Raw genomic sequence first — 70,964 nt, forward strand, 5'->3', positions numbered from 1 at the left:
CAGAGCTGCAGCCCCAGTCGCTGAAGCTTTCTTCGGCGCCATAACGAAGGTTTATGATCGCCGAAGGTGTTCAAAAAACTCGAAGAGTGGAAGTGGGTTCACCGGAGGTGGGCGCCAATGTTGGGGACTTGTTCTCAAATGCTATGAGTTAAGAACAAGGCAACATAGAAAATGTTAATCGTTAAAGCCCTTCGTCCTTCGAAGCATTATTTTCTTTAGGATGTAATGGTTTCTTGGACGAAGGTTATGAAGGACGTATTTCCATAAATTCATCACACAGTGACGAAGGATGAAATGTAAGGAATATAAAAGACAACATAAACAATTATCTATTATTATTAGGCATAAACAGGAATATCATTGAATTACAAGTGTACCTTCAACTGGAAGGAGATGATAGTACAAGCGTGACGCAAAAAGCGAATGCCAAGTCAGCGTGAACAGTACGGGAGTACTGTTCACCTATTTATAGGCGCGGGACACAACCCATACAAAATTACATTCATGCCCTTTACAGTTGATAATAACTCTATAGTAATCTGTCGAGGTCTAAATAGCCTTTTCATCTTTAAGTCGGTTTCACTTTCTGCTGTCACGCCGAAGCTTTCCTGCTCACACCTTCGGCGCTGTATCAACCTTCGTATTATTCTGGTCTACTGTGATGCCGACTTGAGTCTGAAGATACTGTTGGGGACTTGTTCTTAAATGCTATGAGTTAAGAACAAGGCAACACAGAGAATGTTAAACGATAAAGTCCTTCGTCCTTTGAGGCATTATTTCCCTTAGGATATAACGATTCCGGACGAAGGTCATGAAGGATGAACCTTCATCATCACAGTATACATTAATGAAAGACGAAGCATATGAAACATAAAAGATAGCACGAATAATCATATAACATCATTCATTTAACTTTATTATATCATCATAGAGAAATAGAGACAATATCGAATTATAAATGTACCTTCGGCTTGGAAGGAGATGAAAATACAAGTGTGACGCAAAAGCAAATGCCAAGTCCACGTGAACAGTACGGGGGTACTGTTCACCTATTTATAGGCACGGGGTACAACCCATACAAAATTACATACATGCCCTTTACATTTGGTGATAATTCTATAGCACTCTATCGAGGTCTAAATGGCCTTTTCATCTTTAAGTCGGTTCCCTTTTCTGCGAACATGCCGAAGCTTTCCTGCTTCACAGCTTCGGCGCTGTGTCAACCTTTGTAGCTTTTCCCTTTCTGATACGAGTCCGAAGATACCTGCTCACACATTTTAAGCCGCTTCTCCCTTGAAGACCTTCGGCGACGAAGCATAGACCCAACAGTAGCCCCTTTCGCGGTGCTAGATCGTTTTTCGTAACGAGCTTGATCCGTGAAAAAAGTCTCTTAAGCTTCGGGGAGCCGAAGGTCCAAAAAACACCTTCCCTGAGCTCGTTGCCGAGAAACGATTTAATTTCCCAGCACGCAGCGGTCCCACCTTGCAGAGTTTACTGTTTGTCCCTGCGGTCCACCGCGCAGCGAGCGCAAGCGGGTGTGCGCCTGGTGTAAAAACTCTGGCGCTTCGCCTTCTTACCTGCAGCACTATATAAACAGACGAGTAGGTGTGAAGTTACCACAGCATTCATTGCTATTTGCACTGTTTTCCTGCCAAAATTTTTAACCATCGCCGAAGCTTGTCTGTTAGAAACGAACGAAGCTCCAGTTTGAAACCTGCTTCGGAGGAAGAAAATTTTAAAGTTTCACAAGTTCATAATTGAATGGCCAGAGTCCGCTCTACCGCCAGGGTTGAGCACGAGGGGGAGGAAACTGAAGCTTCGGAGACTCTTCCCATCTCCGAAGCCATGCAACGATCGGGTCTAGTGACTTCAGAAAAGATCCCTCATGATGATGCAAAACAAGCAGAACAAGCAATCGCTGAAGCAGAGGAAGAAGATATTGAGGAAACTGATTCCGAAGATGATTACCGCATTGCCATGCCAAGCAAGCCGAGCCACTTGGACTTCGGGAAATCTACTGTTTCGAAGGCTGATTTGTCCAAGATGGTAAAAGCGGGCTTTTTTACTGAAAATCAGAAGAAGTTGTTGCGCTTCGGTGGAGAAGAGACTACCCCGAAGCCAGAGAAGGATGAGATTGTTATTTTTAAAAGTTTTCTAAAGGCTGGATTAAGGTTCCCCCTACATGGGATTATTGGAGAGGTACTGAAGAGGTTCGGTATCTATTTTCATCAGCTGACCCCTAACGCTATCGTTAGGCTTATTGTTTATATCTGGGCACTCCGAAGCCAAGCAGTGGAACCATTTGCAGACAGCTTCTGCCGGGTTCACGAGCTACATTATCAAACAAAGGCTAGAAAAGATGGATTACACGATAATTTTGGTTGCTATAACTTTGCCTATCGGAAAACTACAAAGTTCCCTGTAATTAGCTACCGAAGCAAGTGGGCAGCAGGCTGGAAATCAGAGTGGTTCTATGTCAAGGTTGATGACGACAAGGAAAAGCTTGTACAAAGCCCGCTGGAATTAATCTTCGGAGAAACCCGACCTCGCTGCAATATGACACCCGAAGGTCCAACACAACAAGCAATGAGTGAATTCAGAATTATTGCAGAGCATATCAGCACAAGGGACCTGGTTCAAGAGTTTTTAGCATTCAAAGTTTTTCCCAGTTTGAGAGAATGGGAAATGCCGAAGCTACAGGGGGAAAAGAAAGAAGGTGAACTCGTACGTTTACCTTACTATTTCAAGTTTAAAAAGTACTTTAAAGCACCTTGCCAAGAGTGGCTAGATACGATTGAAGCAATGTGTAATGAAATACTTGGCAATTATTCCAAAAAAGAAGATCAATTGATGACCGCAGCCTTCGGCACTCGTCCGAAACGAAGGCTAAATCGAGTGTTGGACGCTTTGGGTTTCGAATACCCAGACTACGAAAATCTGAACAAAGGTGCCGGAGGCCAAAAAAGGAAAAGGGTAACTGAAGCCTTAGATGAAGGTGAAAAAGAGCCAGTAACGAAGAAAATTCCGAAGAAAAGGAAAGCTTCTTCTCCGAAGCAACAAATATCCGAAGCAGAAGAAACTCCCGCATCACCTTCTGCTGCTGTTGTTGAGGAAATTCTGAAGGTAATGACTGAATCCTTACCTGCGAAGCTAAGTCCACTGGGTCCTCAACTGACAAAGTTTTTTCAGAAGGACAAGGAGCCCGAGAAATCGAAGAAAACAATCAAGGCAAGGAAACAAAGAATCATTACCGTGACAGAGGTAATTGACAAAACGCCGCCAAGAGCTTCGGCCCAAAAAACACGAGCAGCTTTAGAGGGGGCAGATATTGAAATTGCACCTTCGGAGGCCGCAGCCGCCGAAGTTACCTTAGCTGAAGATTTGAATTTAGAGAGCACAATTGAACATATTGACCAAATGCTGCTAGACATGGCTGCAGAAGAAGCTGCCACTGCTGCCGAAGAGACTGTGACCGCAGCGTCAAAGAAAGGAAAAGAAATTGCTGATGAAGCTTCAGAAAACGAAGCCTTCGCGTTCCAAAACTTAGTTAGAGAACATCTAACAAAAGCTGAAATAGAAGAGCTTAAAGAGTATGCCCAATCCTGTGGATACAAACCTGGGGCACTCCTCTTCGGAGGCGTTGATGACGAGAAATTAGAGTGTATTCGGGACCAAACAGGGGCCAAAGTTATCAGTACTCTGTCCAAGAGTATTGGATTCCCGAAGCTAGAAACAGACATCAGCCGCTACCGACGACAACATGTCGTTGGTAGTTTATTTTACTCCAACTTCAAGGTGAATGACTTTTCCCTTAACCTTTATTGCTTCTAATAAAAACATGTCTGACGAAGGTTGTGTTTGTGTAGAGTATGTTATTGAGCAAAGCCTTGCAAATGCAGCAAGATCTCGAAGATAAAAAGCATGAAATTATAATCGGAAATTTGGAAAACAAAATAAAGGAGCAATCAGATGCTTTTGAGAAAAAGAACTTTGAGCTCCAGGCAGCCGAAGGCTTACTGGCGGAAGCTGAAGCAAAAATATCAGAACTGAACTCGAAGCTTCTCCGCCAGTCTGAGCAGTTCGAACGAGAAAAACAAGATCTCAATGCAAAACTTGAAGCCGAAGCTCAGCAAAATTCGGATTTGAGAAAACTACTGACAAATCTTCAAGAAAAATGCCTGGAATTTAGCAACAAGTGCATTCAACGACTAAGAAAGATTTTTTACTCGGTTGGAGCTAGCAGCGAAAAATTTACCCCCTCAGCTGAAGATCTACCAAAAACCTTCGAACACATTGAGGGGGAGATTGACGAGCTCGACGAAGTCATAGCTGGGCATGGTGACTTCTGTGCCTGGGTGGCTTCTCGAGGGACTGCTGCAGCCTTCATGAAGGCTGGCTGTGATCATGGGAAAATTGTCAATAGGCCAAATTTTACTTTGTCACCATCAATCCTGGATGACATCCCTGATCTCGCCCGAAGCATCTCGAATCGATTTGTAAAAATGATATGGACAAAAGGTGGTCGAGAGAAAGCTGGAGACGAAGCTCGTAGCCACCTTGATCCAGTAAGAAATCATACCTTGTGCTTACCTTTTCCTGTAAACTTGATTCTGACTTCCAACGACCTTATTCATGTAGGATGACGAAGCCGAAGCTGATGATCAAAAATAACACCGAAGCCGAAGCTCCTTGGAGATTTAGATAGTAGACTGCAGACAGTACTTGAAAAACTTTTGAGATAACTTTTGCAAATGTAAACAAAAACTTGTTTTTAATGTATGCTGTTCATACCTTGTAATATATCCTTAACCTTTCACTGATGTATGAGAAATGCTTTGATGTGGACGAAATTTCCTTTTTTGAGCCGAAGGCGAAAAAACACCTTCCCTTCTTTTCGTACGCAACGAAGCATAGAAAACAACATTTTCCTTTTCTCCGAAGCTCTCCTTCATAGAAAACAACATTTTCCTTTTCTCCGAAGCTTTCCTTCATAGAAAACAACATTTTCCTTTTCTCCGAAGCTTTCCTTCATAGAAAACAACATTTTCCTTTTCTCCGAAGCTTTCCTTCATAGAAAACAACATTTTCCTTTTCTCCGAAGCTCTCCTTCATAGAAATTTTTCCCTTTCTTTTTTCTCTTCTTGCCGAAGCAACCATTTTATGCGATGAAGATGATTATCCTACATATGCCTAGATGAATGTTTATGAATGCAAATGCTATGATGTAATGTGATGTGCAAATGAATGGCCAAACACGTATCCGAAGCCATATTCATAGCCATTATTTTCTTAAAAACAATCACACCTCAGCTCTGCATTCCCTTAGGAACGACTTTGGAGCTTCTTCGCCTTTACTTTTGGCGGAATCAGCGTTGACTTTTCGCTGTAAGCTCTGCATTCCCTTAGGAACGTCTTTGGAGCTTCTTCGCCTTTACTTTTGGCGGAATCAGCGTTGACTTTTCGCTGTAAGCTCTGCATTCCCTTAGGAACGTCTTTGGAGCTTCTTTTTTTCTTTTTGGCACTCGATGGTGCATTCTCAGCTTTTACATTTACATTCTTTGGGGGATTTTGCTCTTATAGAACTAAAAAAGAAAATTACACGTGATGGCCCCATTAAAAACCTTTCTCCCCCTTCGGAAAGGAAAAGGGTGCCATGAAAGAAGAACTAAAAAATAAAAAATATGAAAAATTACATCGAATTATACATAATATCGCCGAAGCTCATCCGCATTCCAAGATCTAGGAATGTCATTGTCGTCCATATCTTTCAATCTGTATGAACCGGGTCTTGATGAAGATGCTACTAAGAAAGGCCCGTCCCATTTCAACTGCAATTTGCCCACTGTTTCCGAGTTGGCCACCCTCCGAAGCACCAAGTGCCCTGGCCCAATATTTTTTAGCCGAACCTTTCTATCCCGCCATTTAACTGTTTCAGCTTGATATTTATTGATATTCTCCACGGCTTGCAGTCTGATCCCTTCTAAAGCATCTTTTTCTATAGAATAAGCAGCTTCGGAATCTGATTCTGCCGAAGCTACTATCCTTATTGATCCGGTTTTAGCTTCCTCTGGAGTTATTGCTTCGTCACCGAATAACAACTTGAATGGAGTGAAGCCTGTAGACCTTGATGTTGTCGTGTTGTGGCTCCACACCACTTTGATTAACTGATCTGGCCATTTTCCTCTGGGTTGATTGAAGATTAACTTCATTATTCCTGTCATTATAATGCCGTTGGCTCTTTCAACGAGTCCATTTGACTCCGGGTGCCTAACTGATGCAAAATGGATCTTCGTACCAATTTGGTCACAGAAATCCCTGAAAGCTTCGGAGTCAAACTGTGTTCCATTGTCCACAGTGATAGCCTTTGGCACCCCGAAACGACAAACAATATTTTGCCAGAAAAACTTTTGGACGGTAGCCGAAGTTATTGTGGCTAAAGGCTTCGCCTCAATCCATTTAGAAAAATATTCCACAGCTACTACAACATACCTCAGGTTCCCTTGGGCCGGTGGTAACAGACCTAACAAGTCAAGGCCCCACCTTTGCAATGGCCAAGTGGGTTGTATGAGCTGTGTTAAGGACGAAGGTTGTTTTTGATCTCTTGCACATTTCTGACAACCTTCGCACTTTTGAACCAATTCTGCTGCATCCGAAGCTGCCTTCGGCCAGTAAAACCCTTGACGGAAAACTTTTCCAAGTAACGGCCTAGATCCGATGTGAGATCCACACAGGCCTGCATGTATTTCTTTCATTAACTCTATACCTTCGGTTCTGGATAAACATTTGAGCAGCGGAGCACAAACTCCATGTTTGTACAACTCCCCTTCTATCATGACATATGGACGAGCTCTTGCCTCTATCCTCTTGTTATAAGCTTCGTCATCTGAAAGAAATTTACCCTGAAGGTAAGAGATGATCTCGGTTCTCCAATCTTCGCTAAAAACAGGAGATATATTAAGAACTGCTCTTTCAAGAAGTTCCACCGAAGGTGCTTTTATTGTTTCGAAGAACACATCCGAAGGTAAAGGCAGCCCCTGTGCTGCTGACTTAGCTAGCAGATCAGCATGCTCATTTTGTCCTCGAGGGATATTCTTGACAGAAAACCCTTCGAAGGAAGCTTCGACTCTTCGAACCATATCCAGATATTTTTCAAGCTTCGGATCCTTAGCCTTACAACTTTTGTCAATATGACCCGAAACAACCTGGGAATCAGTTTTAAGTATGGCCCTTCTGATTCCCATTGCTTTTAACTTCCGAAGACCTAGAACCAATGCTTCGTACTCAGCAATGTTATTTGTGCAATTAAAATCAAGCTTTGCCGCATAACAAATTTTGACTTTGGAAGGTGAAACCAACACAGCAGCCGCTCCTGCTCCGAAGGTTCCCCAAGATCCATCACAAAACACTGTCCAGGCTTCGTTGTCTTTATTCGTTTCCTCCTCCTGAGTCCCTGGCGTCCAATCAGCAATAAAGTCTGCCAGCGCCTGTGACTGAATCGAAGATCTATGAACATATTCAATACAAAATTCATTGAGCTCTGCAGCCCATTTTCCAATCCTTCCAGTAGCTTCTCGATTCCTCATAATATCCTTCTCCAGCTCTGTATAATTTTTCTTTGACAAACTAAGAACCTCAGATACAAAATATATTGGGGCCTGCCTCTTGACTTGACCATCAAGCTTCTCCTGGACAAGCGCTGCACTTAACGCTGAGTGCGAAGCTGCCACATATAATAACAAAGGAGCCCCTGGCATTGGTGGAGTCAATGTTGTTAGATCTATTAAATACTGTTTTAGCTCTTCAAAGGCCTTCTGTTGGATTGGTCCCCATTGAAAGACTTCGGCTGACTTCAGTACTTCGAAGAATGGTAAGTTTCTCTCTGCTGATCTGGATATGAATCTATTGAGAGATGCCAATCTTCCTGTCAATCTTTGAGCCCCCTTCTTTGTAGTTGGTGGCTCCATCCGAAGTATAGCTTCAATTTTACTTGGATTAGCTTCAATCCCCTTTGTTGAAACCAAGCATCCAAGAAATTTCCCCTTCTTCACTCCGAAGACGCATTTTTCTGGATTTAACTTTAAGCCAGCTTGCCTGAAACTGGCGAAGGTCTCCTGCAGATCAGCAATATGATTCTCCTGCTTCGTGCTTTTGACAATGATGTCATCAACATAAGTTAGCACGTTTCTGCCTATTTGAGATTGGAGAACCTTCGCAGTCATTCGGCTGAAACTTCCTCCAGCGTTTTTGAGCCCCTCAGGCATCCGAAGATAGCAATATGTGCCACTTGGAGTTATGAAGCTAGTCTTCGGCTCATCTTCCTGCTTCATCCAAATTTGGTGATAGCCTGAATAACAGTCTAACAGACTCATGAGCTCTGAAGAAGCTGCTGCATCAACTAAAGAATCTATCCTTGGTAGTGGGAATTCATCCTTCGGGCAAGCTTTGTTAAGATCTGTAAAATCGATGCACATTCGCCACTTGCCATTGGCCTTTTTACCATAACAGTGTTAGCCAGCCATTCTGGGTACTTCACTTCTCTGATAACTCCTGCACTGAGGAGTCTTTTGACTTCGTTGCGAGCACCTTCGGCCTTATCATCTGACATTTTCCGAAGCCTTTGCTTTCTGGGTCTGAAGGATGGATCGACATTGAGTGAGTGCTCGATAACATCTCTATTAACTCCGCAAAGATCATTGGCTGACCATGCAAAAACATCCTTGTTATTGAACAAAAACCTTATCAAGGTTTTCTCCTGCTCTTCGGATAACTGAGAGCCTAACAGCACCTTCTGCTCTGCTATGTCCTCACATAAGAGCATAGGCTTCGGCTGGTCTGCTGAAGCTGCTTTCTCCCTTCTGAATTTGTACTGTTCACAAGCTTCAGCTCCATCGATGTTATGGATTGCTTTTGAGTCAGTCCAATTACCTTCGGCCCTTCTTGCAGCTTCCTGACTTCCATGAATAGCGATGGGTCCCAGATCCGAAGGTATCTTCATGCAAAGATAGGCAGGATGAAGGATTGCTTCGAAGGCATTGAGAGTACCACGACCAATAATTGCATTGTAAGGGTATTCCATGTCGACAATGTCAAACACAACTTGCTCAGTTCTAGTGTTGTTGATGAACCCGAAGGTCACTGACATGGTGATCTTGCCCAATGCTACAATCTGTCTTCCTCCGAAGCCACAGAGAGGATGTGTAGCATCATGAATCTTATCTTCTGGCTCTTGCATTTGTCTGAAGGCCTTAGCAAATATGATGTCAGCTGCACTGCCTGTGTCAACCAAGACATTGTGGACCAGAAATCCTTTGATAACACAAGAGATAACCATGGCATCGTTGTGTGGGTAATCTTTGAGCTGAAGGTCCTCTTGGGAGAAGGTAATAGGAATGTGAGACCATCTTGACTTGATGAAGGGTCCTTGCACCCCAACATGCTGTACCCTTCTCTGTGCTTCCTTCTTCTGTTTCTTGTTAGCTGGCTCTGAGGACGAGCCACCTGTGATCGGGAGCACCAGCTTCGGGTCCGAAGCAGCTCCAGCTTGGTCGTTGAACGAAGCCATCACCTCAAAAAGTGGAAGTGAGTTCACCGGAGGTGGGCGCCAATGTTGGGGACTTGTTCTTAAATGCTATGAGTTAAGAACAAGGCAACACAGAGAATGTTAAACGATAAAGTCCTTCGTCCTTTGAGGCATTATTTCCCTTAGGATATAACGATCTCCGGACGAAGGTCATGAAGGATGAACCTTCATCATCACAGTATACATTAATGAAAGACGAAGCATATGAAACATAAAAGATAGCACGAATAATCATATAACATCATTCATTTAACTTTATTATATCATCATAGAGAAATAGAGACAATATCGAATTATAAATGTACCTTCGGCTTGGAAGGAGATGAAAATACAAGTGTGACGCAAAAGCAAATGCCAAGTCCACGTGAACAGTACGGGGGTACTGTTCACCTATTTATAGGCACGGGGTACAACCCATACAAAATTACATACATGCCCTTTACATTTGGTGATAATTCTATAGCACTCTATCGAGGTCTAAATGGCCTTTTCATCTTTAAGTCGGTTCCCTTTTCTGCGAACATGCCGAAGCTTTCCTGCTTCACAGCTTCGGCGCTGTGTCAACCTTTGTAGCTTTTCCCTTTCTGATACGAGTCCGAAGATACCTGCTCACACATTTTAAGCCGCTTCTCCCTTGAAGACCTTCGGCGACGAAGCATAGACCCAACAGATACCTGTTCACACATTATACTCCAGAAATACTGTTAAATCCTGTTTTTGAGGACCTTCGGATGCCGAAGGTCCCCAACAATCGGTATTCTAAAATATCAGAAAATAAGTTTGTTATAGAAAATACATCGACTATGATCGAAATCTAAAATATGATTGATAAAAATCGTAACATGTACCCTAAATTGATTTAAAAAGTCACATAAGTTAGTAATAATATAAATATTCACAAATTTATGAAGGATTAAAGCATATCTCATAAAAGCAATAAAACAATATCTCACAAAATACAAGTGGCAAACATTATACAAACATACACATAGTCAGAAAGTCACAACTCAGGACCTTAAAAAATGAAACTATCCGATTGAAAATACATTGATAACAATTGAACACTAGAAAATAATATCACAAATCAAACTATGGAGCATATAACTAGCCATATAACTCTTATAATACAATAATAAAATCATCATATATTTAAATAAAACACTAGCAAGTCTAATAACATATGACTATAGAATCAAGATGTGTATGATGACATGACACTTGCAATTTTATCATCTCCTACTACTCGACATAGTCAATATAATTGATGTCCTCCTTATCTTTAAAGTTTCCATGCGAATTATAAATATATGTATGAAGAGTAATGATTGATAAGAAACTATAAATAAGAGTCACAATAGTTCAAACAACTCTAAACTATATATCATTAGATAGATCTTGATTTTAGAAAAATAACGAAATCAGTTTCATAATTTTCTAAGTTAAGATGAATTTACAAAGATTAGTTTAGATTTAATATTTTTTCTGAAAAAATACCGATTTCGGAAACGGGCAAAAGAGATCCAAACTATTTCTGTTTTTTTTTACCGATTTCATTTCCGTATTTTCGGTAACGGTTTCCGGTTTCGTATGACCCTAAATTTTGGTAAAGTTTCGAAAAAAAATATTTTAAGAACTGAAAATTAACGTTCCTGTTTTCATCCATACTAATGGCTCTTTACCGCTAAAATGTTGCCCACAATCATTGAGTAGGTTTAGACGTGAGAGCAAACAGTACAACATTACGATTCGCCCTTGCCCAAATTTACATGCCTTTTCCCTACGGAAACAACATAGAATCAAGTTGACGGGGTTACTTACATTGAAGTGGCCAAACTGATGGTAGCTGTAGATTTGGATGTATGTTTTCTATAAATTAGTCAAAATTGAGACAAAATAAACTGCAATTTAAAACTGAGGAAATAGTAAAAAAAAGGTGAAGAAGGGAGGAAGAGGAAATCAGAAGCAAAAAATGGGCAACTTTAGGCCCATTATCTCGATGGTCTCGTCGGAGTCCAGATATGTGATTGACGGATTGGATTGGGCCGTACATCTTGCATGAGAGTTCGCCAAGATTTCATTGTTTAACAAGAAGCGCGTGACAACAAAACCAAGCCTATCTCATCCACTCTTTTTTTCCCTTCCCACAATGGCAAGTGGCAGCTCCTGATTCGCTCTGGCCATTCCTACGTGGCACACACCAGGATTCTTGTGTGATAGGCCACTGGGTCCCACCCACCAGGTGCCACATCAGACGCCAAGCCATCCCGGCAGAACCAATCCCAGCCCAGCAACAGATGGTCTGCTATCCAGTTCCAACTGTATAAAAGCAGCTGCTGTGTTCTGTTAATGGCACAGCCATCACACGCACGCATACACAGCACAGAGTGAGGTAAGCATCCGAAAAAAGCTGTGATCTGATCGACATGGCCGCCGCCACCATGGCTCTCACCTCCCGCGCGCTCGTCGGCAAGCCGGCGACCAGCACCAGGGACGTCTTCGGCGAGGGGCGCATCACCATGCGCAAGACTGCTGGCAAGCCCAAGCCAGCGGCGTCCGGCAGCCCCTGGTACGGGGCCGACCGCGTCCTGTACCTGGGCCCGCTGTCCGGCCAGCCCCCAAGCTACCTGACCGGCGAGTTCCCCGGCGACTACGGCTGGGACACCGCGGGGCTGTCCGCCGACCCGGAGACTTTCGCCAAGAACCGCGAGCTGGAGGTGATCCACTGCCGCTGGGCCATGCTGGGCGCGCTCGGGTGCGTGTTCCCGGAGCTGCTCGCCCGCAACGGCGTCAAGTTCGGCGAGGCCGTGTGGTTCAAGGCCGGGTCCCAGATCTTCAGCGAGGGCGGGCTTGACTACCTCGGCAACCCGAGCCTGATCCACGCGCAGAGCATCCTGGCCATCTGGGCGTGCCAGGTGGTGCTCATGGGCGCCGTCGAGGGGTACCGCATCGCCGGTGGCCCGCTCGGGGAGGTGGTCGACCCGCTGTACCCCGGCGGCAGCTTCGACCCGCTCGGGCTCGCCGACGACCCGGAGGCGTTCGCGGAGCTCAAGGTCAAGGAGATCAAGAACGGCCGCCTCGCCATGTTCTCCATGTTCGGCTTCTTCGTGCAGGCCATCGTCACCGGCAAGGGTCCCGTTGAGAACCTCGCCGACCACCTCGCTGACCCTGTCAACAACAACGCCTGGGCCTACGCTACCAACTTCGTCCCCGGCAAGTGAGCGAGGGCATATACATACTTGTATGCGTGTACCGTAGACATACGTATTCGTATATGTACTGCAGGAGATGTACCAGTATTTGTGAAGAAGGGAGCATGGGCTCAGAGATTGTACCAGTAGTGTACGTATTTGCATGCATGCTTTGGTCCTTGTGGACATTATCAATGAAATATGCTGTAAATTATACATACGTCTTTAATAATGCATACTGTACATGATTTGCTCTGGCAATTAAGTCGGTGTTGTGATGAAGTGCAACAGAGTTCAGTGAGCACGTCCTACATCAAACACCAGGCAGCTGGACAGCAATAACCATGGCACACTGACAGTCTCTCTAGCAATGAATATCTGGTACATATATTTTATTATATACATGTTATATCAAAATTGATATACCTAAATATATAAAAAAAATATTATGTCATAAGAAAATTGATATAAACATAACTATAATGCATATCTAGGTATCTAGACATGATTAGATATGTAGATATGATGTATACCAATATAGCTTTACTACGTATTTATATATATATATATAAGTTATTTATCTACAAAAATTCAAAGCCACTTATAATTGAAAAGAAGCACCAGAACCACTTGTACAGTTGGGAAGGAGAGCACTTTGGTCCAAACTCTAAAAAGATATGCAACAACTGCAACTGTCAAGGAAAAAGACCTAGGTTATAACTGATGCTAACAAGTTGAAGCAAATTCTCGCAAAAAAAATATATGTGAAAAAAATCTACTCACTCCGTCGTAAAATACTTGATGTTACAATATCCAAACTTTATATCAAAATAATTATCATTCTCTCTTTCCAATCCTATCTTTTCAATGCATCTTTCTCTTTACGTAATACATATTTTTATTTTTGCATTACATCTTTGTCTATACTTTTCTAGCTAGGGGCGTTTTAAAATTTTGCATTCTTCATTGGTTTTTCTTTGCCCAACACACACTTTTCTTTTACCCTTCTCCCAATATTTCTCTGTCTCTACTTTTCTGGAAGCATTTTGACATTTTTGCGTTCTGTATTGATCTCTACAAATGCCCTAAAAGTTAACTTATTCATCCGAAGGATCGAAACCAAATTATCTGAACGAGTCTTAGACTAAAAATAGCTCTGTCTGAATAAGTGAAGATCGAAGAGACTACATATCCATCATAGAAGCCTAACAGTCATACTGTCAGACTTTTACCAACGCACCTGGGGAGTTATTACAATTACATCGATCTCAGTAGCCACGTGAATGACAAGAGAAACTTGCAGCTGCATACTACAGTCACCTCTCTGCCCATGTGAACGGCACCTGACGATGAAAATGATAGCTCGGAGGATGTAGCAGAAACGCATACGGCATACAGAAAACGTTAGTGCCGTTCCATTGTGTGAAAATATCGGCCCCCTGAAGAATTTGAGTTGAAAAGAAAATACCCCTGGAGGAGGCCCTGATCTGTATTATGACGCTCTGGAGTTTCTTCAGAGCTGGGCATGGTGCGACCAGGCTGCTGCATCCGTACGCTCATTGGCTGCATGGATCGAGGAAGATGAGCAATGCCACTTGTGTGGTAGGAGATGGTGGGGTCTTGATGGGTTTGACAACCTACACGGTTGAAAGAATGGTAACCTTGTGGGGATTACTCGTTTTTAGCTTCGAATGAGAAGTTACCTTCCCAGTTTCTCTGACAAACTAAAGGTTCTAACGTCAACTTCCAGGTCATTTTACATAGCTGGATGCAGCCAGTCATTCAGAAGAAGGAACAGTTCGTTCTGGACATATTAGTGTTATACTTTTTTTTCTTTTATTGCAAACAGAAGTAATTTCCTGCCCGATTTTTTAAAAAAGAACTGCAAATAAATGGATCCTGAAGATGCTACCAATTTTTTTTATCAGCAAACTGTAGGAGAAACCCCTGCTCCCTGCAGCAGAAATTTTATTCTAAAAAGGATGCGTTTAAGAGGTGTACAGAAAAATGAAAAGTAAGAAAAAGGAAGAATAGACCAGAAGAGAAGACAAGCTATAATACAAGTAACCTGTAGACCAGAGAGCCAAGAATTTACAGTAGCAGAAATAACAGGGTTAGATCTTGCAGTGTTGTTATATTGTGTGGTTTAAAAACGAACAATGAATTCTAACTTCCATTAGTGAATCATTGAAATAGTAATCACCTTTGTCATACACGAGACCAGCGGTTCTAGAAGGCAAGTCATTCCTTATCAAGACCCCTTCCCTGACCTTGGCATGTGTCTCGGCGTCGTGCTGGAACATTGAGACTAGCTGCTGGAGCTCCAGTTTTCTCACCTCAACCCGTTGATCGCTGATCGGATTTTGCCGCCCAAATTAGATGATCCGGACGATGATCAACACGAAACCTACAAAGAATAGAAGACCGGGAGAACTATGCAAAAGCATACTGAGTGTTGTCAGCTCCAGGAATCCCATCGACATTGATGACAAACAATCCTGTGATGATGGACAGAATGAGCCGCGCCCACCGAATATTGTCAGGTTATGTGTAATGTGAAGGCTTTTCTGCTACATACAGTGTCAAATCTAGAAGTGGGCTAAAGAGGAGCTAATTTTCTAGTGACCAGTGGCAAAAGCAACAAAAGCTGATAGAAGGGCTTATTTTTTCTCTGTTGTTCCTCCTTCCTTCCTTCCTTCGTTTCTACTATCTACCACTTTCTCCAATGGAGTGGAGGCTCATTTTTCACTCTTCTTCTTTCTCCTCCTCCCCCTTTCTCCTCTATGTTGATATGGTAGCTAAATCTGTGACCCAGGGGCTTCCTCTTCCACTCCAAGTCTTCTTTGAAGTCATAAAGGCACATTCGTTATAACTTCTAGAAAGAGTCGTATTGATAGTTTTGGCAACACACGGCGAAGACAGGAGAACAGAGATTGTATCATTTCTCAAGGGTAATCACCCAACTTGGATAAAAAGGATGGACGACAAGACAAAACCTTATAATATCATATAAGGGGAATTATTCAAAGAGGGCGTCTCCTCACCATTACTCAAGTGTTTGTCTATGCTAGAAGGCCAAGAGCTAATGAAGAACATCCATTCAGACATTTGTAGAGCCCATGTTAGACTCTGAGCATTATTTGGGAAAAGTTTTCAATCAATCTTTTTATTGGCTGAATGCAGTTTGTAGTGCAGCAAATTTGGTAAGAACATGTGACAGGTGCCAAAGGTGTGTGAAGGATTAGAAGCAACTTTTGTGGCTCACTCAATTGATTCAACCAATATGGCCCCTACAAAGATGGGACATGAATATAATTTTTAGCCCAATGCCACGGGCACAAGGGAATTTGAAGAATGCCATACTTGTCGTAGAATACTTCTCTAAATGGATTAAAGCGAAGTGTTGGACACTCATTTTTAATTCCTGAAAGAGATAAAAAACAAGGCAACACAAATGAGAAGGTTTCTCCTTACTCATTTGTTAATCTTGAATGATTAACAAATAAGAGAAGGTATAAATGGGTAATGATATAGGTTAACTCAATTGAAACCAATTCATTCCTTATAGCTGTGAATCACACATCATAAGAATCATTTACAAGAGTACCCTTAACCTTACATGACTAAGTACGAAGGTGAGAGCAAAATAACTTTAAAGTTTGAGTGATTGGTCTCTCTTCTTGACCCCCCTCAAAAAAAAATTCCGTATGCGTGGCACTTTGCTCCTGTTTATAGTGATGAGGTACAACTTTGTATGAAATTACATGCATATCCACAGATCCTATACATATGAATTACAAATTATGTAAGGTTAGTATCGACTTTTTCTTCCTCGTGCCACGTAAATCAAACTTCTGGAATCTTCTCGACTTTTTTAGCAGGTGGTTAGAACAGTCATGGGTATGATATCCTTTTTATGTCTAATCACCTATTAGACAAGATGAGGGATGGTTAGACAAAAGAAGGTGTAGGCAAGAAAAACTTCTATCGCAGATGGTGGATCCTGTCTCGTCTGGAGATCTGCTTTACGACTGTCCTATCTCATCTGAAAACTTCTACAACTATCACATGGTTGTCATTTTTATTAGCACTCTTGTTTAGAACTCCTAGTTTTCCTCTCTAGGTAGTCACCAGTTTAGCTGGGAGATCCACAGTGCTTTGAACATTTGCGACTGTGTTTTGTAATCTGCAGTGATTAATCCGAGGAAGGGTGGCTAATACCACCCACGTTTCATCATCGCTGAAATTTTGAGTCACTTTGTTCTTGTGTTCTTCCCTCTTCTCACTTTGCGATCTTGTGAAGAACCATCGAGTTCTTGAGTGAGGAGTTGGTTTGAGGATTGATTGGTGGTGAGTTGCACTTCTAGGACCGCTGCATATACCTAGTTGTTGCATATTTTGATCGTGGTTTGAAAAAACTCATTTTAAACTCATTCTAGAAAACCCCATCTGAAATGGGATTTCTGATCTGCGCTTTGGTTTTTGTGTTGCTCGGGTTGATACTTCACCAGTAGACATCTTTCTCCTTGCGCAAAATTTTTGCAAAGTTTGAGGCGATTCTACCTCGGTTTTAGTTCGCGGCACTGCCGGACTTGAGCTCGGCACTGCTGCGCCCTTTGTTCTGCACTTTTGTCTCTGATTTTTGGCAGACATTTGGGTTGATCTATTTCCAGATTTTTGTCGCGCCCTCTGTTCTGTACTTTGTGAGTCTCTAGAGGTTTTGGGTTAAGTTGGGAATCAAATCATGGTGCTATTCTCGCAACAGAATTTTTAGTGGCTCCCATTTACCCCCTCTAGTGGCATCATCGATCCTTCACTACCACATGATTTTAGATCCTAGAACCTGACTTTAGAGTCTTTAGGTTTTCAGTATCACTCACTAGCTCAGTCATCATCTGATTATGTAATCTTCGCTCGTGCTTGCATCTTTATATCCGTCATGTAAATGTTGTACGGTATCACGCTCAAATGGCCTAAACATCTCTATATTGTACGTCTGTGTACTATTATGTAAGCGCTCTATAGTGGTGGTCCTAGACGACGCCCACCTCTCTAAGTCTCTTTGATAATGTACCCTGACATCACATCCCAACAATAATGCTTACCTTTGTTAATCTACCAATATTCAATTTTCAGAGGCTTGTGTTTTGTTCGCCTTTGTAAATAGATATTAAGAGTGTCTTCAACAATTCATCATAAAACACTGTTTTGTACTGTTTTGCAGTGTAGACTATATTGTTCACATGGTGAAGTTTGAATGTGAGTGTGGAGATGGATAAACTGCTGAAGATAGCCTTACAATGATATTTGATCTTACCCGCTGTTAAAAAATAAAAAGTTGCAAAATGGAAAGAGAAAAAAATAAGTTAGAATGCAGTAATTTTTTCTTGTTCTTCAATACTAGTGGTTCTCTAAGTTTATAATATTGACTATATGGTTTATATACTTTTGAATTTTATAAATTTTCTAGATGATATACGTTCCCGTAAAGATTGTGCCACAATAGAGCAAAGCACACGTATATCAAAACACCACTTCATTCGTGCTGCATGCTGAATCCGTTATTGGCAGATTTTGTCACTGGTATAATACTATCACGCTCACCCACATGAGGACATATCCTGTGCAATCATTTATTTTGGTGTAAGCGTGCAATCAAACTATCCAGAGCATCCAATCTAGATCCAACGGTTTCATATGGAAGGGGTTAAAAGTAAAATAGGTACTATGTTTTAGGTGGACCTGTGCAATCACTCATTTTGGTGCAAGCGTGCAATCAAACTATCCAGAGCATCCAATCTAGATCCAACGGTTTCATATGGAAGGGGTTAAAAGTAAAATAGGTACTATGTTTTAGGTGGAAGGGGTTAAATATAAAATAACAGTCATCATTAGATCTAGATCGGATGCACCAGATCGCTTGATTGCATGCTTGCACCAGGATAAGTGATTGCATAGGATATTTTCCCCACATAATACAATAACGAAGAACGACAGTATTTACAAGTAAACCCAAAAAAACCACGGTTACACTTCCTCCATAGTTTGGGAAGTTTGGGAACTCTGTTTTTCTTAGGGCTAGTTTGAAAACCTTGTTTTCTTAAGGTATTTCCATTTTTAAGGAGAAATAGTTTATTTTTTCTTAGGAAAACAGAAATCACTTGGAAAAAATGAGTTTCCAAACTAACCCTTGAAATATAGTTTTTTCTAGCATTTTTTCACTCCACATTCGAACGAATAATAGTGAATATAGATATACATACAAACTACAATCATATACTAATTAATAAATATATGTCTAATCTAAAACGAATTATATTTTAGGATGGGAGCTATATTAACGAGTAAATAATCCGACAAAAAAAATAACTAGAGCAGTCTCACGCCATCCACCTACTTCCTCTTTCCGAACCAAGAAACAAACCAGCGTCCAATCTCCAAGAAGTTCAAGCAGTTTGCTGCTTCCAAGTGGCAAATACGGTCTTTAGGAACGTAATTCCCATATGAAAACATGCGAAGCTACAACAATTGCACTACAGAAAACTCAAAGCTCATTCTTAACAAGGGACAAAGCAGACCGAGTTTATTTAGCAAAATAAAGAGTAGAATCAAACTGGATCCTCCGAGGAACCAGTACAGAGCATGTTCTACCGCTAATTGGCCGACGTCGGTTTGTAGTCGATTATGAGGACCTTCTCCAGCACAGGCAAGAACACACTTGCGAATTCGACGTGTGCAGGGTGCTCAATGTACTCCTTGATTCCTTCCGTGCTTTCAAACGTGGACTCGAAGACGTGCGTGAACCCTTGATGCATGTTTTCTATGCTCACATCAGTTCCCCTACAGATTAAAGAGCACATGAGGAACCTGATAGCACCAAACAGCACGGTAACTTTGCACCAAAGGAACGAGAGAATTACAATGGTGCTGTTCGGTTCAGAAATGCAAATGAGAACGTAAATGTAACCAATATATGTGCACCATTAACGATTCCCAAACAGATGGTTCCTCGTTGTCGTTTGGTTCAGCGTGGGAGTGGAACAAGCAACAGCGTTAACAGTAGCTCATACAGCAGCGGGGCATTCGCGTTTCCACGCTCCTATATATCCGATAACTCCGTAACGGATATAGGTACCTAGTAGTTTGACTATATTACTACGGCACTGGATCCATGAGAGCATAAGCAAAATCACAGGGCTAGCGGTCAAGAATTCACGATCGGTGATTGCGCACGGGGAGAGTCTCAAAACAAAACTGAACTAAACCTGTCACCTAATTCGTCGAGCACCTGGGGTGCGTCAGGGTCCTGGCGGCCGGTGGTGGTGCCAGAAGCAGGGAGGCATACGCAGCAGTCGGCACGGAATCGAGTCCTATCAGTGGAGGTATTGATTACCAGTGGAACGCCTTCATGGAGGGGACCACGCCGACGAGCGCGGCGTATCCTCGGATGAGCTCGTCCAGGCGCTCCTGCGTCACCTCCTCCTTGAAGCTTGCCAGCAGGATGTGCTTCACCACTCCGCCGCCTGCCATCTTCCGGGCTTGTTTCTTGGCTCTGTTCCTCTCCTCTCCAGAATGGTAGGTGCGGTGGGTAGGGTCGCAGGAGTTTGCTACTTTGCTGCGCGACCTGAGAAAATGATTACCAGCTGTTGGCGTGGATCTGAATGTCAATCACTTAGTGTTTGGTTCGGTGTGAACGAGAGATTGGTCAGGATTAATCCTGGACTGACCTCGTTCCTTGTTTTTTGAGAGATGACATCATCCACCATTTTCTAAGAATATTTCTTGACCCTGACTCTAGATTTCTAAATCAAACGCGGGTCAAGTTAAAATGATTTCATCCCATCTCTCTTCGTCCTTCCTCGTCCCTCCATCCAAACACACTTAGTCTATCTTCAGCAACGTTCCCTAAATTTCATCTCCTAAAAAAATATTCATTATCCTTTACAGCACACTCTAAAAATTTCTGTCCTCTATATCTTCTCCTCGAGCAACGTCCTCTAAATTCGGTCATCTATTTCTACAGTGTTAACTGAATACATAAATATCATATTTATTCATTGTTTTTTAATTTTGCACTTGTATTGAAAATACGCCATTAAAAATTGATGAAATAAATATTTTGCAATAAAAAGTTGTAAACGTCTAAATATTATGTAAAAATATAGTATACATATTAGTTAAACTTAAATTTGTGAACAAGTTTCGTAGACCTAGCTTTTAAATATACTATTCTTTTTTTGTGTCCGCATGAATAAATGTACAAAGATTATGCCCGTTTTCTACAATTTTCAAATAAACAGAGAAAAGAATTTCGATTTCACTTTTTTTTGACTTCGCATGCATATTGTTTACTTCTCTCTCTTTCCATTGGTAAAGAGTGCCGAACTACAAACACACCTTTCGTCGAGCACCTAGAGCACACCAGCCACCACCACGACTTGTTGCAGTCGCGAGGCGAGGAACCGTGAATCATATGGCAAGGGGATCGTGAAGCATGTCCACGACGACAGAGGAGAGCTCATCGGCGTGGCTGTGCAGAGAGTCTGCACCGTCGATGGCAGCACCATCGAAGAGCCCAACATCGGCGACGACCGTGTAAGAAGTAGCAGACTACCTGCGCGACGAGCAGCGAGGCGGCGAGGGTCGTCCGACCTTGCCTCCCCGCGCAGCCTCCTCGTCGTCGGTGCTGACCGCCTCCGAGAAAGTCCGTCGGGAACTAGCTGTCGGCATGGACAAGACCTTCGCGATGGGAAGACGCAAGGGAGAAGTTTCCGCCCCAGCGCGAGAGAGGGAGTGAATCGGCGTGTAGCGGACGTCCGAAGATCCGCCACAATTAGCGGCTCTGGCGACGCCCGTAAAATTTAGCGGACGGATTGGAGAACCTTGCTGGAAGTGAAAATGAGCTCTCAGTCTTCCAAATTTAGCGGACAAGACAGTTTACAGACTGTTGTTGGAGACAGCCTTACCGTTCGGTGGTGCCCTCTACGTCGGCACGAACGATCTGCGGCTTTGGATCAGACGATCTGCGACCTAGGCGTAGAAGCGGCTCCTTCCCTGCGTCGCTTCAGACGGTCCGCGCTCTCGGTCGGACGGTCCGTGATAACGCAGAACCGTCTTCTTCCCCGCAGGAGCCTAGATCTCGCCCTTTGAAAGAGAAATCTTAGGATAATCCGAGTCGGCAGGTCACTCGTGGTGTCCCCAGATGAAATAGAGTCGCCTAGAAATTAATATATCAACTCGAAAAAGAGATCTCTTGATTGACAACCAGATCTTACCCCTTGCGAGATAAGATCCTAGGGTTGTCTTGTGGTCGGCAGGCTACTCAAGACGGATCTAGACGATTTAGAGTCAAATAGGTGTGCATGTGGATAAGCGGAAAACTATAACTAGGACTACGTTACATCTACTCCTAGGGCAAAAAAGTTAAAGAAAGTAAATTGGTTCGATTGAAATGTGTTCGGGGGTTCTCAATCGATCGTACCCTTCATATATAAATAGGGGGTATCGACTCATTCCTACACGATAGCTAACAAATCCCACGTTATTAGATGGATAACCACACACGAGATACTGATCGCGGGGCTGAAAGGTAATTAGGCTTACACTTATTTTCCTAATTGATTTTGGTGGTTGAATTGCCCAACACAAATAATTGGACTAACTAGTTTGCTCTAGTGTATAAGTTATACAGGTGCCAAAGGTTCACACTTAGCCAATAAAAAGACCAAGAAATAGGTTCAACAAAGAGAGCAAGGGATAACCGAAGGTTGTCCTGGTCTGGCGCACCGGACTGTCTGGTGTGCCACCGGACAGTGTCCGGTGCACCACCGGACAGTATCCTGTGCACCAGGGGACTTCAAGCCAAACTCTTCACCTTCGGGAAAATTCAGAGGCGCTCCGCTATAATTCACCGGACTGTCCGGTGTACACCAGACAGTGTCCGGTGCTCCAAGGAAGAGCGACTCTGAACTCGCCAGCTTCGGGAATCCGCTCCGCTATAATTCACCGGACATGTCCGGTGCTGTCGGCGTTTCGAGACAGGGGGGTCCCAAAGCCGACGAGTGAGTGTGCTGCGTGCCCCAGCCCAGATGGGTCGAGCGCGTGGGCGAGCGCGAAGGGGGGAGAGGCGAGGTGGCCGGAGTCGAGCGTGAGAGAGGTGGAAGTCCCGCGGCCTTCGTGTTCGTCCCGCGCCCAGGTCGGGTGCGCTTGTAGTAGGGGGGTTACAAGCGTCCACGCGGGTGAGGGAAGCGAGCGGCCCCAAGAGAGCGCCTGTCCCGTCCTCGGTCCCGCGCGGCCAACCTCTTCTAAGAAGGCCCTGGTCCTCCCTTTTATAGTCGTAAGGAGAGGATCCAGGTGTACAATGGGGGGTGTAGCAGAGTGCTACGTGTCTAGCGGAGAGAGAGCTAGCGCCCTAGGTACATGCCAATGTGGCAGCCGGAGAGGTCTTGGCACCTTGCTGGCGTGATGTCGTGGCTGTCGGAGGTGCGACGGAGCCTGGCGGAGGGACAGCTGTTGGAGCGGTCGAGTCCTTGCTGACGTCGCCCTGCTTCCGTAAGAGAGCTGGGGGCCGCCGTCGTCACAGAGCTTGTGGAGCGCCATCATTGCCCATCCGGCGGGGCTGGTCGGATGGGACGCCGGTCTTGTTCTCCGTGACCCGAGTCGATTCGGGGTAGGACGATGATGGCGCTTCCTGTTGACGTGGCGGGTCTGTGCCCTAGGCAGGGTGACGTGGGGGCTCCTCCGAAGCTGAGGTTGAGTCTGTCTTCTGTTGCCGAGGCCGAGTCCGAGCCATGGGGTCGGGCGAGGCGGAGGTCGTTCGGCCGAGGCCAGGGCGGAGTCCGAGCCCTGGGGTCGGGCGAGGCGGAGTTTCGTCGTCTTCCGGGTCTTAGCCCGAGTCCGAGCCCTGGGGTCGGGCGGAGCGGAGTTCGCCGTCTTCCGGGTCTTAGCCCGAGTCCGAGCCCTGGGGTCGGGCGGAGCGGAGTTCGCCGTCTTCCGGGTCTTAGCCCGAGTCCGAGCCCTGGGGTCGGGCGGAGCGGAGTTCGCCGTCTTCCGGGTCTTAGCCCGAGTCCGAGCCCTGGGGTCGGGCGGAGCGGAGTTCGTCGTCTTCCGGGTCTTAGCCCGAGTCCGAGCCCTAGGGTCGGGCGGAGCGGAGTTCGCCGTCTTCCGGGTCTTAGCCCGAGTCCGAGCCCTGGGGTCGGGCGGAGCGGAGTTCGCCGTCTTCCGGGTCTTAGCCCGAGTCCGAGCCCTGGGGTCGGGCGGAGCGGAGTTCGCCGTCTTCCGGGTCTTTGGCAAGGCCTGACTGTCTGTCAGACTCACTCTGTCGAGTGGCACCGCAGTCGGAGTGGCGCAGGCGGCGCTGTCCTTCTGTCAGACTGGTCAGTGGAGCGGTGGAGTGACGGCGGTCACGTCGGCTCTGCCGGGGGGGGGGGGGGGCGCGTGTCAGGATAAAGGTGTCAGGCCACCTTTGCGTTAAATGCTCCTGCAACTCGGTCAGTCGGTGTGGCGATTTAGTCAGGGTTGCTTCTGAGCGAAGCCAAGGCCTCGGGCGAGCCGGTGATGTGTCCGCCGTAAAAAGGGGGGCCTCGGGCGAGACGGAAGTCTCTCGAGGTCGGCTGCCCTTGGCCGAGGCTAGGCTCGGGTGAAGCGTGATCGAGTCACTCGTGTGGACTGATCCCTGACTTAATCGTACCCATCAGGCCTTTGCAGCTTTATGCTGATGGGGGTTACCAGCTGAGAATTAGGCGTCTTGAGGGTACCCCTAATTATGGTCCCCGACAGTAGCCCCCGAGCCTCGAAGGGAGTGTTAGCACTCGCTTGGAGGCTTTCGTCGCACTTTTTTGCAAGGGGACCAGCCTTTCTCGGTTGCATTTTGTTCCGGTGGGTGCGCGCGAGCGCACCCGCCGGGTGTAGCCCCCGAGGCCTCGGAGGAGTGGTTACACTCCTTCGAGGTCTTAATACCTTGCGTAATGCTTCGGCTGGTCTGGTTGTTCCCTCATGCGAACTGGCCGTAGCCCGGGTGCACGGTCGGGGCCCAAGCTCTCGGGCTGGTATGTTGACGCTGTCAACGGTTTGGCCGGAGCCGGTTTTTGCGAGAGCAGCCCCCGAGCCTCTGCACAGGGCGAGAGGACGATCAGGGACAGACTCGACTTTTTACATACGCCCCTACGTCGCCTTTCCGCAAGGAGGAGGGGGGGAGTGTGCCATGTTACCCTCGATGGGCACCGAACATGGTGTCTCCGGTGAGCTGCAAGCGGGTAATCCGAGTGGGCGTCCGTGCCCCGTTCGTTGGGGGTCGGCTAGGGGCCCAGAGGCACGCCCAAAAGTACCTGCGGGTGATTTGCCGGACCCGGTCCCCTGGCGACGGGGTCCGAGGGCTCGATGCCTCCCTCCGACGGGATTCCGTTACAAGATCGTTCCCGCTGGTCTTGGAAATGTCCTAGGGTACCTCGGGAGCGCAGCCCGAGCCTCGGTTATGTATCGAACGTACCCTGGTCATCCCTCGCTCGGTGTCTGAGGCGACTGTGAACCCTTCGGGGGCCAGCCTTCGAACCCCTGATCAGTAATGGGCGCGGAGCCCGAGTAGCCTGAGGCGGCCATGGAACCCTTCGGGGGGCTGGCCTTCGAACCCCTGACCAGTAGTGGGTGTCGGGCCCACGCGATCTGAGGCGACTGTTGAACCCTCCGGAGGGCCAGTCTTCGAACCCCTGATCAGTAGGGGGGGCTCGGAGCCCGGTTCCTTCGCGGAGAAGGATCCTTTTCGGGGTATCCCCCTTTCCCGGTCCCTGTTGCAAGAGATAGAGAAAGAGGAAAAAGGAAAAGGAAACGAAATCGAACGACGTGGCGTACCTCTTTTTGACGCGGTTATTACGGCGAAGGCGAAGCGTCGCGCGCTTCTCCCGCCAGAGGCGTCGCGTGTCCCGCCGTGGAGTTAATGCGACGGGGCGAGTGGTTGGTGGGGCGGCCGTTGCGCGTGCGCGATCCGTTCGAGGAACGGGTCACGGGTGCACCGTCTTCACGCCGTGGGAGGAGGCTCTCTTGCTGTCCCAGGATGAGACGTGAGCCTGGCTGACGACGTGTCTGCTGCGCCCGCCCGCCTGCCACCGCCATTACTGCCGGCCCACTTTCGGTCGCTTTGACCAACGCGCCAGGCTGGCGCTGCTGGGTCGCGCGCCGGGTCGCCTCGAGTCGCGGCATAGGCTCCGCAACCGAAGAGGCGCGACGGTGGCACAAGTGGCGGTGCGGTCGCTTGCATGCAGCAACTGGCGCGCCGGTTGCTTGACGCGTGGGCCTGGGCTTCCAAGCTGGCGTGTCAGAAGTCGGAGAAGCGCGTCCACCTGGTGCGGTTGCATGCCGCCTGCATGGCTGCCCGCCCCTTCCGCCCGTTGGTCTGGGCAAAAGTGGGGGGTCACTCGTAACCGCTGGGCGGTCGTGCGCACCACGCGCGGCAGTTTGGCTTCTTCTGCCCTGAGCCAGTTTGCATGACATGCGGGACCCAGCCCCCGAGTCGCAGGGGAGGGCCTTGGAGCGCGTTGGAGAAGACTCAGCCCATGGCGTCTGGGGGCGCACGTAGGGAGAGTTGCCTTTAAAAGGAGGGAGACTCCTTTCAGAAGGCAACCATGTCTTCTTCCTCCCTTATGCGTCGTGTCTTTCCATCTTCCAAGCCCCCAGATGGGGGGTATCCGCCGCCTTTCTGCCTCCTCGTTGGAGGAACGCAACTCCATGGGAGTTGGTACCTCTCAGCCATCGTTCGGCTTCAAGGATTTTCATCATGCAGCCCGGCTGCTCCCCTCCACCGGCGGTCATCCGAGATGGTGACCTCCGGCTTGATGGTGGGGGAAAGCGAGTCGGGCTGCGGCCTCTGCCCCTCCCTCAGCCTCAAGGATTTTCATCACCAGGTCTGGGGAGGGGAGTGCGCCGAGTTGAGGTCGGCCCCCGCGTGGGCGGCGGCCCGCTCCTTCACTCAGTGATGGGGGGGGGGAGGAGCGGTTGTTGTCCATGGCGCTGGTAGCTGCAGCGTGCCCGGTCTTCAGACGCGAGTGGCTTCGGAGCCGCTCGCGGCGCCGGCGTCCGCCACGGCAGCTGGAAGAGGTTCTTCCGCCGGCGCGATAGCCGGGGCCGGCCACGGACTGACCTCCAACTCTACGGCCTTCTGCCCGTCCTTGCCTCACGAGTTTTGTCGTGGGCGGGGGCCTCCTGGCAGCAGCATCCGCCCTAGGGTCAGTGCTGCCGCTGTTCGACCCCCCGGAGCAGAAGTCGTCGTCGTCGCCGCTGCTGGAGCAGGTGACGGCGCGCCGTTCGTCGGCCTTCCGTTGCTCCGCAAGCCTTCCCCCTCGGAGTGGGGTTGTTCGTACCTGCGGAGGGGGAACCGGAGTTCCGTTTGTAATGGCATCTCGAATGCCGGTGTGTTTGTTCATTGCGGCTGTCGGGGCCTGAACATGTATGTAATTTTGGCACGGAGCCGTGTTTTTTCCTCATTTTTGAGCACTAAGTCTCGCCTGTTGATTATCTGAACCGCTTTACCAAGCATGAGTCGCCCCGTGTCAAGGTGACGAGTGAGGTATCCATATCCCGGAGGCGTAGGAATCCCTCGGCCCGTTCGGCCTTGTTGTCTGGGGCTCCTCTAGCTTAGTTAAAGAGACCCCTCGGCCACCCTTCGATGAGCCGAGGCCAGGGGTAGCGATATCAGTATGAACAGAGGCGGAGTTGGCTCGAGAATGGGAACCTGGTTGGCCGGAGCCTAGCCGTGTTGTCCGTCAGCGGAGCCGACGCCAAAGTCGATCAGCCGAGGCCTCGGGTCGGGCTGGCGCCCTTGGAAGCCGGTTGGCCGAGGCCCCAGGGGTAACCGGCCGAGTCGCCTGCTCGGGCCGGATTCCCGGAGGAGTCCCTAGACCGCGTCGCCGTCCGAGGCTGGGTCAGACTTTGCTGAAGACGTCGTCGATGCCGAGGGTGCTACGACTCCCTTCAGCGTGAAGACCCGAGCCTGCAGGATCAGATCGTCTTGTAGCGTGTGCCTTCTGCGGCCGCCGAGGCCAGAAAACACACCCTCGCCGTGCTTGCGAAGCTGCGTCTTTTTTCCTCTTGTTTCGAGCATCTGGACTCTGTCGGTAACAGGGATGTTTGTGTGAGCGAGAGTTGCTTCTCGCGGAAGGGACGAGTGAGGTATCCGTATCCCAGAGGCGTGGGAATCCCTCGGCTCGGTCGGCCTTGCCGCTTACGCGTACTTTCACCCGTCCATGAGGCCCTGTCCCCGACTTAGTCGAGAAAGCTTGAAGGACTGCTTCGGCAGGAGAGCTTCCGAACGTGAAGACTTGTTCGGTCCACGGAGTCGTTTTATCCGAGCGCGAGTTACTTATCGCAGAAGGTGATGAGTGAGGTATCCGTATCCCGAAGGCGTAGGAGTCCCTCGGCTCGGTCAGCCTTGGCTACTTACGTGTACTCCGTTGCTTCCAGGATCCGCTTTCCGAAGTAGTCAAGAAGCACGAAAGTAATCCTGCTAAAAAGATATCCTTTTTCGAGGAAAAATTCGACGCAGAGGGGGTCTCCCCCCTTTTAGCCCCCGAGGGAGGGTCGGGCTTTGCCGGGGCTAGGCCGACCCTTCCTTGACGACTAAACTTTGCGTAGGTGCGAGGTATATGAACAACTTGGAAACATCTTAAGGGTAGAAGCGACGTAGCTGTTTGATGTTCCAGGCGTTGCCGTAGATCTCGCCTTGATTGTTGGCCAGCTTGTATGTTCCGGGCTTCAGAACTTTGGCAATGACGAATGGCCCTTCCCAGGGGGGCGTGAGCTTGTGCCTCCCTCGGGCGTCTTGCCGCAGCCGAAGCACCAGATCGCCCACCTGGAGGTCTCGGGACCGGACCCCTCGGGCGTGGTAGCGTCGCAGGGACTGCTGGTACCGCGCCGAGTGTAGTAAGGCCCTGTCCCGAGCCTCCTCCAGCTGGTCCAGCGATTCTTCTCGGCTAGCTTGGTTGCTTTGATCGGTGTAGGCCCTCGTCCTCGGGGAGCCGTATTCCAGGTCAGTGGGCAAGATAGCTTCAGCCCCGTAGACCAGGAAAAACGACGTGAAACCCGCGGCATGACTCGGCGTCGTCCTTAGGCTCCAGACCACCGAGGGGAGTTCCTTCATCCACCGCTTGCCGAACTTGTTGAGGTTGTTGTAGATCCGAGGCTTGAGCCCTTGTAGAATCATGCCGTTGGCACGCTCTACTTGCCCATTCGACATGGGATGAGCCACGGCGGCCCAGTCCACCCGGATATGGTGATCCTCGCAAAAATCCAAGAATTTTTTGCCGGTGAACTGGGTGCCGTTGTCGGTGATGATGGAGTTCGGGACCCCGAAGCGATGGATGATGTTGGTGAAGAACGCCACCGCCTGCTCGGACCTGATGCTGTTCAGAGGTCGGACCTCGATCCACTTGGAGAATTTGTCGATGGCGACCAGCAGGTGCGTGTAGCCCCCGGGCGCCTTCTGCAAGGGACCGACGAGGTCCAGACCCCATACGGCGAAGGGCCAGGTGATGGGTATCGTCTGTAGAGCCTGAGCGGGCAGGTGGGTCTGCTTCGCATAGAATTGGCACCCTTCGCAGGTGCGGACAATTCTAGTGGCGTCAGCCACCGCCGTTGGCCAGTAGAAGCCTTGCCGGAAAGCATTCCCGACAAGGGCTCGGGGCGCCGCGTGGTGGCCGCAAGCCCCCGAGTGTATTTCTTGCAGCAGTTCCCGACCTTCGGCGATGGAGATGCATCGCTGGAGGATGCTCGAGGGGCTGCGATGGTAGAGCTCCTCTTCATCGCCCAGCGAGACGAACGACTTGGCGCGTCGCGCTACCCGCCGAGCCTCGACTTGGTCGGGGGGTAGCTCTCCTCGACGGAGATATTGCAGGTACGGGGCCTGCCAATCTCGATCAGGCGTGGCCCCACTCTGCTCTTCCTCGACGTCCAGTGCCTCGCACTCGGGGGCCGAGGGTACCTCGGGCTGAGCCGAGGGTACCTCGGGCTGAGCCGAGGGTGCCTTGGGCCGAGCTGAGGGCGCCTCGGCTTGAGCCGAGGGTGCCTCGGGCTCGGGCGCGTCGTCGATTTTGACAGAGGGTCGATGCAGATCCCGGGAGAAGACGTCCGGGGGGACCGTCGTTCGCCCCGAGGCTATTTTAGCTAGCTCGTCTGCGGTTTCGTTGTAGCGCCGAGCGATGTGGTTGAGCTCGAGCCCGAAGAACTTGTCTTCCAGGCGCCGAACCTCGTCGCAGTAGGCCTCCATCTTCGGGTCACGGCAGTGGGAGTTCTTCATGACTTGGTCGATGACGAGCTGCGAATCGCCGCGGGCGTCGAGGCGTCTGACCCCTAGCTCAATGGCGATCCGCAACCCGTTGACCAGAGCTTTATACTCGGCCACATTGTTGGACGCCGGGAAATGGAGGCGCAACACGTAGCGCAGGTGCTTTCCAAGGGGCGAGATGAAGAGCAGGCCCGCGCTGGCTCCTGTCTTCATCAGCGACCCGTCGAAAAACATGGTCCAGAGCTCCGGTTGGATCGGAGCCGTCGGCAACTGGGTGTCAACCCATTCGGCCACGAAGTCCGCCAACACCTGGGACTTGATGGCCTTCCGAGGGGCGAACGAGATCGTTTCGCCCATGATTTCCACCGCCCACTTTGCGATCCTGCCCGAGGCCTCTCGGCACTGGATGACCTCCCCCAGGGGGAAGGATGACACCACAGTTACCGGATGAGACTCGAAGTAGTGTCGCAGCTTCCGCCTTGTCAGGATCACAGCATATAGCAGCTTTTGAACTTGTGGGTAGCGGATCTTGGTCTCGGACAGCACTTCGCTGACGAAGTAGACCGGCCTCTGAACGGGCAATGCATGCCCTTCCTCTTGCCTCTCGACCACAATCGCGGCGCTAACCACCTGAGTGGTCGCGGCGACGTAGACCAAGAGGGCTTCTCCATCCGCCGGGGGCACCAAGACAGGCGTCTTCGTAAGGAGCGCCTTCAGGTTGCCGAGGGCTTCCTCGGCCTCAGGGGTCCAAGCGAAACACTCGGCCTTCCTTAAGAGGCGGTACAGAGGCAGACCTCTTTCGCCGAGGCGTGAGATGAAGCGGCTCAGGGCCGCGAGGCATCCCATGACCCTCTGTACACCTTTTAAGTCCTTGATGGGCCCCATGCTGGTGATGGCCGCGATCTTCTCCGGGTTGGCTTCAATGCCTCGCTCGGAGACGATGAACCCTAGGAGCATGCCTCGGGGCACCCCGAAGACACACTTCTCAGGATTGAGCTTGACTCCTTTCACCTTGAGACATCGGAATGTCACTTCAAGGTCGGAGAGGAGGTCGGAAGCCTTCCTTGTCTTGACTACGATGTCATCGACGTAGGCCTCGACTGTGCGACCGATGTGTTCGCCGAACACATGGTTCATGCACCGCTGGTACGTCGCGCCCGCATTCCTCAAACCGAACGGCATGGTGACATAGCAGTACATGCCGAACGGCGTGATGAAAGAAGTCGCGAGCTAGTCGGACTCTTTCATCCGGATCTGGTGATACCCTGAGTAGGCATCGAGGAAGGACAGGGTTTCGCACCCAGCGGTGGAATCCACGATTTGATCGATGCGAGGCAGAGGGTAGGGAACCTTCGGACATGCTTTGTTGAGACCAGTGTAGTCTACACACATCCGCCATTTCCCCCCTTTCTTCCTCACAAGCACAGGGTTGGCAAGCCATTCGGGATGGAATACCTCTTTGATGAACCCTGCTGCCATTAGCTTGTGGATCTCTTCGCCAATCACTCTGCGCTTCTCCTTGTCGAATCGGCGCAGAGACTGCCTGACGGGTCGGGCTTCGGCCCGAATATCCAGCGAGTGCTCGGCGACATCCCTTGGTATGCCGGGCATGTCCGAGGGACTCCACACAAAGACGTCGGCGTTTGCGCGGAGAAAGTCGACGAGCACTGCTTCCTATTTGGGGTCGAGCCCAGAACCGATCCGGACCTGCTTGGTGGTGTCGCCACTGGGGTCAAGAGGGACGGCCTTAACCGTCTCTGCTGGCTCGAAGTTGCCGGCATGACGCTTCACGTCTGGCACCTCCTTGGAGAGGTTCTCCAGGTCGGCGATGAGGGCCTCGGACTCGGCGAGGGCCTCGGCGTACTCCACGCACTCCACGTCGCATTCGAACGCGTGTTTGTACGTGGGGCCGATGGTGATGACCCCGTTGGGGCCCGGCATCTTGAGCTTCAGGTAGGTGTAGTTGGGGACGGCCATGAACTTCGCGTAGCATGGCCTCCCTAGTACGGCGTGGTAGGTTCCTCGGAACCCGACCACCTCGAACGTCAGGGTCTCCCTTCGGAAGTTGGAGGGCGTCCCGAAGCAGACGGGGAGGTCGAGTCGCCCGAGGGGCTGGACGCGCTTCCCATGGATGATCCCGTGGAAGGGCGCAGCGCCTGCTCGGACGGAGGACAGATCGACGCGCAGGAGCTTGAGGGTCTCGGCGTAGATGATGTTGAGGCAGCTGCCCCCATCCATCAGGACCTTGGTGAGCCTGACATTGCCGACAACGGGGTCGACGACGAGCGGGTATTTCCCCGGGCTCGGCACATGGTCGGGGTGGTCGGCCTGGTCGAAAGTGATGGGCTTGTCGGACCAGTCTAGGTAGACTGGCGCCGCCACCTTCACCGAGCAGACCTCCCGGCGCTCTTGCTTGCGATGCCGAGCCGAGGCATTCGCCGCATGCCCTCCATAGATCATGAAGCAGTCGCGGACCTCGGGGAACTCTCCTGCTTGGTGATCTTCGTTCTTGTCGTCGTCGCGGGCCCTGCCACCCTCGGCGGGTGGCTCGGCCCTGTGGAAGTGACGCCGAAGCATAACGCACTCCTCGAGGGTGTGCTTGACGGGCCCCTGATGGTAGGGGCACGGCTCCTTGAGCATCTTGTCTAAGAGGTTTGCACCTCCGGGGGGCTTCCGAGGGTTCTTGTACTCGGCGGCGGCGACAAGGTCCGCGTCAGCGGCGTCGCGTTTCGATTGCGACTTCTTGCCTTTCTTCTTGGCGCCGCGCGGAGCAGACGCCTCGGGAGCCTCTTCCGATGGGCGGCCCTGGGGCTGCTTGTCCTTTCGGAAGATAGCCTCGACCGCCTCCTGGCCAGAGGCGAACTTGGTGGCGATGTCCATCAGCTCGCTCGCCCTGGTGGGGGTCTTGCGACCCAGCTTGCTCACCAGGTCGCGGCAAGTGGTGCCGGTGAGGAACGCGCCGATGACATCCGAGTCGGTGATGTTGGGCAGCTCGGTGCGCTGCTTCGAGAATCGTCGAATGTAGTCCCGGAGCGACTCCCCCGGTTGTTGCCGGCAGCTTCGAAGGTCCCAGGAATTCCCGGGGCGCACGTATGTGCCCTGGAAATTGCCAGCGAAGGCTTGGACCAAGTCGTCCCAGTTGGAGATCTGCCCCGGAGGCAGGTGCTCCAACCAGGCGCGAGCAGTGTCGGAGAGGAACAGGGGGAGGTTACGGATGATGAGGTTGTCGTCGTCCGTCCCACCCAGTTGGCAGGCAAGGCGGTAGTCCGCGAGCCACAGTTCCGGTCTCGTTTTCCCCGAGTACTTCGTGATAGTAGTCGGGGGTCGGAACCGGGTCGAGAATGGCGCCCGTCGGATGGCCCGACTGAAGGCCTGCGGACCAGGTGGTTCGGGCGAGGGACTCCGATCCTCCCCGCTGTCGTAGCGCCCCCCACGCCTGGGGTGGTAGCCTCGGCGCACCCTTTCGTCGAGGTGGGCCCGACGGTCGCGTCGATGGTGCTCGTTGCCGAGGTGGCCCGGGGCCGCAGGCGCGGTGTTGCGCGTGCGCCCGGTGTAGACCGAGGCTTCCCGCATGAATCGGGAAGCCGCGGCATGAGGTTCCGAGGGATATCCTTGCCTTCAGGAGGCAGTGCTCTCGGCCCGTCGGGCCACAACGCCTTCCAGGAGATTCTTGAGCTCTCCCTGGATTCGCCGACCCTCGATGGTTGATGGCTCCGGCATCGCGCGGAGGAGCATCGCTGCGGCTGCCAGGTTCTGACCAACCCCGCTGGATGCGGGCGGCGGCCTAACCCTGACATCGTTGGCGACGCGGTGCTGGAGACCTTGGGGCAGGTGACGTATTTCTCCGGCCAGGGGTTGGCCCGCCCATACCTGCCCGACGTCCCGACGGATCGGCTCAAGCGCTCCTGTTCCCTCGTTGAGCCTGGCCTGCGCCTCGCGGACTTGCTCGAGTTGTGGGTCGTAACCCCCCGCCGGAGCGGGGGCCACAGCTAGCTCCCGTGGGATGTCGGCGCGAGGCACCGGCCTAGGAAGATCACCGTCCTCCGGCATGCCGAGATGGTTGCCTTCGGAGGGATCTCCTAGCTCGATGTGGAAACATTCGCGGCTTGGGCCGCAGCTCTCGTCGCCAAGGCTGCGGCTTCCGTCGGAACAGTCGGATAGGCAGTAGTCACATGCGGTCATGAAGTCCCGCATGGCACTGGGGTTGCCAAGTCCGGAGAAATCCCAACAGACGCTGGGGTCGTCATCTTCCTCGGACCCAGAGGGCCCGTAGGTCGAGACGTCCGTCACCCGGTCCCAAGGCGACCGTATACGAAACCCCAGTGGGGTTGCACTCGCCTCAATGAGAGCGCCCGCCAAAGCGAGGTCGTTTGGCGGGTTGAGGCCGAGTCGAAATGACGTAAGATGGGAGTTAGTCGGTACCTTTTGGTCGACGAGGAGCGACGTAGTCACATCGGGGACTGGTTGCACCGTCATCTCAGGTACGAGGGCGACGTCTTGCAGGCTTTCCGCGAGCGCGCCGGCGTCGTCTTCTTGCTCGGGGTCAGCGTGTCGCGGGGGGACGGCGCTTGCCTTCGTCTTGAACGCGAGGTCGACGTCCGGCGTGCCCTCCGTCGGGGCGTCGGGGGCGTCGATTCGCTCGATGGCCAACGAAGCGCGGCCTCCCGCTTGGCCTTGATGGCCCCGCCTCCTCCTCCGTTGGCGGGGGAGAGAACGGAGCGAGCTCGAATGTTGCTCTTCCACCACGCGGGGAAGATGTCGTCGATTCCGCCGCCGGCGGGCGGGTTGTCGGCCGCCATTGTCGTTGTCGCGCGGCGGTGGAAGAAGTATCATGTCGTAGCTGCCGTCGAAGGACATGAACTCAAGAGTCCCGAAACGAAGCACCGCCCCGGGCCGGAGAGGTTGCTGGAGACTGCCCATCTGGAGCTTGACGGGGAGCTGTTCGTCAGCACGCAGCAGGCCCCTACCTGGCGCGCCAACTGTCGGTGTTTCGAGACAGGGGGGTCCCAAAGCCGACGAGTGAGTGTGCTGCGTGCCCCAGCCCAGATGGGTCGAGCGCGTGGGCGAGCGCGAAGGGGGGAGAGGCGAGGTGGCCGGAGTCGAGCGTGAGAGAGGTGGAAGTCCCGTGGCCTTCGTGTTCGTCCCGCGCCCAGGTCGGGTGCGCTTGTAGTAGGGGGGTTACAAGCGTCCACGCGGGTGAGGGAAGCGAGCGGCCCCAAGAGAGCGCCTGTCCCGTCCTCGGTCCCGCGCAGCCAACCTCTTCTAAGAAGGCCCTGGTCCTCCCTTTTATAGTCGTAAGGAGAGGATCCAGGTGTACAATGGGGGGTGTAGCAGAGTGCTACGTGTCTAGCGGAGAGAGAGCTAGCGCCCTAGGTACATGCCAATGTGGCAGCCGGAGAGGTCTTGGCACCTTGCTGGCGTGATGTCGTGGCTGTCGGAGGTGCGATGGAGCCTGGCGGAGGGACAGCTGTTGGAGAGGTCGAGTCCTTGCTGACGTCGCCCTGCTTCCGTAAGAGAGCTGGGGGCCGCCGTCGTCACAGAGCTTGTGGAGCGCCATCATTGCCCATCCGGCGGGGCTGGCTGGATGGGACGCCGGTCTTGTTCTCCGTGACCCGAGTCGATTCGGGGTAGGACGATGATGGCGCTTCCTGTTGACGTGGCGGGTCTGTGCCCTAGGCAGGGTGACGTGGGGGCTCCTCCGAAGCCGAGGTTGAGTCTGTCTTCTGTTGCCGAGGCCGAGTCCGAGCCATGGGGTCGGGCGAGGCGGAGGTCGTTCGGCCGAGGCCAGGGCGGAGTCCGAGCCCTGGGGTCGGGCGAGGCGGAGTTTCGTCGTCTTCCGGGTCTTAGCCCGAGTCCGAGCCCTGGGGTCGGGCGGAGCGGAGTTCGCCGTCTTCCGGGTCTTAGCCCGAGTCCGAGCCCTGGGGTCGGGCGGAGCGGAGTTCGCCGTCTTCCGGGTCTTAGCCCGAGTCCGAGCCCTGGGGTCGGGCGGAGCGGAGTTCGCCGTCTTCCGGGTCTTAGCCCGAGTCCGAGCCCTGGGGTCGGGCGGAGCGGAGTTCGCCGTCTTCCGGGTCTTAGCCCGAGTCCGAGCCCTGGGGTCGGGCGGAGCGGAGTTCGCCATCTTCCGGGTCTTAGCCCGAGTCCGAGCCCTGGGGTCGGGCGGAGCGGAGTTCGCCGTCTTCCGGGTCTTAGCCCGAGTCCGAGCCCTGGGGTCGGGCGGAGCGGAGTTCGCCGTCTTCCGGGTCTTTGGCAAGGCCTGACTGTCTGTCAGACTCACTCTGTCGAGTGGCACCGCAGTCGGAGTGGCGCAGGCGGTGCTGTCCTTCTGTCAGACTGGTCAGTGGAGCGGTGGAGTGACGGCGGTCACGTCGGCTCTGCCGGGGGGGCGCGTGTCAGGATAAAGGTGTCAGGCCACCTTTGCGTTAAATGCTCCTGCAACTCGGTCAGTCGGTGTGGCGATTTAGTCAGGGTTGCTTCTGAGCGAAGCCAAGGCCTCGGGCGAGCCGGTGATGTGTCCGCCGTAAAAAGGGGGGCCTCGGGCGAGACGGAAGTCTCTCGAGGTCGGCTGCCCTTGGCCGAGGCTAGGCTCGGGTGAAGCGTGATCGAGTCACTCGTGTGGACTGATCCCTGACTTAATTGTACCCATCAGGCCTTTGCAGCTTTATGCTGATGGGGGTTACCAGCTGAGAATTAGGCGTCTTGAGGGTACCCCTAATTATGGTCCCCGACAGGTGCACACCGGACTGTCCGGTGAGCTAGCGGAGCAACGGCTACTTCGCGCCAACGGTCACCTGCAGAAGCAATTAATGCGCGCCAGAGCGCGCAGAAGTCAGGCACTCGCGAAATGGCACACCGGACACTCTACAGTACATGTCCGGTGTGCCACCGGACATGCAGGCGGGCCCAGCAGTCAGAGCTCCAAATGTCGGAACCCAACGGCCTGGTGACGTGGCTGGCGCACCGGACTGTTCAGTGCGCCATGCGACAGCAGCATCCACCAAACGGCTAGTTTGGTGGTTGGGGCTATAAATACCCCCAACCACCCCCACATTCAAGTGATCCAAGTTTTCCAACTTCCAACCACTTACAAGAGCTAGGCATTCAATACAAAACATACCCAAGTGATCAAATCCTCTCCCAATTCCACAAAAGCTTTAGTGTTAAGTGAGAGTGATTTGTTGTGTTCTTTTGAGCTCTTGCGCTTGGATTGCTTTCTTCTTTCTCATTCTTTCTTGAGATCAATACTCACTTGTAACCAAGGCAAGAGACACCAATTGTGTGGTGGTCCTTGCGGGGAAGTTTTGTTCTCGGTTGATTTGAGAAGAGAAAGCTCACTCGGTCCGAGGGACCGTTTGAGAGAGGGAAGGGGTTGAAAAAGACCCGGCCTTTGTGGCCTCCTCAACGGGGAGTAGGTTTGCGAGAACCGAACCTCGGTAAAACAAATCCACGTGTTACACTCTTTTATTTGCTTGCGATTTGTTTTGCACCCTCTCTCGCGGACTCGATTATATTTCTAACGCTAACCCGGCTTGTAGTTGTGATTAATTTTGTAAATTTCAGTTTCGCCCTATTCACCCCCCCTCTAGGCGACTTTCAATTGGTATCAGAACCCGGTGCTTCATTAGAGCCTAACCGCTCGAAGTGATGTCGGGAGAACTCGCCAAGAAGGAGATGAAGACCGGCGACAAGCCCACTACAAGCCACGGGAAAGCTTCATCGGAAGAGTCCCGCAACAAGGGGAAAGGGAAGGAGAAGAAAGCTTCTTCCCACAAGTCGCATCGGAGTGGCGACAAGAAAAAGAAGATGAGGAAGGTGGTCTACTACGAGACCGATACTTCATCACCTTCCACATCCGGCTCCGACGCGCCCTCCATAACTTCTAAGCGCCATGAGCGTAAGAAGTTTAGTAAGATCCCCTTACACTATCCTCGCACTTCTAGACATACTCCATTACTTTCTGTTCCATTAGGCAAACCGCCAACCTTTGACGGTGAAGATTATGCAGGTGGAGTGATTTGATGAAATTTCACCTAACCTCACTCCACAAAAGTATATGGAATGTTGTTGAGTTTGGAGCACAGGTACCATCCGTAGGGGATGAGGATTATGACGAGGACGAGGTAGCCCAAATCGAGCACTTCAACTCCCAAGCCACAATTATACTCCTCGCCTCTCTAAGTCGAGAGGAGTATAACAAGGTGCAAGGATTAAAGAGCGCCAAGGAAGTTTGGGACGTGCTCAAGACCGCACACGAAGGAGATGAGCTAACCAAGATCACCAAGCGGGAGACGATCGAGGGGGAGCTCGGTCGCTTCCGTCTCCGCCAAGGGGAGGAGCCTCAAGACATGTACAACTGGCTCAAAACCTTGGTGAATCAAGTGCGCAACCTCGGAAGCAAGAAATGGGATGACCAGGAGGTGGTTAAGGTTATTTTAAGATCACTTATTTTCCTTAACCCTACTCAAGTCCAATTAATTCGTGGCAATCCTAGATACACACTAATGACTCCCGAGTAAGTAATCAGGAATTTTGTGAGCTTTGAGTTTATGATCAAAGGCTCAAGGAAGATCAACGAGCTTGACGGCCCCTACACGTCCGAAGCATAACCGGTCGCATTTAAGGCGACAGAGGAGAAGAAGGAGGACTCTACTCCGAGTAGAACACCCATCGACACCTCCAAGCTCGACAACGAGGAAATGGCGCTTGTCATCAAAAGCTTCCGCCAAATCCTCAAGCAAAGGAGGGGGAAAGACTACAACCCCCGCTCCAAGAAGGTTTGCTACAAGTGTGGTAAGCCCGGTCACTTTATAGCAAAATGTCCTATTTCTAGTGACAGGGGCGACGACAAGAAGGGGAGAAGAAAGGAGAAGAACAAATACTACAAGAAGAAGGGTGGCGATGCCCATGTATGCCGCGAGTGGGACTCGGACGAGAGCTCCTCCGACTCCTCCGACGACGAGGACGCCGCCAACATCGCCATCAACAAGGGCCTTCTCTTCCCCAACGTTGGCCACAAGTGCCTCATGGCAAAGGACGGCAAAAAGAAGAAGGTTAAATCCAAATCCTCCACTAGATATGAGTCTTCTAGCGATGATAATGCTAGTGATGAGGAAGATAATTTGCGTACTCTTTTTCTAACCTCAACATGCAACAAAAGGAAAAATTAAATGAATTGATTAGTGCTATACATGAGAAGGATGATCTCTTGGACTCCCAAGAGGACTTCCTTATTAAAGAAAACAAAAAGCATGTTAAGGTAAAAAATGCTTATGCTCTAGAAGTAGAAAAGTGTGAAAAATTATCTAGTGAGCTAAGCACTTGCCATGAGACTATTGACAACCTTAGAAATGAAAATGCTAATTTGTTAGCTAAGGTTGATTCAAATGTTTGTAATGTTTCAATTCCCAATCCTAGAAATGATAATGATGATTTGCTTGCTAAGATTGAAAAATTGAACATTTCTCTTGCTAGCCTTAGAGATGAAAATGAAAAATTGCTTGCTAAGGCTAAAGATTTTGATGTTTGCAATACTACCATTTCCGACCTTAGAAGTAAAAATGATATATTACATGCTAAGGTTGTAGAATTAAAATCTTGCAAACCATCTACATCTACCGTTGAGCACACTACTATTTGCACTAGATGTAGAGATGTTAACATTGATGCTATTCATGATCACATGGCTTTAATTAAACAACAAAATGATCATATAGCAAAGTTAGATGCTAAAATTGCCGAGCATGACTTAGAAAACAAAAAGTTTAAATTTGCTAGAAGCATGCTTTATAGAGGGAGACGCCCTGGCATTAAGGATGTCATTGGCTTCCAACGGGGAGGCAATGTCAAAATTAATGTCCCTCCTAAGAAATTGTCCAACTTTGTTAAGGGCAAGGCTCCCATGCCTCAAGATAACGAGGGTTACATTTTGTACCCTGTCGGTTATCCTGAGAGCAAAATTAGGAGAATTCATTCTAGGAAGTCTCACTCTGGCCCTAACCATGCTTTTATGTATAAGGGTGAGACATCTAGTTCTAGGCAACCAACCCGTGCTAAGTTGCCTAAGAAGAAAACTCCTAGTGCATCAAATGATCATGACATTTCATTTAAAACATTTGATGCATCATATGTCTTAACTAACAAATCTGGCAAGGTAGTTGCCAAGTATGTTGGGGGCAAGCACAAGGGGTCAAAGGCTTGTGTTTGGGTACCCAAAGTTCTTGTGTCTAATGCCAAAGGACCCAAAACCATTTGGGTACCTAAAGTCAAGAACTAAAATTGTTTTGTAGGTTTATGCATCCGGGGGCTCAAGTTGGATCATCGACAGCGGGTGCACAAACCACATTACAGGGGAGAAGAAGATGTTCTCCTCCTATGAGAAAAACCAGGATCCCCAACGAGCTATCACATTGGGGGATGGAAAACAAGGTTTGGTCAAAGGATTGGGTAAAATTGCTATATCACCTAACCATTCCATTTCCAATGTTTTTCTTGTAGATTCTTTAGATTACAATTTGCTTTCCGTTTCTCAATTATGTCAAATGGGCTACAACTGTCTTTTTACTGATGTAGGTGTCACTGTCTTTAGAAGAAGTGATGATTCAATAGCACTTAAGGGAGTGTTAGAGGGTCAGCTATACTTGGTAGATTTTGATAGAGCTGAACTCGACACTTGCTTAATTGCTAAGACTAACATGGGTTGGCTCTGGCACCGCCGACTAGCCCATGTTGGGATGAAGAATCTTCATAAGCTTCTAAAGGGATAGCACATTTTAGGATTAACAAATGTTCATTTTGAGAAAGACAGGATTTGTAGCGCATGCCAAGCAGGGAAGCAAGTTGGTGCTCACCATCCACACAAGAACATCAAGACGACCGACAGGCCACTGGAGCTCCTACACATGGATCTATTCGGCCCGATCGCTTACATAAGCATCGGCGAGAGTAAGTACTGTCTAGTTATTGTGGATGATTATTCTCGCTTCACTTGGGTGTTCTTTTTACAGGAAAAATCTCATACCCAAGAGACCTTAAAGAAATTCTTGAGACGGGCTCAAAACGAGTTCGACTTAAGGATCAAGAAAATTAGAAGCGACAACGGGACGGAGTTCATGAACTCTCAAATTGAAGGCTTTCTTGAGGAGGAGGGCATCAAGCATGAGTTCTCCTCCCCCTACACGCCACAACAAAATGGTGTAGTAGAGAGGAAGAATAGAACTCTATTGGACATGGTAAGAACCATGCTTTATGAGTACAAGACTTCGGATTGGTTTTGGGCCGAGGCGGTCAACACCGCTTGCTACGCCATCAACCGGTTATATCTACACTGAATCCTCAAGAAGACATCATATGAACTCCTAACCGGTAAAAAGCCCAATATTTCATATTTTAGAGTCTTTGGTAGCAAATTCTTTATTCTTGTTAAAAGAGGTAGAAAATCTAAATTTGCTCCTAAGACTGTAGAAGGCTTTTTACTAGGATATGATTCAAACACAAGGGCATATAGAGTCTTTAACAAGTCCTCTGGACAAGTTGAAGTTTCTTGTGACGTTGTGTTTGATGAGACTAACGGCTCTCAAGTAGAGCAAGTTGATCTTGATGAGATAGGTGATGAAGAGGCTCCGTGTATCGCGCTAAGGAACATGTCCATTGGGGATGTGTGTCCTAAGGAATCCGAAGAGCCTCCAAATGCACAGGATCAACCATCCTCCTCCACGCAAGCATCTCCACCAAGTCAAAATGAGGATGAGGCTCAAGTTGATGAAGGAGAAGATCAAGCAAATGAGCCACCTCAAGATGACGGCAATGATCAAGGGGGAGATGCAAATGATCAAGACAAGGAGGAAAATGAACCAAGGCCGCCACACCCAAGAGTCCACCAAGCAATCCAACGAGATCACCCCGTCGACACCATCCTCGGCGACATCCATAAGGGGGTAACCACTAGATCTCGTGTTGCACATTTTTGTGAGCATTACTCTTTTGTTTCCTCTATTGACCCACACAGGGTAGAGGAAGCACTTCAAGATTCAGATTGGGTGGTGGCGATGCAAGAAGAGCTCAACAACTTCACGAGAAATGAGGTATGGCATTTGGTTCCACGTCCTAATCAAAATGTTGTAGGAACCAAGTGGGTTTTCCACAACAAGCAAGATGAGCATGGTGTGGTGACAAGGAACAAAGCCCGACTTGTGGCCAAGGGATACTCCCAAGTCGAAGGTTTGGATTTTGGTGAAACCTATGCACCTATAGCTAGGCTTGAGTCAATTCGTATATTATTAGCCTATGCTACTTACCATGGCTTCAAGCTTTATCAAATGGATGTGAAAAGTGCCTTTCTCAATGGACCAATCAAGGAAGAGGTCTATGTTGAGCAACCTCCCGGCTTTGAAGATAGTGAGTACCCTAACCATGTCTATAAACTCTCTAAGGCGCTTTATGGGCTCAAGCAAGCCCCAAGAGCATGGTATGAATGCCTTAGAGATTTCCTTATCACTAATGGATTCAAAGTCGGAAAGGCCGATCCTACTTTATTCACTAAAACTCTTGAAAATGACTTGTTTGTATGCCAAATTTATGTTGATGATATTATAGTTGGGTCTACTAACGAGTCTACATGTGAAGAATTTAGTAGGATCATGACACAAAAATTCGAGATGTCTATGATGGGGGAGTTGAAGTACTTCTTAGGATTTCAAGTGAAGCAACTCCAAGAGGGCACCTTCCTAAGCCAAACAAAGTATACTCAAGATATTCTAAGCAAGTTTGGGATGAAGGATGTCAAACCCATCAAGACACCCATGGGAACCAATGGGCATCTCGACCTCGACACGGAAGGTAAGTCCGTGGATCAAAAGGTATACCGGTCGATGATAGGCTCTTTACTCTATTTATGTGCATCTCGACCGGATATTATGCTTTCCGTATGCATGTGTGCAAGATTCCAAGCCGACCCTAAGGAAGCTCACCTTACGGCCGTAAAACGATTCTTAAGATATTTAGTTTATACTCCTAAGTTTGGGCTTTGGTATCCTAGGGGATCCACATTTGATTTGATTGGTTATTCGGATGCCGATTGGGCGGGGTGTAAGATTAATAGAAAGAGCACATCGGGGACTTGTCAGTTCTTGGGAAGATCCTTGGTGTCTTGGGCTTCAAAGAAGCAAAATTCGCTAGCTCTTTCTACTGCCGAAGCCGAGTACATTGCTGCAGGCCATTGTTGCGCGCAACTACTTTGGATGAGGCAAACCCTTAGGGACTATGGTTTTAAATTAACCAAAGTTCCTCTTCTATGTGATAATGAGATTGCAATCCGCATGGCGGATAATCCCGTTGAGCATAGCCGCACTAAACACATAGCCATTCGGTATCATTTTCTAAGGGATCACCAAAAAAGGGAGATATCAAAATTGCCTACATTAATACTAAAGATCAATTAGCTGATATCTTTACCAAGCCACTAGATGAACAAACTTTTAACAAACTTAGGCATGAGCTAAATATTCTTGATTCTAGGAACTTCTTTTGTTGATTTGCACACATAGCTCATTCATATACCTTTGATCATGTCTCTTTCATATGCTATGACTAATGTGTTTTCAAGTTGTCGGCGTTTCGAGACCGAGGGTCCCTAGGCCGACGAGTGAATGTCGTCGCGTGCCCCAGCCCAGATGGGTCGAGCGCGAGGCCGAGCGCGAAGGGGGGAGAGCGAGGCGGCCGGAGACCGGCGTGAGAGAGGTGGGAATCCCGCGGCCTTCGTGTTCGTCCCGCGCCCAGGTCGGGTGCGCTTGCAGTAGGGGGTTACAAGCGTCCACGCGGGAGAGGGAGCGAGCGGCTTCAAGCGAGCGCGTATCTCGTCCTCGTCCCCGCGCGGCCAACCCCCTCTAAGAGGGCCCTGGTCCTTCCTTTTATAGGCGTAAGGAGAGGATCCAGGTGTACAATGGGGGGTATAGCAGAGTGCTACGTGTCTAGCGAAGGAAAGCTAGCGCCCTAAGTACATGCCGTTGTGGCAGCCGGAGAGATCTTGGCACCCAGCTGGTGTGATGTCGTGGCTGTCGGAGGAGCGATGGAGCCTGGCGGAGGGACAACTGTCGGAGCGGTTGAGTCCTTGCTGACGTCCTCTTGCTTCCGTAAGGGGGCTGAGAGCCGCCGTCGTCACAGAGTATGCGGGGCGCCATCATTGCCTATCTGGCGGAGCGAGCCAGATGGGACGCCGGTCTTGTTCCCTGCGGCCCGAGTCAGCTCGGGGTAGGGTGATGATGGCGCCTCCTGTTGATGTGGCTGGTCTCCGCCCTAGGTTGGGCGATGTGGAAGCTCCTCCGAAGCCGAGGTCGAGTCTGTCTTCCGTGGCCGAGGTCGAGTCCGAGCCCCCGGGTCGGGCGAGGCGGAGACCGTCGGCTGAGGCCAGGGCGTAGTCCGAGCCCTGGGGTCGGGCGAAGCGGGGTTCGTCGTCTTCCGGGATTTAGCCCATGTCCGAGCCCTAGGTCGGGCGGAGCGGAGTTCGTCGTCTTCCGGGACTTAGCCCGTGTCCGAGCCCTGGGTCGGGCGGAGCGGAGTTCGCCGTCTTCCGGGTCTTAGCCCGTGTCCGAGCCCTGGGTCGGGCGGAGCGGAGTTCACCGTCTTCCAGGACTTAGCCCGTGTCCGAGCCCTGGGTCGGGCGGAGCGGAGTTCGCCGTCTTTCGGGTCTTAGCCCGTGTCCGAGCCCTGGGTCGGGCGGAGCGGAGTTCGCCGTCTTCCGGGTCTTAGCCCGTGTCCGAGCCCTGGGTCGGGCAGAGCGGAGTTCGCCGTCTTCCGGGACTTAGCCCGTGTCCGAGCCCTGGGTCGAGCGGAGCGGAGTTTCCTATGGAGCCTTCGGCCGGGCCTGACTGCCTGTCAGTCTCACTTTGTCAAGTGGCACCGCAGCCGGAGTGGCGCAGGCGGCGCTGTCCTTCTGTCAGGCCGGTCAGTGGAGCGGCGAAGTGAAGGTGGTCACTTCGGCTCTGCCGGCTGGGGCGCGCGCGTCAGGATAAAGGTGTCAGGCCACCTTTGCATTAAATGCTCCTGCGGTTTGGTCGATCGGTGCGGCGATTTGGTCAGGGTTGCTTCTTGGCAAAGACAGGGCCTCGGGCAAGCCGGAAATATGTTCGCCGCTGGAGGGGGGCCTCGGGCGAGACGGAAATCCTCCGGGGTCGGCTGCCCTTGTCCGAGGCTAGGCTCGGGCAAGGCGTGATCGAGTCCCTCGAATGAACTGATCCCTGACTTAATCGCACCCATCAGGCCTTTGTAGCTTTATGCTGATGGGGGTTACCAGCTGAGAATTAGGAGCCTTGAGGGTACCCCTAATTATGGTCCCCGACAGTAGCCCCCGAGCCTCGAAGGGAGTGTTAGCACTCGCTTGGAGGCTTTCGTCGCACTTTTTTGCAAGGGGACCAGCCTTTCTCGGTTGCGTTTTGTTCCGGTGGGTGCGCGCGAGCGCACCCGCCGGGTGTAGCCCCCGAGGCCTCGGAGGAGTGGTTTCACTCCTTCGAGGTCTTAATGCCTCACGTAACGCTTCGGCTGGTCTGGTCGTTCCCTCATGCGAGCTGGCCGTAGCCCGGGTGTACGGTCGGGTCCCAAGTTCTCGGGCTGGTATGTTGACGCTGTCAACGGTTCGACCGGAGCCGGGTTTGCGAGAGCAGCCCCCGAGCCTCTGCACAGGGCGAGAGGGCGATCAGGGACAGACTCAGCTTTTTTACATACGCCCCTGCGTCGCCTTTCCGCAAGGAGGAGGGGGGAAAGCGCCATGTTGCCCTCGATGGGCGCCGAACATGGTGTCTCCGGTGAGCTTCAAGCGGGTAATCCGAGTGGACGTCCGTGCCCCGTTCGTTAGGGGTCGGCTAGGGGCCCAGAGGCACGCCCAAAAGTACCTGCGGGTGATCTGCCGAACCCGGTCCCCTAGCGACGGGGTCTGAGGGCTCGATGCCTCCCTCTGATGGGATTCCGTTACAAGATCGTTCCCGCCGGTCTCGGAAATGTCCTAGGGTACCTCGGGAGCGCAGCCCGAGCCTTGGTTATGTATCGAACGTACCCATGGTCATCCCTCGCTCGGCGTCTGAGGCGGCTGTGAACCCTTCGGGGGCCAGCCTTCGAACCCCTGATCAGTAGTGGGCGCGGAGCCCGAGTAGCCTGAGGCGGTCGTTGAACCCTTCCGAGGGGCCGGCCTTCGAACCTCTGACCAGTAGTGGGTGTAGAGCCCACGTGATCTGAGGCGGCTGTCGAACCCTTCCGAGGGGCCAGCCTTCGAACCTCTGATCAGTAGGGAGGCTCGGAGCCTGGTTCCTTCACGGGGAAGTGAAAGTCGCCTAGAGGGGGGGTGAATAGGGCGAAACTGAAATTCTCAAAAATAATCACAACTACAAGCCGGGTTAGCGTTAGAAATATAATAGAGTCCGCAAGAGAGGGTGCAAAACAAATCGCAAGCGAATAATGAAGTGAGACACGCGGATTTGTTTTACCGAGGTTCGGTTCTCTCAAACCTACTCCCCGTTGAGGAGGCCACAAAGGCCGGGTCTCTTTCAACCCTTACCCTCTCTCAAACGGTCCCTCGGACCGAGTGAGCTTTCTCTTCTCAATCACTTGGAACACAAAGTTCCTACAAGGACCACCACAAGATTGGTGTCTCTTGCCTCAATTACAAGTGAGTTTGATCGCAAGAAAGAATCAAGAAAGAAGAAAGCAATCCAAGCGCAAGAGCTCAAAAGAACACAAGCAAATCTCTCTCACTAGTCACTAGGGCGTTGTGTGGAATTTGGAGAGGATTTGATCTCTTTGGTGTGTCTAGAATTGAATGCTAGAGCTCTTGTAAGTAATTGGGAAGTGGAAAACTTGGATGCAATGAATGGTGGGTGGTTGGGGGTATTTATAGCCCCAACCACCAAACTAGCCGTTTGGTGAGGCTGTCTGTTCGATGGCGCACCGGACAGTCCGGTGCGACAGCCACGTCACCAAAAGCCGTTGGGTTCGACCGTTGGAGCTCTGTCTTCTGGGCCCGCCTGGATGTCCGGTGGCGCACCGGACATGAACTGTAGATTGTCCGGTGCGCCAGCATGGGCGTGCCTGACCTCTGCGCGCGCAGCGCGCGCATTTAATGCGCCGCAGGTAGCCGTTGGCGCCGAAATAGTCGTTGCCCCGCTGTTACACCGGACAGTCCGGTGAACACCGGACAGTCCGGTGAATTTTAGCGGAGCAGCTGAAGTTAATTCCCGAGGCTGGCGAGTTCCTGAGGCCGCTCTTCCTTGGAGCACCGGACATGTCCGGTGTACACCGGACAGTCCAGTGAATTATAGCGGAGTCGCCTCTAGAATTTCCCGAAGGTGACGGGTTTGAAGTTGGAGTCCTCTGGTGCACCGGACATGTCCGGTGGCACACCGGACAGTCCGGTGCGCCAGACCAGAGGTGCCTTCGGTTGACCCTTGCTCCTTTGTTTGAACCCAATACTTTGTCTTTTTATTGACTAAGTGTGAACCTTTGGCACCTGTATAACTTATGCACTAGAGCAAACTAGTTAGTCCATTTATTTGTGTTGGGCAATTCAACCACCAAAATTAATTAGGGACTAGGTTTAAGCCTAATTCCCTTTCAATCTCCCCCTTTTTGGTGATTGATGCCAACACAAACCAAAGCAAATATAAAAGTGCATAATTGAACTAGTTTGCATAATGTAAGTGCAAAGGTTGCTTGGAATTGAGCCAATATAAATACTTACAAGATATGCATGGATTGTTTCTTCATTTTTAACATATTGGACCACGCTTGCACCACATGTCTTGTTTTTGCAAAATATTTTTGTAAATCCTTTTCAAAGTTCTTTTGCAAATAGTCAAAGGTAGATGAATAAGATTTTTGCAAAGCATTTTCAAGTTTAAAATTTTCTTCCCTTGTTTCAAATGCTTTTCCTTTGACTAAACAAAACTCCCCCTCAAATAAATTCTCCTCTTAGTGTTCAAGAGGGTTTTAAGATATCACGTTTTGAAAATACTACTTGCTCCCCCTTTAGAAACCAAAGAGATACCAATTTGAAATTTTCCAATTAAAAACCATTAATTTTAAAATTAGGGTGGTGGTGCGGTCCTTTTGCTTTGGGCCAATACTTTCTCCCCCTTTGGCATGAATCGCCAAAAACGGATACTCGGAATGAAATATAGGCCCTTTCCTAACTACTTTCTCCCCTTTGGCAAATAAAACATATGAGTGAAGATTATACCAAAGATGGAGAGTGATGCGGAGCGACGGCGAAGGATGAGTAGTAGAGTGGAGTGGAAGCCTTTGTCTTCACCGAAGACTCCAATTCCCTTTCAATATACCTATGACTTGGTTTGAAATACACTTGAAAACACATTAGTCATAGCATAAAAGAGATATGATCAAAGGTATACTTATGAGCTATGTGTGCAAGTTTAGCAAAAGAAATTCCTAGAATCAAGAATATTGAGCTCATGCCTAAGTTTGGTAAAAGATTGTTCATCAAGTGGTAAAGATATCGGCTAATTGATCTTTAGTGTTAATGTATGAAATCTCGATATCCCCCTTTTGTTGGTGATCCCTAAGAAAATGATACCGAATGGCTATGTGTTTAGTGCGGCTATGCTCAACGGGATTATCTGCCATGCGGATTGCACTCTCATTATCACATAGAAGAGGAACTTTGGTTAGTTTGTAACCGTAGTCCCGCAGGGTTTGCCTCATCCAAAGCAATTGCGCGCAACAATGGCCTGCGGCAATATACTCGGCTTCGGCGGTAGAAAGAGCGACCGAATTTTGCTTCTTTGAAGCCCAAGACACCAAGGATCTTCCCAAGAACTGGCAAGTCCCTGATGTGCTCTTTCTATTAATCTTACACCCCGCCCAATCGGCATCCGAATAACCAATCAAATCAAATGTGCATCCCCGAGGGTACCAAAGCCCAAACTTAGGAGTATAAGCCAAATATCTCAAGATTCGTTTTATGGCCGTAAGGTGTGATTCCTTAGGGTCGGCTTGGAATCTTGCACACATGCAAACAGAAATCATGATGTCCGGTCGAGATGCACATAAATAAAGTAATGAACCAATCATCGACCGGTATACCTTTTGATCCACGAACTTACCTCCCGTGTCGAGGTCGAGATGCCCATTGGTTCCCATGGGTGTCTTGATGGGCTTGGCATCCTTCATTCCAAACTTGGTTAGAATGTCTTGAGTGTACTTCGTTTGACTAATGAAGGTGCCCTCTTGGAGTTGCTTGACTTGGAATCCTAGAAAATACTTCAACTCCCCCATCATAGACATCTCGAATTTTTGTGTCATGGTCCTACTAAATTCTTCACATGTAGATTCGTTAGTAGACCCAAATATAATATCATCAACATAAATTTGGCATACAAACAAATCATTGTCAAGAGTTTTAGTGAATAAAGTAGGATCGGCCTTGCCGACTTTGAAGCCATTTGTAATAAGGAAGTCTCTAAGGCATTCATACCATGCTCTTGGGGCTTGCTTGAGCCCATAAAGCGCCTTAGAGAGCTTATAGACATGGTTAGGATACTCACTGTCTTCAAAGCCGGGAGGTTGCTCAACATAGACCTCTTCCTTGATTGGTCCATTGAGGAAGGCACTCTTCATGTCCATTTGGTAAAGCTTGAAGCCATGGTAAGTAGCATAGGCTAATAATATGCGAATTGACTCAAGCCTAGCTACGGGTGCATAGGTTTCACCAAAATCCAAACCTTCGACTTGTGAATACCCCTTGGCCACGAGTCGAGCTTTGTTCCTTGTCACCACACCATGCTCGTCTTGTTTGTTGCGGAAGACCCACTTGGTTCCTACAACATTTTGGTTAGGACGTGGAACTAAATGCCATACCTCGTTTCTCGTGAAATTGTTGAGCTCCTCTTGCATTGCCATCACCCAATCCGAATCTTGAAGTGCTTCCTCTACCCTGTGTGGCTCAATAGAGGAAACAAACGAGTAATGTTCACAAAAATGTGCAACACGAGATCTAGTGGTTACCCCCTTATGAATGTCGTCGAGGATGGTGTCGACGGGGTGATCTCGTTGTATTGCTTGATGGACTCTTGGGTGTGGCGGCCTTGGTTGTTCATCCTCCTTGTCTTGATCATTTGCATCTCCCCCTTGATCATTGCCGTCATCTTGAGGTGGCTCATAATTGTGTTCTTCTCCTTTATCATCTTGAGCCACGCCCTCATTTTGGGTTGGTGGAGATGCTTGCGTGGAGGAGGATGGTTGATCTTGTGCACTTGGAGGCTCTTCGGATCCCTTAGGACACACATCCCCAATGGACATGTTCCTTAGCGCGATGCATGGAGCCTGTTCTTCACCTATCTCATCAAGATCAACTCGCTCTACTTGAGAGCGGTTAGTCTCATCAAACACAACGTCACAAGAAACTTCAACAAGTCCTGAGGACTTGTTAAAGACTCTATATGCCCTTGTGTTTGAGTCATATCCTAGTAAAAAGCCTTCTACAGTTTTAGGAGCAAATTTAGATTTTCTACCTCTCTTAACAAGAATAAAGCATTTGCTACCAAAAACTCTAAAATATGAAATATTGGGCTTTTTACCGGTTAGGAGTTCATAGGATGTCTTCTTGAGGATTCGGTGTAGATATAACCGGTTGATGGCGTAGCAGGCGGTGTTGACCGCCTCGGCCCAAAACCGATCCGGTGTCTTGTACTCATCAAGCATGGTTCTTGCCATGTCCAATAGAGTTCGATTCTTCCTCTCCACTACACCATTTTGTTGTGGGGTGTAGGGCGAAGAGAACTCATGCTTGATGCCCTCCTCCTCAAGGAAGCCTTCAATTTGAGAGTTCTTGAACTCCGTCCCGTTGTCGCTTCTAATTTTCTTGATCCTTAAGCCGAACTCATTTTGAGCCCGTCTCAAGAATCCCTTTAAGGTCTCTTGGGTATGGGATTTTTCCTGCAAAAAGAACACCCAAGTGAAGCGAGAATAATCATCCACAATAACTAGACAGTACTTACTCCCGCCGATGCTTATGTAAGCGATCGGGCCGAATAGGTCCATGTGTAGGAGCTCCAGTGGCCTGTCACTAGTCATGATGTTCTTGTGTGGATGATGAGTGCCAACTTGCTTCCCGGTTGGCATGCGCTACAAATCCTGTCTTTCTCAAAATGAACATTTGTTAGTCCTAAAATGTGTTCTCCCTTTAGAAGCTTATGAAGATTCTTCATTCCAACATGGGCTAGTCGGCGGTGCCAGAGCCAACCCAAGTTAGTCTTAGCAATCAAGCAAGTGTCAAGTTCAGCTCTATCAAAATCTACCAAGTATAGCTGACCCTCTAACACTCCCTTAAATGCTATTGAATCATCACTTCTCCTAAAGACAGTGACACCTACATCAGTAAAGAGACAGTTGTAGCCCATTTGACATAATTGAGATACAGAAAGCAAATTGTAATCTAAAGAATCTACAAGAAAAACATTGGAAATAGTATGGTCAGATGATATAGCAATTTTACCCAATCCTTTGACCAAACCTTGATTTCCATCCCCGAATGTGATAGCTCGTTGGGGATCTTTGTTTTTCTCATATGAGGAGAACATCTTCTTCTCCCCTGTCATGTGGTTTGTGCACCCGCTGTCGAGTATCCAACTTGAGCCCCCGGATGCATAAACCTACAAAACAATTTTAGTTCTTGATTTTAGGTACCCAAACGGTTTTGGGTCCTTTGGCATTAGAAACAAGAACTTTGGGTACCCAAACACAAGTCTTGGAGCCCTTGTGTTTGCCCCCAACAAACTTGGCAACTACCTTGCCGGATTTGTTTGTAAGCACATAAGATGCATCAAAAGTTTTAAATGAAATACTATGATCATTTGATGCAATAGGCGTTTTCTTCTTAGGCAACTTGGCACGGGTTGGTTGCCTAGAGCTAGATGTCTCACCCTTATACATAAAAGCATGATTAGGGCCAGAGTGAGACTTCCTAGAATGAATTCTCCTAATTTTGCTCTCAGGATAGCCGGCAGGGTACAAAATGTAACCCTCGTTATCCTGAGGCATGGGAGCCTTGCCCTTAACAAAGTTAGACAAGTTCTTAGGAGGGGCATTAAGTTTGGCATTGTCTCCCCTTTGGAAGCCAATGCCATCCTTGATGCCAGGGCGTCTCCCATTATAGAGCATACTTCTAGCAAATTTAAACTTTTCATTTTCTAAGTTATGCTCGGCAATTGTAGCATCTAATATTGCTATATGATCATTTTGTTGTTTAATTAAAGCCATGTGATCATGAATAGCATTGATATCAACATCTCTACATCTAGTACAAATAGAAGTGTGCTCAACGGTAGATGTAGAGGGTTTGCAAGATTTTAATTCTACAACCTTAGCATGCAACATATCATTCTCACTTCTAAGGTTGGAAATAGTAACATTGCAAACATCAAAATCCTTAGCCTTAGCAATCAAATTTTCATTTTCTACTCTAAGGCTAGCAAGAGAAACATTCAACTCATCAATCCTAGCAAGCAAATCAACATTATTATTTCTAGGATTAGAAGTTGAATCAATACAAACATGAGAATCAACCTTAGCAATTAATCTAGCATTTTCATTTCTAAGGTTGTCAATAGTCTCATGGCAAGTGCTTAGCTCACTAGACAATTTTTCACATTTTTCAACTTGTAGAGCATAAGCATTTTTAACCTTAACATGTTTCTTATTTTCTTTAATTAGAAAATCCTCTTGGGAATCCAAAAGGTCATCTTTTTCATGAATGGCACTAATCAATTCATTCAACTTTTCCTTTTGTTCCATGTTAAGGTTGGCAAAAAGGGTACGCAAGTTATCCTCCTCATCACTAGCATTATCATCACTAGAGAACTCATACTTAATGGAGGATTTAGATTTAACCTTCTTCCTTTTGCCGTCCTTTGCCATGATGCACTTGTGGCCGACATTGGGGAAAAGGAGTCCCTTGGTGACGGCGATGTTGGCGGCGTCCTCGTCGTCGGAGGAGGAGTCGATGGAGCTCTCGTCGGAGTTCCACTCGCGGCACACGTGGGCATCGCCGCCCTTCTTCTTGTGGTACTGAAAGGGAAATGTGCCCTTGGGCCATTTCTAAGTATTTTGGTGATTGAGTGTCAACACAAGTGCTTCAATGTGAATCAATGCCCATGGATGAACAAAGTGTAAATCTTCAACAAAGGTATGTTTCTAAGTCTTAGTACATTGGTTTTGTGTACTAATATATTTGTCTAAGTGTTAGAAACAGATAGAAGAAGAGAAGAGAAGACTTGGCTGTGTACAGCCAAGGGGCTGTTTCGGTCTGGGGCACCGGACTGTCCGGTGCGCCAGGCTCCCTCGGCCGAAGAGCCCGCTCTCGGGTTTTTCTCCGGCGACTTCGGCTAAAATTCACCGGACTGTCCGGTGTGCACCGGACTGTCCGGTGAGCCAACGGTCGGCAGGGCCAACGGTCGGCCGCGCGATCGGCGCGCGACACGTGGCCGAGCCAACGGTCGGAAGGAAGCACCGGACTGTCCGGTGTGCACCGGACTGTCCGGTGCGCCAGATCTGCAACGGTCGGCAACGGTCGGCTTCGCTGTTTATGGAAATAAATCGGGCACCGGACAGTGTCCGGTGTGCACCGGACTGTCCGGTGCGCCCGACGACAGAAGGCAAGGATAGCCTTCCAGATGTGTTCTCAACGGCTCCTAGCTGCCTTGGGGCTATAAAAGGGACCCCTTGGCGCATGGAGGAGGATACCAAGCATTCCTTGAGCACTCTTGATCACTCACACATCAATCTCGCGCACTTGTTCGACATTCTAGTGATTTGAGCTCCGTTCTAGTGTGCTAGTCTTTTGAGCTCAAGTCTGGGTCTTGTGTGTGCGTATTCGCTGTGATCTTTGTGTCGTGTGTGAGTTGCTAATCCCCCCTTGCTCTGTGATTCTCTGTGAACATCTTTTGTAAGGGCGAGAGGCTCCAAGTTGTGGAGATTCCTCGCAAACGGGATTGAGAAAAGAAAAGCAAGAACACCGTGGTATTCAAGTTGATCATTGGATCACTTGAGAGGAGTTGAGTGCAACTCTCGTCCGTTGGGACGCCACAACGTGGAGTAGGCAAGTTTTGTACTTGGCCGAACCACGGGATAACCACTGTGTCATCTCTGTGATTGGATTCTTGTGGTTATTGTGTTTTGACTCCTCTCTAGCCACTTGGCATAAACTGTGCTAACGCCTAATCAAGCTTTGTGGCTATAAGTTTAAGTTTTTACAGGATCACCTATTCACCCCCCCCTCTAGGTGCTCTCAATTGGTATCGGAGCAGTTCTCTTCAAGAAAGGGACTAACCGCCCGAAGAGATGGATCCTAAGGGGAAGGGAATTGTGATCAACGACAAGGAGAAGGAGTCCTTCGTCAATGAGCCAAGGGATGACAAGTCAAATGACTCGGGCTCGGGCCACAAGCGAAAAGATGGGAAGAAGAAGAAGACAAGACGCATCAAGGAGATCGTCTACTACGACAGCGATGAGTCCTCTTCTTCCCAAAAGGACGACGACCACGACAAACAAAGGAAACCGGTTAATTCTAACTTTTCTTTTGACTACTCTCGTATTCCGCAAAGTTCAAATTCACATTTGCTTTCCATTCCACTCGGCAAGCCCCCACACTTTGATGGGGAGGACTACGGATTTTGGAGCCACAAAATGCGTAGTCACCTATTCTCTCTCCATCCTAGCATATGGGAGATTGTAGATAGTGGAATGCACTTTAATAGTTCGGATAGTCCTATATTCATTAATGAGCAAATCCATAAGAATGCACAAGCTACTACTGTTCTTCTAGCCTCATTGTGCAGGGATGAATATAATAAAGTGAGTGGTTTGGATAACGCCAAGCAAATCTGGGATACCCTCAAGATCTCTCATGAGGGAAATGACGCTACCTTGCTCACCAAAATGGAGTTGGTGGAGGGCGAGCTTGGACGGTTCGCGATGATAAGGGGCGAGGAGCCAACTCAGACATACAACCGGCTCAAGACCCTTATCAACAAAATAAGGAGCTACGGAAGCACGCGATGGACGGACCACGACGTCGTCCGACTAATGCTCAGGTCCTTTACCGTTCTTGATCCTCATTTGGTGAATAATATTCGTGAGAATCCCAGGTACACCAAAATGTCGCCCGAAGAAGTCCTAGGAAAATTCGTCAGCGGGCGAATGATGATCAAGGAGGCAAGGTATGTGGACGACGCCTTGAATGGACCGATCAACGAGCCGCAACCTTTTGCTCTCAAAGCCACAGGGAACAAGGAGGCGCTACCCAGCAAGGTGGCGCAAATTGAGGCGGCCGGTCTTAATGAAGAAGAAATGGCCCTCATTATCAAGAGATTCAAGACTGTGCTAAAGGGTCGCAATGGACAGCCGTGCAAGACTAAGACCAAGGGGAAGCGATCATGCTTCAAATGCGGTAAGCTTGGTCATTTTATTGCTAACTGTCCCGATAATGATAGTGACCAGGAAAAGGGAAACAAGAGGGAAAAGAAGAAGCATTACAAGAAGGCAAAGGGCGAGGCGCATCTAGGCAAGGAGTGGGACTCGGATTGCTCCTCGTCCGACTCCGACAATGAAGGACTCGCCGCCACCGCCTTCAACAAATCAACCCTCTTCCCCAACGAGCGTCACACATGCCTTATGGCAAGGGAGAAGAAGGTATGTACTCGCAACTCTACCTATGCTTCTTCAAGTGAGGACGAATCTAGTGATGAGGATGAAGTAGATTATTCATGTTTGTTCAAGGGCTTAGATAGATCTAAGATAGACAAAATTAATGAATTAATTGATGCCTTGAATGAAAAGAATATACTTTTAGAAAAGCAAGAGGATTTGTTGTATGAAGAGCATGATAAATTTGTTGAGGCACAAAAATCCTATGCTTTAGAAGTTAAAAGAAATGAAATGCTTTCTTTTGAACTATCTACTTGTCATGAAACCATTTCTACTTTGAAAGGTGTCAACAATGATTTAAATGCTAAATTAGAAGTGGCAAATAAATCCAATTCTTGTGTAGAACATGTTGAAATTTGTACTAGGTGTAAAGATTTTGACGTTGATGCTTGTAGTAAACACCTAGTTTCAATTTCCAAGCTTAATGATGAACTGGCTAGTCTTAATGCTCAACTTAAGACTAGCAAGAATGATTTCGATAAGCTAAAATTTGCAAGGGATGCTTACACAATAGGAAGACATCCCTCAATTAAGGATGGGCTTGGCTTCAAGAGGGAAGCCAAGAACTTAACAAGCCATAAGACTCCCATCTCCACCAAGGAGAAAGGGAAGGCTCATATGGCTAATAGTGTTAAGAAGAATCATGCTTTCATGTACTATGATAGGAGATATTCTAGAAATGCTTTTAGAGGTCATGATGTTTTTGATTCACATGCTTATGACTCTTATGCTATGACTGCTTCTAGTTCTCATGTTATGCATGGTAGAAATGGGCTTAGAAGAAATGTTGTTCAAATGCCTAGGAGAAATGTTGTTAGGAAAGTAGTGAATGAACCTTCTACAATTTATTGTGCTTTGAATGCTTCCTTTGCAATTTGTAGAAAGAATAAGAAAATTGTTGCTAGGAAGCTAGGGGCAAAATGCAAGGGAGACAAAACTTGCATTTGGGTCCCTAAGGATATTTGCACTAACCTTGTAGGACCCAACATGAGTTGGGTACCTAAGACCCAAGCCTAAATTTGCCTTGCAGGTTTATGCATCCGGGGGTTCAAGCTGGATTATTGATAGCGGATGCACAAACCATATGACGGGGGAGAAGAAGATGTTCACCTCCTATGTCAAGAATAAGGATTCCCAAGATTCAATCATATTCGGTGATGGGAATCAAGGCAAGGTAAAAGGGTTAGGTAAAATTGCAATTTCTAATGAGCACTCTATCTCTAATGTGTTTTTAGTAGAGTCACTAGGATATAATTTACTATCTGTTAGTCAATTGTGCAATATGGGATATAACTGTCTATTTACAAATGTAGATGTGTCTGTCTTTAGAAGAAGTGATGGTTCACTAGATTTTAAGGGTGTATTAGACGGCAAACTTTATTTAGTTGATTTTGCAAAAGAAGAGGCCGGTCTAGATGCATGCTTAATAGCTAAGACTAGCATGGGCTGGCTGTGGCATCGCCGCTTAGCACATGTGGGGATGAAGAACCTTCACAAGCTTCTAAAGGGAGAACACGTGATAGGTTTGACTAACGTGCATTTCGAAAAAGATAGACCTTGTGCAGCTTGTCAAGCAGGTAAACAAGTGGGAGGAGCGCATCACAGCAAGAACGTGATGACCACTTCAAGACCCCTGGAGCTGCTGCATATGGACCTCTTCGGACCTGTCGCCTATCTGAGCATAGGAGGGAGTAAGTATGGTTTAGTTATTGTTGATGATTTTTCCCGCTTCACTTGGGTGTTCTTTTTGCAGGATAAGTCTGAAACCCAAGGGACCCTCAAGCGCTTCCTCAGGAGAGCTCAAAATGAGTTTGAGCTCAAAGTGAAGAAGATAAGGAGCGACAACGGATCCGAGTTCAAGAACCTTCAAGTGGAGGAGTTCCTTGAAGAGGAAGGGATCAAGCACGAGTTCTCCGCTCCCTACACACCACAGCAAAATGGTGTGGTAGAGAGGAAGAACAGGACACTCATCGATATGGCGAGGACGATGCTAGGAGAGTTCAAGACCCCCGAGTGCTTTTGGACGGAAGCCGTTAACACTGCTTGCCACGCCATCAACAGGGTCTACCTTCATCGCCTCCTCAAGAAGACGTCGTATGAGCTACTAACCGGTAACAAACCCAATGTATCGTACTTTCGTGTATTTGGGAGTAAATGCTACATTCTAGTAAAGAAGGGTAGAAATTCTAAGTTTGCTCCCAAAGCTGTAGAAGGGTTTTTGTTAGGTTATGACTCAAATACAAAGGCGTATAGAGTCTTCAACAAATCATCGGGTTTGGTTGAAGTCTCTAGCGATGTTGTATTTGATGAGACTAATGGCTCTCCAAGAGAGCAAGTTGTTGATTGTGATGATGTAGATGAAGAAGATGTTCCGACGGCCGCTATACGGACCATGGCGATTGGAGAAGTACGGCCACAGGAACAAGATGAACGAGATCAATCTTCTTCCTCAACCATGGTGCTACCCCCAACTCAAGACGATGAACAGGTTCATCAACAGGAGGCATGTGATCAAGGGGGAGCACAAGATAATCATGTGATGGAGGAAGAAGTGCAACCGGCACCTCCAACCCAAGTTCGAGCGATGATTCAAAGGGATCATCCCGTCGACCAATGTCACACCCGGTTTTAGAAGGCAAACCGAATGCGAACCATGTACGTGCCAGGATCAGTTATTCACGTACACAGCAGTTACATAATATGGACATCATCACACAGTGCTCAAAATAGTATTAATAAGGGAAATAGTCGATTACATCATACGTCTGAGACGTCCATATAGTTCTTACAATAAATCAAAGTGCGGAAAAGAAACGTAGATAACGCGGCCTTCACAGGCAGCCGACTGGGGGTTGCCGCTAACCCACACCTAGAACTCGTCGTAATCTTGGAACTCCTGGAAGTCTCCTTCCACAGCTTCGTCTTCTCCTGAGCAGTGGTTGCAATGCTGACAACCTGGGGGGGGGGGGGGGTTTGGTGTGTAGAGCAAGGGTGAGTACACATCAACATACTCAGCAAGTATCCTGTTTGGCTGTAGTGGACTAGCTTTATGTGGGGATAAGTCAAGCAGTTGCTTTTAGTTGGTCAGATTATTATTTACTAGTAGAAAGCCAAGTTTTAGCATTACCCAAGTTATTAACCCGATGTACCCTTTCCAAACGGAAAGAATACCACTTACCAGCACCATAGTCATAACCAAAACCATCAATCTCATAACCACCTGTACCACAATGTCTCTGATCAAGTACCACTAATCACTGGAGCTCCCTTGGCCGCTCATAACCGCGAGCACGGCTGATATATCAGTTTCATAACACTCTGCAGAGGTTGTGCACTTTACCCACAAGCCGTGATTCCCTCTTGCCTCGGGCCGATCAAACCCTTAAACACTACCAAGGTGAATAGGCAGGGTTTCACTACGTAGCCTTTACAAAGATTCCCCGGGGCTGTAGCCACCCGTTAGGTTTCCTAAATGCACCGCACTCCTCCCCAAGGGGCGAACCCAAACTTGGCAGAGCGAGCCGCATACACCGAGCCCCATTGACGGCACGACGGCTAAGTGAACTACACCCCGGATCCTCTAATTATTCAGCTAAGGGCACCCCATTCCACCCTCATGGTTGCACTGTTTTCCCGGGCGGTCATCCATAGAACAGGTCCTTACGGAGAGGCACTCGAGAAACCGCTCGAGTCCCCTTGAAAACCACAAGTATAATCATAAAGAAGAACGGGAAAACAACGTATCATAGATAATCACATCATGTTCATTGATTAGAGTTGAGCAATAGCATCAGACTAAGTAGTAATAATCCGACCCAAATAGGTAAACAAGGACATGGATAACAAAAGCTAGTCAATCCTTAGGTATAAATGTGTAATGCGGGAGGTGAATTAAAGAATGAATAGGACATAGATAGGTCAAAGGACACTTGCCTCCACCAACCGACTGCTGCTCAGGGGCTTCTCCTGCGGGTTCCTCGGGCTCTTCGACCGGATCGTTCTCTATGCGAGCGCAAACATACATACATCCATCCACATATTTAATACAAAAGAACAGTACACCATACAAGATAACAAATAAAGTGAATATGCACCAAGTATGACATTCGATAACGCATTTGTTATGGTTAGAAAGAAACGGGAAAGGTCTCGCAGGGGGTTAAATCTTATGCACTAATGACACAATTGGTTTTTAACAAAATAATTCTGTTATATATATTTATATATGCTGATGGAAACCTAATCACTTTTAGTTGATCAACATTGCACAGGGTAAACAATTAACTACGTGAATCAATAACATAACGGAATTTTAAATTAAACTTCCTATTTTCCCATAGCATGAACAGTGATTAGCCTACTTAAAATACAGTAATTATGATCACAGAAAGTAAATAAAATAAAATAAAAAAAATAAAAAAAACAGAGGGGGGGGGCGGTTGAACCGGCCCTAGGGGCGGTTGAACCGGCCCTAGGCGGGGCGCGCAGGGGGTGGCCGAGCCGGGGCGGCTGAGCCGGCGGCGGGCGGCCGGGCTGGCGAGGGCGGGCGGCGCAGGGGGCGGCCGAGCCGGCCGAGCAGGGGGGCGGGGCGGCCGAGCCGCTGGGCGCGCAGGGGCGCGGGGCAGGGCGCGGGGCGGCCGAGCGGCCGAGCCGGCCATGGGGGCGCGCGCGAGGGGGGGCCGGGGGCGCGGCCAAGGGGCCGAGCGGGCGGGGTGGGGCGGGCGGCCGAACCGGCCATGGGGCCGAGCGGCGAGGGGAAGGGGAGGGAGGAGAGGGGGAGGGAGGAGAGGGGGAGGGGCCTCACCGGGGACGGGGACGGGGCGGCCGAGCGGGGCGGCCGATCGGCGACGGGGAGGGGCGGCGGCCTAGGCAGGGGCGGCGGCTAGGGCAGGGGTAGGGGCGGCGGCTTAGGGAGAGAGAGGGAAAATGAGAGGGAGGGAGAGGGATTGGGGGGGTTTTGGGGAAAAAATAAAGGGAGGGGGGGCGGCATGGGCCAATTGGGCCCAAGGGGGGGGCGCCAGGGGCGGCTGGGCCGGCCGGGGTCGGCCCACGGCGCGGGAGAGAGAGAAAAAGAGGAGAGAGAAAGAGAGAGAAAAAGAAAGAAAAGATCTTCTCCTCATTTTCGAAATCCGATCTTTCTACATGCATGCATTTGCACTTTCAAAGCAATCAAAAGAAATGCAAGGTTCGGCATGGTGCATCAAACAACATAAGGTATTTAGGGTTTTTATACGTACGGGAATTCCAAACCGAATCCCGCTAAACTTTGGAAAAGGTCAAGGTGTAGCGAGGGCAAAAAGAAAAAGAAAAGGTAACGCCCGAATTTTGGCGAGTAAAGAAAAGAAAAAAATTCACTGCAAAATTCGGGGCGTTACAAACCTATCCCCCTTAAAAGAATCTCGCCCTCGAGATTCAGGGCTGGCTAGCAAAGAGCTCCGGGTACTTGGCCATCAGGTCATCTTCACGCTCCCAGGTTGCTTCTTCCTCAGAGTGGTGACTCCATCTGACTTTGCACATTCTGACGGTCTTCCTTCGGGTGACTCTATCTGCAACCTCAAGGATCTGAGCTGGCTTCTCAACATAGGTCAAGTCCTCCTGGACTTCCAGACCTTCCACTGGCAACTGCTCTTCCGGCACACGCAAGCACTTCTTCAACTGAGACACATGAAAGACATTATGCACTGCAGACAAATTCTCTGGCAAACTGAGCTGATAAGCCACTTCTCCTCGTCTTGCAAGAATCTGATACGGACCAATGTAGCGGGGTGCTAGCTTGCCTTTCACTCCGAATCTTCTGACTCCTCTGATCGGTGACACTTTCAGATAAACAAAGTCTCCGACTTCGAAACTCAGCTCTCTTCTTCTTGTGTCTGCATAGCTTCGCTGCCTCGATTGCGCTATCTTCAGATTCTCTCGGACCATCTTGATGTTCTCTTCGGCTTCAAGCAAAATATCTGGCCCAAACACCTGCTTCTCTCCAGGCTGATCCCATTGCAACGGAGTTCTGCAACTCCTTCCATACAGCGCTTGAAACGGTGACATCTTCAAACTGGCCTGATAACTGTTGTTATAGGAAAACTCCGCATAAGGCAATCGCTTGTCCCATCCGGACTGATCTTGCAACGCACAGGCTCTCAACATATCTTCAAGGATTTGATTGGTTCTTTCAGTCTGACCATCTGTCTGCGGGTGATAAGCTGAACTGAAATTCAGATGCGTGCCCAAGGCTTCATGCAACTGCTGCCAGAAATGAGAGGTGAACTGCGTTCCTCTGTCTGACACTATCTTCTTTGGCACACCATGAAGACAGACGATCCGAGACATGTACAATTCTGCCAATACTGCACTGTTGTAGCTGGTCTTGACAGGTATGAAGTGGGCTGACTTGGTCAAACGGTCCACCACTACCCAAATAGAATCGTAGCCGGCTCGAGTGCGAGGCAATCCGACTATGAAATCCATACCAATTTCATCCCATTTCCACTGAGGGATCTGCAACGGTTGCAACAATCCAGCAGGTCTCTGGTGCTCTGCCTTAATTCTTCGGCAACTATCGCACATAGCCACATGCTCTGCGATTTCCCTCTTCATTCCATACCACCAGAATTTCTTCTTCAGATCCTGATACATCTTCTCACTGCCAGGGTGAATCGAATAAGCTGTCTCATGAGCTTCCTTAAGAATCAACTCCCGAATAGACTGGACATTGGGAACACACAAGCGGTCTTTGAACCATATCACACCTTCTGCATCTTCTCGAAAGTCTTTGCCTTTGCCTTCTAGAATCAGTCGCCGGATCTCACTGATCTTTTCATCATTCTTCTGTGCTTCTTTGATCTCGCGCTCCAAGGTAGGTTCCAACTCAACTGTAACTCCTCGCGAATTGTTCAGAAATCCGAGACTCAACCTGTCAAACTCTTTGGCCAACTCATAAGGCATCGGGCGAGCAACCATCAGATTGACCTGACTCTTTCTGCTCAAAGCATCTGCCACTACGTTCGCTTTTCCTGGATGGTAATGAATCTCCAACTCATAGTCTTTGATCAATTCTAACCATCTTCGCTGCCTCATGTTCAACTCTGACTGAGTGAATATGTACTTCAGACTCTTGTGGTCTGTGTAAACATCGCATTTCTGTCCATACAGATAGTGCCTCCATGTCTTCAGTGCGTGAACCACTGCTGCCAACTCTAGATCATGGATTGGGTAGTTCTTCTCATGAACCTTCAACTGTCGGGACGAGTAAGCCACAACTCTTCCCTCTTGCATCAACACACATCCCAAACCTGTGTAACAAGCATCGCAATACACCGAGAAGGGCTTGTGCACATCAGGCAAGACTAGGACAGGCGCTGTTGTCAACTTCTCTTTCAGCGCTTCAAAGGCCTCTTGGCATTTCTGGGTCCACTTGAACTCAACCTTGTTGCCTAGCAACGCTGTCATTGGCTTCGCAATCTTCGAAAACCCTTCAATGAATCGCCGATAATATCCGGCCATTCCAATGAAGCTCTTGATTCCTCGAGCATCCGTTGGCGCTTTCCAGTTTAGAATGTCTGCCACTTTCTTCGGATCCACAGCCAATCCTTCTTTGTTGATTATGTGACCCAAGAACAGGACTTCACTGATCCAGAACTCACACTTGCTCAACTTTGCATACAACTGGTGCTCTCGCAATCTCTGCAATACCATCCTCAAATGATCTGCATGCTCTTCTTCACTTTGAGAATAAACCAGAATGTCATCAATGAATACCACCACAAACTTATCAAGATAATCCATGAATACACTGTTCATCAAGTTCATGAAGAATGCTGGCGCATTGGTCAAACCAAAAGACATCACTGTGAACTCATATAAACCATACTTGGAAATGAATGCCGTCTTCGGAATGTCCGAAGGTCGGATCCTGAGCTGATGATAACCTGACCTTAGATCGATCTTGGAGAACACACTGGCTCCTCTCAACTGGTCGAACAGATCTTCTATTCTGGGCAAGGGATACTTGTTCTTGATCGTGACTTCATTCAAAGCTCGGTAATCGATACACATCCTCTTGGTGCCATCTTTCTTCTCCACAAACAAGACAGGGGCGGCCCAAGGCGAGGTGCTTGGCCGGATGTAACCTTTCTCTGACAGCTCATCAATCTGCTTCTTAAGCTCAACCAACTCTGGTCCAGATATTCTGTAAGCTCTCTTGAAGATAGGGGCGGTTCCAGGAAGAAGCTCTATAGCAAATTCAACTTTCCGCTCTGGTGGCATACCCGGTAAATCCTTTGGAAACACATCTGGGAATTCAGACACAACCTTGATACTCTCAATTGGGTCTGCTTCACTGCTATCGACAGCCATCTGATAGCAACTTCCTTTCTTTGGCTCAGGCGGGACTAACTCGGTCACCACTTCCCCTCCTAGTGGGGACACCAACTTGATTGTCCTTTTATCACAACTGATAACTGCCTGATACTTATCTAGCCAATTCATCCCTAGGATGACATCTATTCCCTGAGTACCCATTACTATAAGGTTGGCGGGAAACGCTATCCCCCTTATTTCCACACTTACATTTAAACAAATGCTATCAGCTCGAATTCTACCACCGGCTGAGTCAATTTGAATGGGGGTTAACATGGTAGTAGTTGGAAGATTATGTGCTTCTACCCATGATGCAGTAATGAAAGAATGTGTTGCTCCAGTATCAAATAACACTTCTGCAGTATGGGAGTCGACTGGGAACATACCTACTATCATGTCGGGGGTCTCCTGAACTGCTTCAGCCTCCAAGTGATTCAATCTTCCATGATTATAGCGCTGCTGAGAGCGATTGCCTGCTCCAGGCTGAGGCACATTCTGCTTTGCTGGGGCATTGGGGCCTGACTGCTGCTGGGCTGCCTTCTTCGGACATTGCATCACCCAATGGCCTTGCTCTCCACAGTGGAAACATGCCCTGTTTCCAACCTGAGCTGGTGCTGCCTGACTGTTCTGCTGATTTGCTGGGGCAGGAAGACGAGGTGCTTGCTGATTCTGCTTTTGAAACTGACCTCCTGACTGATTGCTCTGACGGTTCTGGTACTGATTCTGAGGGTACTGCCTTTGGAACTGCTGATACTGCTGACGCTGCTGATGCTGCTGAGGTGGACGCTGGTTCTGCCTGAACTGCTGAGGTTGATTGCCTGAGAAACGGGGACGGCTGCTGCTTCCAGGCTGGGGTCCACTGATCTTGCGCTTACGATTTTCCATCTCCTTGCGCTTTCTCTCCGTCATGATTGCTCTATCAATCAGGTGCTGGAATGTCGGGAAGGTGTGATTCATCAGCTGATACTGCAGAGGGTCAACCAAGCCTCTCAGGAAACGGTACTGTCGCTTGGCGTCGGTGTTGACATCTTCAGGAGCATAGCGAGACAATTGCAGAAACCTGTCTCGATACTCACTGACAGACGATGATCCTTGCTTAAGGGCCAGGAACTCCTCCTTCTTCACTGTCATCAGACCTGCAGGGACATGGTACTGACGAAAGCTACTTCTGAATTCTTCCCAGGTGATGGTGTCGGGGTTGGCATGGGTGGCGAGGTAAGACTCCCACCATGACTGGGCTGCTCCTCTCAACAGACGAGGACCATACAAGACTTTCTCCCGGTCATCGCACTGAGCGGTATGCAACTCCCGCTCCACAGTGCGCAGCCAATCTTCAGCATCCATGGGGTCAGAAGAGTGAGCGAACGTTGGTGGATGACCTCTCATGAATTCAGCACGCTTGTCTCTAGGCATCTGAGGCATCTGAGGCTGGGGTGGTGCTTGCTGCTGTTGCTGCTGCTGCTGCTGCTGAATGGCGGCCAGAGTCTGACCGATGGCTTGAACTGCCTGAGTCTGCATCAGAAACATCTGCTCGATCGACATCGGGGGCGGGGGCGGCAGGTGCTGCTGCTGGGGCACCTCATCCTGCGGAGCGGCTCGCTCCTGCTGAGCACGCCTTCCTCCTCTACGCCTGTTCTCTGACATCTGCAGAATGCGACCACACATCAGAACTGATCTGGCAAATCTTGCAGCATAAGAAAAGAGAATAGAATTCTTCAACAGCACTGAACAGATGAGCATCTTCACTGATCTCCAACACAGACCACACAGCTTCTCAGATAAAGAGGAAAGTGGAATAAAAGGTTTCCCAACTATATAACTACCTTTATTAACATAGTATGTAAACCAAAATGCAGGGGATACCCACACTCTGGTGACAATCATTACAAAGATCCAAACCAAACATAGTTCATCATGACAAACATAAATGCACAGGATATAGCAAACTACCCTGTCTAACTAAAACTAACTAAGACCGAGACTAACGCTAAGACTGAAGCTTCCATGTATATATTTATTTCGTATTAATTACAAGATCCAACTCTAACGATCTATGGTTCTAGGTTTATCTTGGTCTTGCAGGCGGGATTGCCATAAGACTGGTGTCCACGCTGAGGTGAGCGGTACGGGTGCTGAGTCCCAACGGGAGCGGGGGAACCACCGTCCAGATAACGACGTTCCGCGCGCTCAGCCCACAGCAGGGCGATCTCAGCACGAGCCCTACTCAGCTCGTCTAATGCATGGTCCAGCTCCGTGTTTAGCACGGCGGCTAGGTTGACTGTGCTGCTCAACCTAGGATTGCCCTCACCGACAGGTGAGACAATCACGCCTCCTGTGCTGCCAGATGAACGGCGGGGGTAATACTTCAGGTCAAGACCGTCAGCTGCCCCACCGAAAACCGAGCAGTAGTGCGAAAGCGCACGCCGTGCAGCATCTTGCATGGCTGCCTCAGCTGAGTCCCGCTCAGAGATAGAATAGTGCTCTGAACAGGCCTCTGCACCCTGGAGACTGTCCTCCGGGCAGCGCACCAAGCAAGTCGCCTCCCAGCGGTCCGGGTAGACCCCGCGACTATGCTGGTAGACCACACAGCGATACTCGACGGACCAAGTATGCCGGTCAAATGCCCGACGTAGCAGGGTGTCGAGCGCATCATGGAAATGACACCCGCGAGCAGCGTCGCGAGTGATGGGTCGAGCAACCCATCCTTCCGGCTCAGGGTTAGCAGAGAAGTCGGTGTTGTGGCTCGAGCTGTCGTCGCCTCCTCCGTCGTCTGGGTCTCCTCCAGCAGCTACTCCAGAGGCTGGGGCGCCCAGTGGTGGTGCAGGGGGCGGCTCCAGAGGAAGCACAGGGGAGCAGCTCCTCACAGACTCTATCTCCTGGTGGAGCGAGAGGGAAGAGCTCTGCTGCTCCTGTCGTCGACGCTCCTGCTCCTCACGCAGGCGGTGGTGTAGTCTCTCCAAGTGACTGGACTGTCCGGCCACAGGACGGCGAAGCGGACGCTCAGCAAGGCGGGAGGGTAAGAAGGGGATGACTGACTTTCGTGCAGTGTGTCTAAGTCGAGCCATCTACAAAAGACATCGCAAGCAAAAGGGTGAGAACAGAATTAATATGACCAACAAATAATGAATCATAAGTAAATGAAGGATTGGAATAAAACATAATTTTCAGCAAGGTATAATATATAGTAGAACATAGGTTTGGTCAGTAGGACCAACTTTTGAAGGGATATCAAAGTCAAGGAAGAGACAGAGGTCTATAATCCTTAGAACGACCATTCTACTCTAGGTTAGCGGTCCTACAGTCAGCACGGCTCTGATACCACTTATGTCACACCCGGTTTTAGAAGGCAAACCGAATGCGAACCATGTACGTGCCAGGATCAGTTATTCACGTACACAGCAGTTACATAATATGGACATCATCACACAGTGCTCAAAATAGTATTAATAAGGGAAATAGTCGATTACATCATACGTCTGAGACGTCCATATAGTTCTTACAATAAATCAAAGTGCGGAAAAGAAACGTAGATAACGCGGCCTTCACAGGCAGCCGACTGGGGGTTGCCGCTAACCCACACCTAGAACTCGTCGTAATCTTGGAACTCCTGGAAGTCTCCTTCCACAGCTTCGTCTTCTCCTGAGCAGTGGTTGCAATGCTGACAACCTGGGGGGGGTTTGGTGTGTAGAGCAAGGGTGAGTACACATCAACATACTCAGCAAGTATCCTGTTTGGCTGTAGTGGACTAGCTTTATGTGGGGATAAGTCAAGCAGTTGCTTTTAGTTGGTCAGATTATTATTTACTAGTAGAAAGCCAAGTTTTAGCATTACCCAAGTTATTAACCCGATGTACCCTTTCCAAACGGAAAGAATACCACTTACCAGCACCATAGTCATAACCAAAACCATCAATCTCATAACCACCTGTACCACAATGTCTCTGATCAAGTACCACTAATCACTGGAGCTCCCTTGGCCGCTCATAACCGCGAGCACGGCTGATATATCAGTTTCATAACACTCTGCAGAGGTTGTGCACTTTACCCACAAGCCGTGATTCCCTCTTGCCTCGGGCCGATCAAACCCTTAAACACTACCAAGGTGAATAGGCAGGGTTTCACTACGTAGCCTTTACAAAGATTCCCCGGGGCTGTAGCCACCCGTTAGGTTTCCTAAATGCACCGCACTCCTCCCCAAGGGGCGAACCCAAACTTGGCAGAGCGAGCCGCATACACCGAGCCCCATTGACGGCACGACGGCTAAGTGAACTACACCCCGGATCCTCTAATTATTCAGCTAAGGGCACCCCATTCCACCCTCATGGTTGCACTGTTTTCCCGGGCGGTCATCCATAGAACAGGTCCTTACGGAGAGGCACTCGAGAAACCGCTCGAGTCCCCTTGAAAACCACAAGTATAATCATAAAGAAGAACGGGAAAACAGTGTATCATAGATAATCACATCATGTTCATTGATTAGAGTTGAGCAATAGCATCAGACTAAGTAGTAATAATCCGACCCAAATAGGTAAACAAGGACATGGATAACAAAAGCTAGTCAATCCTTAGGTATAAATGTGTAATGCGGGAGGTGAATTAAAGAATGAATAGGACATAGATAGGTCAAAGGACACTTGCCTCCACCAACCGACTGCTGCTCAGGGGCTTCTCCTGCGGGTTCCTCGGGCTCTTCGACCGGATCGTTCTCTATGCGAGCGCAAACATACATACATCCATCCACATATTTAATACAAAAGAACAGTACACCATACAAGATAACAAATAAAGTGAATATGCACCAAGTATGACATTCGATAACGCATTTGTTATGGTTAGAAAGAAACGGGAAAGGTCTCGCAGGGGGTTAAATCTTATGCACTAATGACACAATTGGTTTTTAACAAAATAATTCTGTTATATATATTTATATATGCTGATGGAAACCTAATCACTTTTAGTTGATCAACATTGCACAGGGTAAACAATTAACTACGTGAATCAATAACATAACGGAATTTTAAATTAAACTTCCTATTTTCCCATAGCATGAACAGTGATTAGCCTACTTAAAATACAGTAATTATGATCACAGAAAGTAAATAAAATAAAATAAAAAAATAAAAAAAACAGAGGGGGGGGGGGGCGGTTGAACCGGCCCTAGGGGCGGTTGAACCGGCCCTAGGCGGGGCGCGCAGGGGGTGGCCGAGCCGGGGCGGCTGAGCCGGCGGCGGGCGGCCGGGCTGGCGAGGGCGGGCGGCGCAGGGGGCGGCCGAGCCGGCCGAGCAGGGGGGCGGGGCGGCCGAGCCGCTGGGCGCGCAGGGGCGCGGGGCAGGGCGCGGGGCGGCCGAGCGGCCGAGCCGGCCATGGGGGCGCGCGCGAGGGGGGGCCGGGGGCGCGGCCAAGGGGCCGAGCGGGCGGGGTGGGGCGGGCGGCCGAACCGGCCATGGGGCCGAGCGGCGAGGGGAAGGGGAGGGAGGAGAGGGGGAGGGAGGAGAGGGGGAGGGGCCTCACCGGGGACGGGGACGGGGCGGCCGAGCGGGGCGGCCGATCGGCGACGGGGAGGGGCGGCGGCCTAGGCAGGGGCGGCGGCTAGGGCAGGGGTAGGGGCGGCGGCTTAGGGAGAGAGAGGGAAAATGAGAGGGAGGGAGAGGGATTGGGGGGGTTTTGGGGAAAAAATAAAGGGAGGGGGGGCGGCATGGGCCAATTGGGCCCAAGGGGGGGGCGCCAGGGGCGGCTGGGCCGGCCGGGGTCGGCCCACGGCGCGGGAGAGAGAGAAAAAGAGGAGAGAGAAAGAGAGAGAAAAAGAAAGAAAAGATCTTCTCCTCATTTTCGAAATCCGATCTTTCTACATGCATGCATTTGCACTTTCAAAGCAATCAAAAGAAATGCAAGGTTCGGCATGGTGCATCAAACAACATAAGGTATTTAGGGTTTTTATACGTACGGGAATTCCAAACCGAATCCCGCTAAACTTTGGAAAAGGTCAAGGTGTAGCGAGGGCAAAAAGAAAAAGAAAAGGTAACGCCCGAATTTTGGCGAGTAAAGAAAAGAAAAAAATTCACTGCAAAATTCGGGGCGTTACAACCAAATTCTGGGTGACATCAGCAAGGGAGTAACTACTCGATCTCGTTTAGTCAATTTTTGTGAGCATTACTCTTTTGTCTCCTCTATTGAGCCTTTCAGGGTAGAGGAGGCCTTGCTAGATCCAGACTGGGTGTTGGCCATGCAGGAGGAGCTCAACAATTTCAAGCGCAATGAAGTTTGGACACTGGTGCCTCGTCCGAAGCAAAATGTTGTGGGAACCAAGTGGGTGTTCCGCAACAAACAAGACGAGCACGGGGTGGTGACGAGGAACAAGGCTCGACTTGTGGCAAAAGGTTATGCCCAAGTCGCAGGTTTGGACTTTGAGGAGACTTTCGCTCCTGTGGCTAGGCTAGAGTCCATTCGTATCTTGCTAGCATATGCCGCTCACCATTCTTTCAGGTTGTACCAAATGGATGTGAAGAGCGCTTTCCTCAACGGGCCAATCAAGGAGGAGGTGTACGTGGAGCAACCCCTGGCTTCGAGGATGAACGGTACCCCGACCATGTGTGTAAGCTCTCTAAGGCGCTCTATGGACTTAAGCAAGCCCCAAGAGCATGGTATGAATGCCTTAGAGACTTTTTACTTGCTAATGCTTTCAAGGTTGGGAAGGCCGATCCAACTCTTTTTACAAAAACATGTAATGGTGATTTGTTTGTGTGCCAAATTTATGTCGATGACATAATATTTGGTTCTACTAACCAAAAGTCTTGTGAAGAGTTTAGCAGGGTAATGACGCAGAAATTCGAGATGTCGATGATGGGCGAGTTGAACTACTTCCTTGGGTTCCAAGTGAAGCA

The 70,964-nt window shown here is 49.4% G+C and overlaps 2 protein-coding genes and 1 long non-coding RNA gene across 6 annotated transcripts; 2 read left to right on the plus strand and 1 right to left on the minus strand.

Moving 5' to 3' along the window:
• Positions 1–11,943: 11,943 nt before the first annotated feature.
• Positions 11,944–12,981, plus strand: LOC100274453 (light harvesting chlorophyll a/b binding protein1). Its single transcript, NM_001148812.1, has one exon. The coding sequence runs from the start codon at positions 12,004–12,006 to the stop codon at positions 12,796–12,798; it is 795 nt and encodes a 264-aa protein (NP_001142284.1). The 5' UTR covers positions 11,944–12,003; the 3' UTR covers positions 12,799–12,981.
• A 5,428-nt stretch (positions 12,982–18,409) lies between these two features.
• LOC109941574 (uncharacterized) lies at positions 18,410–18,737 on the plus strand. Its single transcript, XR_002264240.1, has 2 exons — positions 18,410–18,504; positions 18,626–18,737. It is a non-coding gene; the product is annotated as an uncharacterized lncRNA (long non-coding RNA).
• Positions 18,738–19,184: 447 nt separating this feature from the next.
• LOC100286248 (pop3 peptide) lies at positions 19,185–21,573 on the minus strand. 4 transcript variants are annotated; one of them, XM_035961513.1, is made up of 3 exons: positions 21,166–21,573; positions 20,162–20,392; positions 19,185–19,608 (listed from the first exon to the last, which is right to left on the minus strand). In XM_035961513.1, exons 2-3 carry the CDS (start codon positions 20,296–20,298, stop codon positions 19,422–19,424), a joined length of 324 nt encoding a protein of 107 aa, XP_035817406.1. In that variant the 5' UTR covers positions 20,299–20,392; positions 21,166–21,573; the 3' UTR covers positions 19,185–19,421. The 4 variants fall into 4 exon arrangements, with proteins under 4 accessions (XP_035817406.1, NP_001345163.1, NP_001340316.2 ...); NM_001358234.1 differs by having other exon boundaries at positions 19,205–19,608; positions 21,383–21,572; NM_001353387.2 differs by lacking the exon at positions 20,162–20,392 and having other exon boundaries at positions 19,205–19,608; positions 21,383–21,572.
• Positions 21,574–70,964: the final 49,391 nt, after the last annotated feature.

The sequence above is a fragment of the Zea mays genome, chromosome 8 (assembly GCF_902167145.1).
Source record: "Zea mays cultivar B73 chromosome 8, Zm-B73-REFERENCE-NAM-5.0, whole genome shotgun sequence".
Lineage (NCBI taxonomy): Eukaryota > Viridiplantae > Streptophyta > Magnoliopsida > Poales > Poaceae > Zea > Zea mays.

What these genes read in the sequence shown, in the direction of transcription:
- LOC100274453 (NM_001148812.1), top strand. Translation starts at nt 12,004, where the DNA reads ATGGCCGCCGCCACCATGGCTCTCACCTCCCGCGCGCTCGTCGGCAAG.
- LOC100286248 (NM_001358234.1), bottom strand. Translation starts at nt 21,498, where the DNA reads ATGCCGACAGCTAGTTCCCGACGGACTTTCTCGGAGGCGGTCAGCACC. An exon ending in CCTCGCTGCTCGTCGCGCAG is followed by an intron (nt 20,393 to 21,382) that starts GTAGTCTGCTAC and finishes TCATTTTCTCAG; the next exon opens with GTCGCGCAGCAAAGTAGCAA. An exon ending in TCCATGAAGGCGTTCCACTG is followed by an intron (nt 19,609 to 20,161) that starts GTAATCAATACC and finishes TTTAATCTGTAG; the next exon opens with GGGAACTGATGTGAGCATAG.